At 39.8% G+C, this 72,089-nt stretch overlaps 2 protein-coding genes and 1 pseudogene across 2 annotated transcripts; 1 reads left to right on the plus strand and 2 right to left on the minus strand.

The window, feature by feature from the left end:
• Nucleotides 1-17,532: 17,532 nt before the first annotated feature.
• LOC132644219 (cysteine-rich and transmembrane domain-containing protein WIH2-like) lies at nucleotides 17,533-19,401 on the minus strand. Its single transcript, XM_060360798.1, has 3 exons — nucleotides 19,238-19,401; nucleotides 18,974-19,136; nucleotides 17,533-17,864 (listed from the first exon to the last, which is right to left on the minus strand). Exons 1-3 carry the CDS (start codon nucleotides 19,287-19,289, stop codon nucleotides 17,819-17,821), a joined length of 261 nt encoding a protein of 86 aa, XP_060216781.1. The 5' UTR covers nucleotides 19,290-19,401; the 3' UTR covers nucleotides 17,533-17,818.
• A 1,531-nt stretch (nucleotides 19,402-20,932) lies between these two features.
• On the minus strand, nucleotides 20,933-23,588 carry LOC132644217 (cysteine-rich and transmembrane domain-containing protein WIH2-like). The gene is made up of 3 exons (XM_060360797.1): nucleotides 23,324-23,588; nucleotides 23,062-23,242; nucleotides 20,933-21,364 (listed from the first exon to the last, which is right to left on the minus strand). Exons 1-3 carry the CDS (start codon nucleotides 23,373-23,375, stop codon nucleotides 21,319-21,321), a joined length of 279 nt encoding a protein of 92 aa, XP_060216780.1. The 5' UTR covers nucleotides 23,376-23,588; the 3' UTR covers nucleotides 20,933-21,318.
• Nucleotides 23,589-71,743: 48,155 nt separating this feature from the next.
• The window catches only part of LOC132644090 (uncharacterized), a 683-nt pseudogene continuing 337 nt past the window's right edge, over nucleotides 71,744-72,089 (plus strand).

Genomic DNA, 72,089 nt, shown 5'->3' on the forward strand with positions numbered 1-72,089 from the left:
TGGCCCAATTAGTTAAAGTCTCGTTTTGTAATTCCCGAAACTAATTTCCAAAATTCCGAATTTACCCTCGGCCTTTCCCGATGTCTTAGCATTAAAGATTCCACAACCAACATAGTCACATTCACTAAAATCAAATTATGTCCTTATAGCACACAAGTCGTAATTATTTCTCGGTTTCCAATTATACGAAAACACGGGACATAACATAAATGAACAGCAACATCCGACAATATCTAAACTAAACTAAAATGTAATAATGACTCATCTACTACTACAGCTAAGCTGAACATCGAACTAAACCATACAAACACATAAACATACAAAATTAAAAGGGAAGGAATGGGATTTACCTTCTTCGGGTGCAGCGAAGTGAGGCGAAGGTTTCGATATCCACTCGAACACTTGAAAATTCGAACTTGTGTATGCTTGGATTAAAAGCGACCCAGAGGCAAGCAGAAAAAAATAGAAAAATTGATTTAATGTTCTTGGTTCGACTTTTAGAATTTTCTTATGATTACTGAAAACTTGATATACATATATATATTTGGAGAATTTTGGGGTTTCAAGATCTTTAATTTTCTGGGGTTTTCTACGGCTAAAAGAAAACGGATTCTTGGAGGAATTTTATGAAACGAACAAAGATCCTCTGCTCTTGAGGGATTTCACCCATCCAAAAATCCTCCTTATTTTTTAGGGATTTCGGGTTCAAGCCCCGTCTTTTGCAAGGGGAGTTTTTTTGGGGGTTTCAAAACTTCGTATTTTGAAGGGAAAAGGGTGGGGGTTTCCGCCTCCTCCCTGATGACTCGAGAAAAAGACCATTTATAAGGTGGGTTTAGGGTTCTTGATGAAGAAAGAGAGAGAGGAGCGGGGGGAAAGGAGGACGTGGGGAACAGAGGGAAGTGGGAGCGGGGTGCAGGCGGCGGTGGTGGGGACGAGAGATGATGAAGGAGAGGAGCGGATGGGGAAAAGCGGAGAAGAGAGAGGAAGGAGAGAAAGAGATGGGGGTGGCGGCTTGAAGGAGAAAAAATGAAGGAAACCCAAGTGAAAGGGGCGGGTCGGGTCGGTGATTTAATGGACTGGGTTGGCTGAAATATGGGCTGGTTTGGCTAAAATATGGGCTGGGCAAAATTAAAAGAGTGGGCTGGTCCGAAAATGTTGGTTAATTATTTGGGCTGGGGTGAATTAAGTTGGACTAGTAAATTAAAATGACACCAGGTAAATTAAAATGTGAACTGGTTTTTGTGAATTGGTCCGAAAATAGTATGAGTTGATTGGGCTACTACATTTAAATAAAAGACCTATTGAAATAAACTTGTGTTAAAATATTACTTAATATAAAATATGCAATTATTGGTGCTCAGATAAAAATGGCGTTGTAATAGCCGTGCAATAATATTTCGAAAATCCACAGTAAATAAACACTATTATTTAATTATGCAAAGATAAATGCGATGCATGTACGTAAGCTGGCAAAAATGTCGAAATGATAAAATTGTGAATTATAATAATAATAATAATAATAATAATAATAATAATAATAATAGTAACTGTAATAGAATAATAAAACGTGAGTATTAATAAGAGGCTAATAATTATAGTAAAATATAAATATATATTTTTTAATTTTCCCAAAATATTAGAAGCGTAAATAGGTATTTCGGAGGAGAGGCGGGACAAAATTGGGTGTCAACAGCAGTAAAATATTGCGTTATAGAAACAGTACCAAAAAAAATAAAAATTGGCCAACGATTAGTCGTATGTCAAGACTCCGAAACGTCAATATTTTATATAGAACCTGATATTTTTTTCTGCGTACAATAATGTAGGCTCAATAGATCAAGGATACGTATACATTCGGATCATCATTTTAGGGGTTGAAAAGGTGCCCGAAGTAAGTTTTGCAACAGTTAGTGTGTTTTTGCATACTTTGACCAACAATTAGTCGTATGTCAAGACTCCGAAACGTCAATATTTTATAAAGAACCTGATTTTTTTTTCTGCGTACAATAATGTAGGCTCAATACATCAAGGATACATATACATTCGGATCGTCATTTTATGGGTTGAAAAGGTGCCCGAAGTAAGTTTTGTTTGAAAAAACTTAGTGTTTGACTGTAAGGTTATTTTAGTCAACTTTATATATCGAGAAAATTAGTCAGTTTTATTTTCAAAAATTGAAACTGCAGAAGTAAAATTGACATTCACAGCTACATTACCCCAAAATTTTTACGTTGAAATCTATTGCGTATCATCATATTATAAGTAAATAAAACTGAAAATTTCACGCCAATTTGGGGGAAAATTGAAATTGAATGGGATAAAAGGTGTTTTTTTAAAAATCGGCTCGGCCAAACCGCCTTGTGGCAGTTTGTCCGCATAGATCTCGAAAAAATACGCAAGTTAAAAAAAACGCGTAAAACGGACGTCCGAGCGCAAAGTTATGACCATCTAAAGTTTAATGACTTTACAACTAGTTTTTCTCCCTATAATTTTTAGAATTATATTTATATTCAAAATAAAGTTATGTCTTGATTAAAAAATAACACACTTAAATCAAAATCTTAAAAAATAAAACACCCTAAACTTTCCAAACAAAACTTACTTCGGGCACCTTTTCAACCCCTAAAATGACTATCTGAACGTCTACGTATCCTTGACGTATTGGGCCTACATTATTGTACGCAGAAAAAAATATCATGTTCTATATAAAATATTGACGTTTCGGAGTCTTGACACACGACTAATCGTTAGTCAAAGTATGGAAAAAACACTAAGTTTTTTCAAACAAAATTTACTTCGGGCACCTTTTCAACCCCTAAAATGACGATCCGAACGTCTACGTATCCTTGATGTATTGGGTCTAAATTATTGTACGCAGAAAAAAATATCAGGTTCTATATAAAATATTGACGTTTCGGAGTCTTGATAGACGACTAATCGTTGGTCAAAGTATGGAAAAAACACTAAGTTTTTTCAAACAAAACTTACTTCGGGCACCTTTTCAACTCCTAAAATGACGATCCGAACGTCTACGTATCCTTGATGTATTGGGCCTACATTATTGTACGAGGAAAAAAATATCAGGTTCTATATAAAATATTGATGTTTCGGAGTCTTGACACAAGACTAATTATTAGTCAAAGTATGGAAAACAAATACTAAGTGTTGCAAAAAATAAAGTTGGCCAATTTTTTTTTTTTTTGGCACTCTTTTCTATAACGCAGTATTTTACTGCGTTATAGATTTTTTTTTTGTACTGTTTCTATAACGTAGTATTTTACTGCGTTATAGAAAAAAAAATTCTTCTATAACGCAGTAAAATACTGCGCTATAGCACGTAACAGCTCCGTCTCCGTGAAGTGCTATAGCGCAGTATTTTATTGCGCTAAAGGTACTTTGGTAACTTTTTTTTTATTGGGTATTTTGGTTCAAAGTGATTTTTTTGGGGGCATTTTGGTTCCGGACTCCCCCCTTTCTTCCTAGGACCTTCGTCGTCTTCACTGGCCACCGCAACCCGTTCCGTTGTTTGAACTGACTTGTTTGTTAGGTTCCTTTTAGCCTAGAGTAATTTGTCACGCTTTTCATAGAAATTTGAACCATCCAATATAAATGTCATCTCTGAGTAGTTCGGGGTTGTCAATGGATTTTTTTTACCAAAGTACTCAGATTAATTTTATCGTTGCCAAATAGGATTTTTCTAGTTGTGAATTACTTGGGTCGGAGTCAGTTTCTGTGATGCAGAAATGGGCGAAAAGTGGGGATTTGATGTGGGAAGAGATTGCATCCAAAGTTTTTGATGAATTTACCGGATGTAGAAGAGCGAGGAAAATATTTTTCTTTTGAATTGAATTTTTATTTCGAAGTTGATAATTTCACTGTTATCACTGTTATGTCGGAAAAACTTATTCGGTGGTGGCGTTGTGATGGCATGGTAATGGTTTATGGTGGAGGAAGTGTTGGAAGGAAAGAGAATGAAGATGAAGACAAAAAAAATAAAAAATTGTAAAATTCAGCCTTTCACACGCCTGTTTTGTGTGAAGATCACACAAACTGCCAATTCAGTGAAAAGTGTCTAAATAACACAGTACAGTCCTACGACAGGTGTCTAAATGGAACAACATTTAGATGAGATGTCTAAGTGAAAAATCTGGACGGTCACAAAGGCGGCCTATAAGTTTGGCCAAAGAATAAACCCCTTGCGCCCTCCTAGATCCACCCATGCCCGGAAAGGTTTTACCGTCCTACCCCGCTTAACATTTTTCATCAATTACATTTTTTCCATCGTGTCCTGTTTATCATTTTCCACCACTTAAGTACACACCTATTTCAACTTACTCTTATGACACCCCACCAGATATAGAGTCCGGAACCAAAATGACCCAAAAAAAAATCTTTTAAACCAAAATACCCCAACAACAAAAAAAAGATTACATAAGTACCTAAATACTGCGCTAAAGCACTTAACCGTGACGGACCCGTTAAGTGTTTTAGCGCAGTATAAACCAAATTGTCTCTCTCCTATAGCGCAATATTTTACTGCGCTATTGGAGTCCACCATAAAACCCGATCGGCTCCACCACTGGTCCCTCCAGTGGCGTTAAAAAAATTCAAAAACGTCATTGGAGGCGATTTTCGGTGGTCCCCACATGAAAAAAAAGTCGTTTTCTATTAATTTTCGTCGGGAAAGTTTAGATTCTTGGTATATTCAAGTCAAGGAGCAAGATGCTAAGCTCGAATTGTGGAAAAAAGCGGCGTACAACTCGATTAACACAACTCTACAAAAAATCTTCGATTAAGGTTTTCTAATATGAACTTTTGTTATTAATTTTTTTATATATATTATATTGTATGCATGTTTAACATTTAATCGTCGTTAATTTCCAAAAAAAAAGTCAACTTTTTTTTTTAGTTTGATCGGCTGGGCAGTTGCCACTGTTCCTTTTTTTTTTTTTTTTGTTTTGGCAAATTCATTAATTGTTAAATGTGTATGAATTGTTAAATTTGTTAAATGTTTATGAATTGTTAAGTTGTTATATGTTTATGAGTTGTTAATTTGCTAATTGTTTATGAATTGTTAATTATTTATGAATTGTTAATTGTTAATGAATTATTATTTTGTTAATTGATTATTTGTTAAATATTGATTATGAATTAATTAGTTGTTAAATATTGGTTATGAATTGAAAGAAGTTGATTGGTAATGAATTATTATTTTGTTAACACTTTGTTTGGATGATTGTTATGTATTGTTTCATAATGTATCGTACTGTGTTGTACTGTATAGGACCAAATCAGTTGTTACGTAAAATAGGACATTTCGTCGTTACATAACGATGGATTTAACGATACGATACAATAAAATTAAAGTAACAATCAAAGAAAACATTGTATTTAAACTAACAACACAATATAATATAATAGGTAACAACCATCCAAACAAGTTGTAAATGATTATGAATTGTTAATCTATATTATTTTAAAAGCATGAATATATATGTTAAATAAAAAAAGATTATCTAAAAAAGAAGAGTTAAAGTTCTTCTTTTCATAAATATATAAGGTAACGATAAAAATGTAAAGTTTGTAGGTAAATATATGGTCGACAAATATACTCTTTTAGTCTAATTTTATCATAGTTGTGTTGGCTATTTGGTCAATTAAAAATATATCACATATTCAAAATAGAGTTCTAAACAAATATTTGTTACACCTCAGAAAATTTCCCGTTGGTACGCAAGTAAATGAACTAATGATGTGTGTGAGGAGTGCGGGTGTATAATGTTTCATGGGAAATGTATGAAAAGGGATGTGGATGATTAGAATGAAAAGTCGAGAAATGAGAAAAATTGAAAGTTGGCAAAACTGCCCAGTGGTCGTATATTGCAAAATACGGACCGTAAAGTGCAACACGGTCCGTAAACTGGCAGTCGTAAACTGCCATGCAAAAGCTTCAGCTCTCTGCCAGTGGTCGTAAAGTGCAAATACGGACCGTAAACTGGTATACAGTCCGTAAACTTGAAGTCGTAAACTGGCATGCCCAACTTCAACTTTCTGCCAGCCGAGGAAATGGCTAAACACGACCTGGTGGACGGACCGTAAAGTGATTTATGGCCCGTAAACCATGGTCGTAAATCACCATGCATGCAGGCCAAAGTCTATGGTCCTGCTTAAGCTTAAAGACGACCATGAGGGACGGTCCGTAAAGCGGAATACGGACCGTAAACCTCCATGGACGACCACTGTTCACCCAGCACAGATTTTCCAATTCATTAAATATGAGGATCAAGACTGGTCTTATTTCATTTCCACATTACACCATTTCTCTCTAAAACCTCTCTCTACATTTATTATATGAGTTTTCAAGGATTATAGCCATCAATAACATTAAGACAAGTGAATCAAGGATAAGGGAATCATCAAGGATCATCCAAGTCAAGAAATCCAAATGGAGAAAAACTTGGGTTTTGCTCAAACAAGAGTATTATCAACCAAAGCTTGTTCCTACAACTTCTAAGGTAAGATTCATGATTTTTACAAGATTTTTAAGGTATTGGAGAATTAAAATACATGGATTGTAGAAAATGTGGTCAACTAGGTCATGAATGATGAATAGTGACATTTTGAGAAATAGTTTGAATTGAGTTATGAATGTTGTTATGTTGTGATATGAATGTGTTATAAATAGTATTAAGATCATTAACTAAACACTTTAGACGAATGGACGCGAGCCCGAGCTTATGATTCCGGGCAAGACTATATGTATATGACTATGTATAAAGTATGTATACGATTACGAAACGCGCGCACACCTCTGCAGATGGTACGGATAACCCTGATGCCTTGGTAGGGCCAGGTATGTATGACCTTGAGCCTTGGTTGGCCAAGCATGTGTAAGACACCGATCCTATGAGGTCGGGTATGCTATGTAAATGTTGTGTATATGAAATGACTATGTATATAATATGAATGTGATAAGACTATGTATAAGAATACAAATAAGGACATGTATACGAATATGAGCACAAGTATGGCACGAGTATTATTATGGGATACGGACGACGATGTATGCAAGTAAGCGACATGATGATGATGATGATATTACTGTCTCCCCTCCTATGCTATTTCATATGATATCTATTATGCTTCTATATTGATGTTGATCATGCTTTACATACTCAGTACATTCTTCGTACTGACGTCCTTTTGTTTGTGGACGCTGCGTCATGCCCGCAGGTGCACAAGGAGACAGACTTGATCCATAGCTGGTTATTCAGAGATTGCATAGCAGAGCTCCATTTCTTTCGGAGCCGTAGCTTTTGGGTACTTATTCTTTTGTGTATATAATTATGGGCATAGCGGGGTCCTGTCCCACTCATACGATATGTCATACACTTAGAGGCTCGTAGTCATGTGTATGTGGGTAGAGATGTTCGGCCATGTCGGCCCATGTTTTGTATATCTTTTGTTGGCCTCGTCGGCCTTGTATTTATGATGTGGCATAGATGCCTATGATATGTTAAATGATGATGGTCGTCTAATGGGATCAGTATGATTAACGATAAGAAAAGCACGAATTGACTTATGGTTCACCTAGATGTTATGTTACGTACGATAAGGGGGTGCTCGGGTGGGGTAGCACCGGGTGCTCGTCGCGGTCCCCTAGCCGGGTCGTGACAATATTACTGCTGAATTTCGATTCCCAAACTAATTACCTTAAAAGTCTTTGTCATCACATAATTCAAAACTAATTAACTTAAAAGTCTTTGTCATCACATATGTGTCCTTACTATCACATATTAAATTTACTGCACATTTAATATAACGAAAGTTATGTTGAAAATAATTATTTTTATTCCAATATTTGGTTGGAGAGTGAAAATAATTTTTAGAAAAGACTATCTAATAAAGATTTATACATCCAAAATAAATATTGTATTCAAGATAATAAGTAGATATTTTTTTTCCAAGTTGCTTATCAATAGAATATAAATAATATTATAAAAATCGACAAGAAATATTCGTGCAACGCACGTATATAGAGATTACATACCCCCAAAATATAGTAATCTCCTATTATGTTAATTATGCCATTGTTATTGTATTTATTTGTGAAATTGTTTATCCCATGTTAATTATTCACAAGATATAATACAACATAATTCACATATTCCCTACAAATTATTAATTAGTTAATATAATTTATCTTTCATTTCAAGAATAATGACTAATTTAGTTTGTACAGACCGGACTCTTTCATGGATCCGAATGTTCCCCCTGTGCCCGATGATCACCCGGGCTCTGATGATCACCCTGGGCTCGATTATCACCCGGGGCCCGCTGATAGATCAGTATTGTCTTTACAAGGCAATCATAGATCAGAGTTATTATGGGCTGGTACTATAGGGATATCGACTAGGCTCCGTCCTTATAGGCTGCAAAGAGCGTGGACTCTTTTACGCGAGCGCCCCCCACACCTTCGCGTCTTAGAGATATTGTTTCCGGGCGGCATCTATCGTTGCGTGTCCGTTGGTCGGGTACAGCATGATTGGGCGCTCATTACGTCCATGGTTAAGCGGTGGAGGCCGGAGACACATACCTTCCATCTTCGCATTGGTGAGACCACGATTACACTTCAGGATGTGGAGGTCCGCTTTGGATTGCGGGTAGATGGAGAGCCACTATACACTCGGTTCGAGCCTCCTCCTGGTCGGACATGGGTGATAGAGTTGACTAGGCTCACCCACTTCATGCCTGATGCCGCGGCCTATATATCGGGACAGAGTCGAGTTCTGCTTAGTGCACTCTGCACTTATTTGGAGGGTCTGGATCCGGTTGTGGACGGCATCCAGCAGGACGGTATTGATCGTCATGCCCGTTTGTACCTGCTTATTATATTCGGGATCATCTTGTTCCCGAACTCATCGGGTGCCTTTGTCAGTTTACGTTATTTGGTTTTCTTGGAGCATCTGGACTGCTTCGTCTACAGCTAGGGCGGTGCTGTTTTGGCGTATCTTTACAGATCCCTATGCCGAGCGTCTATTGGTGCTGTCAGAGATGTGTGTGGATTTTTTGCTCTTCTCCAGGTAATATTTTAAGTGTGCGTTCCTTTAATGTAAACAAACCTCTTGAAACGATGACTAAAAAATCATATTTTCTAATATCGCTTACAGTTATGGGTGTGGGAGAGGATGCGGCCTTTTCAGCCTGTACCTAGGCATCACCTCGAGATTGACATGCCTTATGCGAGGAGGTGGACAACAGGTTTTGACCGGGAAATGGATACGCACCACAGTATTCTTCCATTCCGAGACCAGCTTGATCACATGACAGACGATGCGGTAAAACTATTTAACTTTACATTATTAATTTAATTAAACGTCTTTTCTACTTGGTGATCACTGATTTGTATTTATATGTTATGCAACTATTTATATGGACGCCGTACGCTGCTACATTAGATGGTTTGTGTTACACTTCGGAAAATGTTTCGTGAGCATACAATGAATAGACCAACGAAGTGTAAGAATGTACGATGTTTTACTAAGAAGGGAATGACTACCCATGAGTTTTGAAAACGCGAAGGTTGCAGATTTGCATTTCGGCCCAGTGGTCGTAAAACAGAATACGGCCCGTAAAGTGATTTACGGATCGTAAAGTCCCATCGTCTTCCAACTATCAAAATTTCAACTTTCTGTCAATGTTGAAATGGTAAAATACGACTCAGCATACGGACCGTAAATTGAAATACGGCCCGTAAACTGTGACCGTAAACCACCATGACCTACAACAGACCTTTTTGGTTCTGTTATGCTTAAATACGGTCGCGAAGGACGGACTGTAAACCAGAATACGGCCCGTAAAGTGGGTTTACGACCACTGTACACCTCAGTCACTGTTCATTCCGGATTAGATTTTAAGTTATTAAAAAGAGACCTAAGCTCATCCAATTCATTTCATTCCACGATATTTTTCTCAAGAAGCCTCTAGAATACTCTCTACTCTTCATCACAAGAAAACCAAAGGAAATTAGTGATCAACTACATGAAACCCACGAAATCAAGTGTAAGAATCACACTAAAGTTCATCTTTCTCAAGAAAACCCAAAAGGAGTGAAGTAGGGTTTTGGTGCTAGAGGAGAAACTCCACTCAAGACTTGTTCAACCATCATCTAAGGTAAGTTTTATGACTAAACTATGTTTTTTAAGGTATTGGAGGGTTAAGATACTTGAATTGTAGAAAAACGTTTGAGATGGGTCATTAATGAGTGAATGGTGTCATGTTTGGATGGTAGTTGGATTGAATCATAAATGTTGGAGTGTTGTGATTGTGAATACGTTATAAATAACATTTAGACGATGAAATAAGCGTGATACATGAGAAAACGCTATAGTAAGCTATAACCATGAATGTGGAGAAATCGAAGAGAAATGGTGGATTGTGGCCAATGTATATAAATGATGATTGTTGATGGCAATATCGTGAATGTAGATGTGAGTATTTGGGAGTCGATATAGAATACGGGAAAAGTAGTAGAAACAAAGGAAGTGCTGCCCAATTTTCTCTAGAAATGGTAACGCATTCTTATGGTTGATTAACTAATGTTAATACGAATTCTCTCGTGAAGGTAGCGACGTGACATTGAAGAAGAACAAGGGAACGATAGCTTAGCTAAACGACAAAGGTATGTGAGGCTAGTCACTTCTTTCTAATGGCATGAATCCTATAGCGTAACTTCTTTCTTATCAATGAGCCTATGTCCATAGTTAGCTACACAAGGTAATGAGTTAAAGTATATGGATTCTAATGATGTTATTTATCGCTTACACTCACCTTATATCCTAGTTCCTTCAAGGTGAGGCAGAATGTCCATGATTGTTCCATAATGCAGTCGGGGAATCACGACCTTACGTCACCCCGATAGAGTATGGTTGATCTTGAGCCTTATGTACATATTGTGATAAGCATATGATGATATTACTATTACACCGTGCCTATTTGGCCGGGCAGTCACCGCCAAGGCGGGCAGCTATATGATACACCATGGCCAAATGGCATGGGCAGACACCACTAGTGGGCGGCATGAGATGGTACCCCGGACGCGGGAGGCCTGGACACAGGCTCATGTTATGATTATCACACCGATCCGATATGGACGGGCAGTTTATACATCATGCATCTATGATATGATGATGAGCATGAGTAAGCCAGCATGACTTGTTTTCTTATACTTGACAGTTAGATTCTGATGTTCCATATGAGTATCTTCTTTACACCATTGTCTTATTTCGTTGTTGATGCCTCTCATACTCAGTACAATATTCGTACTGACGTCCGGTTTCTTTGGACGCTGTGTTCATGCCAACAGGTAGACAGAGAGGAGAGCTCGATCCAGATCTGTAGTAGCTGTCAGCCGACTGGAAGCCCTCCATTGTCCCGAAGGTGCTTATGATTATTGTTTTGTGTATATATATATATATATATCCATGTATATGTATTTTTGGGCACGACGAGGTCTTGTCCCGTCCCTATGTTCAGTACTCCAGTAGAGGCTCGTAGATACGCAGTGCGTGTTAGATGGTCTCACGAGATGCTATTATATGTATATATTATTTTGATGAGGCAAATGTATTTAAAGAGTAATTATGTTTCCATATAAAATATGATTTTCCTACAATTTGAGTATAAAACTGACGAAAGACCATTAAACGAGCAAGATAAGTAGTAGCACGAATGGTGCTCGGTGGCTAGCCCCGGGTACCCGTCACGGCCCCTAGCTGTGTCGTGACAGTTTGCCGGCCTTTTGCAAGGTAGGTCAGGGGGTTTGGAGGTCGCGCTGTTCATTGATACACCTGGACATCGTAGAGGACCACATGCCCGAGCGTGTCTTACGACAGTTTGGGCATATACAGAGTATACCCCCTGACGTCCGTCATGAGCTCCGACACTACCAGCGGGACGATCAGGCTGCTGTTGATGATGATTTTCTGGCTTTCATGGTTGTCCAGATCCACCGTTAGGAGAACAGGTTGGGCACTTTAGCGGTGGTTGTCCATTTGACTCCCATTGAGGATTACATGTGCTGGTATCATCAGATCACACGCCGATTGATCGGCAACCCAGCTTTGCGTCCCGCTAGGGATGTAGGATACTCAGCACTCGCGGGGCATTACGAGGCATTGGTAAGTTTATCGTATTTAGATTTATTTAATTGCATTAATTGTTATGTTTTAAAAAATAACTTTTTTTTTACAGTTAAACACAAATGCAACTGGTGGCCGTACAGCGATTACGTATGTTGGGGTTAGAGCATATGCCTTACCCCGGGCTTGCGGGGCTTGCGTCGGAGATGGTACGGATATCCGAGGATGGTATCCGGCAGACAGGAAAGATTAGGCGCATGGAGGAGCCTGTTCCAGAGGTTGAGTATCAACCAGCGCCAGGAGGAGGACCGGGTGCTTCAAGAGGAGGACACCGTGCTGCCAGAGGACGTCGTGCGCGTAGAGGACGCGATGATGCTGCTAGAGGACCTGGTGGTGGAGGACACCATCTGGTAGATGAGGCAGATGAGGCCGATCCCATTCTAGAGGACGTTCCCGTTCTAGTCCATCCACAACCGTTCCAGGACGGTGGCAGCTCACCTGGGGACTCCCCTACGTTTACGCCGGCGCTTCTACTTGCTGAGATACCTAGGTCTTCATCACAGCCGAGCCAGAATGCATACATGGAGGAGCGTGATAACGTCGATTGGGCGGCGTTACGCGCTTCATTAGCTGATGAGTGCCCTGTGAGGAATTTAGAGGGAGCCAGGATTCTTGACTTCGATGAGTTTTTGATCCCAGTTAGTATTTAAAATACTTATTTGTTCATTTAGATTACTTATTTTAAATATATATGTTACTCATTATTTAGTAATATTTTATATTTTAGGATTTGGCGCCAGCGGATCCAGCAGAGCCACCCACTCAGGCATTTTCTCATGGACCTGCCGAGCCAACGGTGTCTTCTCATGTGACTGTCGAGCCATAGGTAAGCTTTTTATTAAAATTAATTTTATTCAATATAAGGTCAATATTTAAAATACATATTTGATTATTTAAAGTATTTATTTTAAATATGTACGTTACTTATTATTTCATTTTTTTTCTTCATATTTTAGTATTTGACGCCAGTGGGTCTACATGAGCGATCCATTCAGGAGCTTTCTCATCAGCCTGCCGAGGTAGAGGTTGTTATGTCCCGTGTTTTTGCATAATTGGAAATCTTGAAAATAATTAAGACTTGTATGTTATAAGGCAATATTTTGATTTTAGTTAATATGTTGATGTCATTCATGGAAGTGCTGGTGCAAAGACGTCGGGGAAGTCCAAGGGCAAAATTTGGAATTTCAGAAATTACAAAATGAGATTTTTACGAATTGGGCCAAGAAAAATTGAATAAAAATTTGAAGCCCAAGTTGAGGGGTGGCCGGCCATAGGCCTTGGCCGAAGCCCCATTTTAAATGGTCATGTGACAATAATAAGGGGGCAATATTATATGTTCATCTATATCCTTAGATTGTTCAAGAAAAAGAAAATCAAACCTTTGAGCTCAAGAAAAGGGGTCTCGGCCGAACCCTATAGGAAGAGATAATTTTTTTTTCCAAGCCTTGTTTCCAATCTTAAAATCTTGTTCTTCTCATATTTGTAGTGAGTTCAAGGCGCTCTCCGACGTGATACAATTAGTTTGGTGAAAGAGCGACGCTTGCGGCAAATCGGAATTTCAAGAAAAGGTAAGGATTTTGCCATTTTTGTGCTATGAAACTTGTAGGAATGTTATAGTGATTATAGTTGCATGAAGATTATGGGATTGTGGTGTGTATGTGCATGGCGTGTGTGTGTGTGAAGGGTGTGGTTGGCCGTGAGCCATGTTGGTGAGAAAGGGAGGTGAATTTGATTTTGTTTAGTTGTTAATTGCGTCGTTGTGGCATTTATGGCGTAAATGAATGTTTAACGAGTTGAATTGGCATTGGAAAATGGTTGCGGGTTCTTATGGGAATTTATATGATTTTTGTATATTCTTATATAATTGTGAAAGTAAGACTTTAAATGTGGATTATGGTTGTTGTTAATGAATTTGGAATGAAACAATGCGAGTTAGTATGTTCGTCGTAGTTGTTGACGTTTCGGATGGAATATGGAAAGTGACGAATCATTCGAACTTCTGTATATTGCTCGGAATATTATTGGGATGTGTTTGAATAACCTTGAATGAGTAAATGAATACAATAATGTGGACATTAGTTTGGTATTGTGAAGTTTGAATGAAAGTTGTCGATTTATATAGAAAGGAAGAATATTGACGTTAGAGTGATTTTGTTATGACTTATGATGTCTATGATATTGTGGGTTGTTGTGTTGATGTATTTGAGCCGAGCTAAGTCTCGGGGGTGTTATATATGTAGGGGAAATGCTGCCGAAATTTCGGTAGACAAATATGTGGTTAAGTGAATTCTTAAGCCTTGAAATCCCTAATTGGTAACTTTGACCATTTGCAGATTCTGAGCGAAACGGGACTTGAGTTTGGGGCGAGCGTAAGACGCTTATAAGGTATGTAAGGCTACCCTATTCCTTCTTTTGGCATGTCTTAAGTATCCTAGGTTGATATCGGAGCCCCGGGGGCAATTCTGTTCCTTGAAATCCGAATTTGAAATCGAGCACTATTCATTCAATTGAATTGAACCTTAAAGTCCTTCTTTTGCTTGCAAAGTAATTAAATGTCCGAAACTTATGCAAATGTAATCAAATCGCTTCGGATCTTCCATGTATGATTCCATAGACCCTAAATGTTCGTGATTCATGTCCGTCACCTCGACTTGACCCGCGGTGGCCCGCTAGCATCGAGACTTCCTTGTTGACTCTATTATTCTCATTTTTGTATAATGTCAGCAAAACACTTTTGTTTATGAATTTGGCTATCATAGAATAGTGTTTTGACTGCCACAATATTCTATATTATATTTTGAACCATAAATACTATGTTGGAAATTTTTTGTTAAACGAACCCCGTATTGACTAACTATTCGAACTAGTTGATTAATGAATTAGCATATGATATTATCAAGTTTCAAAAGATGTTTGACTTATAAATTGCATTGTTTGCTCACGACTCCGCTCGTGCCCTTATTATGACTTCGTTCACCGGTTCCCGGGCCGGTTATGATTCGTGCGCACTATGATAAATTCGGTCGTATGCTGTGTTACGATTCCCGAGACCTCGCCATAGGGCCGGGTTCCGTTTGGTGTTATGCTGTGATATGGCTGGTGATATGTTATGATGATATGTGTGCTCGGGGATGTACGGAGATTTGAACCTTCTGGTGTTATGTTGTGTGTGGCACCAGTGTCGGAGTGGTGACCACGTTCCTGAGCTTTGCATGATTTTGTTTGCATTATGTATATATGATTTTGATATAGATTCTGATATACTGTTCAGTATTCCCCCTTTTGTATCTTGTTTACTTTCAGTTGTGGCTCATATTTCTGTACTCTATGCTTTACATACTCAGTACATCTTTCGTACTGACCCCCTTTCTTCGGGGGCTGCGTTTCATGCCCGCAGGTACAGACACAGGTGATCCACCACTGTAGACTCCACTTTCTGCTATTTCGGAGTACTCCCTTTTGATCCGAAGTCCACTTTTGGTACATACATCTTTTGTTATGTATATATTTCTGTATATCTGACTATTTGGGTACGGCGGGGCCCTGTCCCGTCATATGATTCTGTCGGTCTGTTTAGAGGTCTGTGGACATGTTTGTGGGTTGGGTCTTTCTGTTCGGATGTGTTTGGGGCGATCCCATTCGCCGCCGCGGCCGGTCCGCATATGTTTACATGTTACCTTGTTGGCCGGTGTGGCCTTTGTTGGTATTTTCTGTGCGCAGGGTTATTTTGGATAGTCTGTAAAACAAAGGAAACTCTGCTAAAATTTTTCTGGAAATTATCTAAATTTGGAATATAGCCTCGTCGGCTTCTGCTATATACTTGAATGCATTTGATAGATGGGTTTGGGTGCCCAGATCGGGCACTAGTCACGGCCTACGGGGTTGGGTCGTGACAGAGGTGTCTTCTCATGAGACTACCGAAGCGTAGGTAAGATTTTTACTTAAAATCAATTTTATTCAATATAAGATAAATATTTATTTAATTTTTATAACCTTTATTTGGACTTCGAACAACATCTCGTCCAAGAGACTACCTCATATTCTGCACCAGACCCATCTCAGGAGCCTACTCAGGCGCCCGTTGATATACAAGTTTGATTATTCAACAAACGTTAATGTATTCAATATAAATAAGAAATGGTACTAATTATTATATACTTTTCAGGTTCATCCTTCAGCGCCTGTGGTGGCGACTCCCGACGAGAAAGAGGTCGAGTTTCCAGACCCAGGTCAACAGGTCAACAGCATAAGGTTCTGCTCGTGCTAGCGGGACCAGATCCCAAGAAGAAGCACATTCTAGTCAAGGGCGCACGGGCCAGGGGAAGAAGAGATGATCATGACTTGAAGCGCCCGATTATTAAGAGGAAAAAGGGCGATGGGGACGATGGCGAGTGCGGTGGGGATGGTATGAGCCTTAGGCCTAAGGATAGTCTCAGGCATACCACATGTGGGATCCATCCACGATAGTGTATATACACTAGTGTTGTACAGTTTATCGTAAATATTATATATTTTTTGCATATCTATTTATATTTATAAATATTATCTTAGTCTTTATTATTGTTTATAGTTTCACATCCTAAATTGATAATAATAAAAAAAGTGACACATTCGAAATAAAGTTAAGCATTAATTTAAAAATAACACGAAACCCTAAAAGATAAATAGCGTAAAGCTCATGACTACAAGTCTTCAAACAAAAAAAGACTTCGAGCACTTTTCATCCACTAAAACGACAAATCCAAACTTTTGCGTATCCTTGAAGTATTGAGCCTACCTTATTATTCGTACAAATATAAGTAGAATTTTATATAAAATATTGAAGTTCTGGAGTCTTAAAGCACGATTTATATACGGCTAAACTACGTAAACAAGTGTAAAAATGTAATAAGTGGCTATTTTGGGAAAATGGTTGACTCCTATAGCGCAGTAAAATACTGCGCTTTAGGAGAGAGAGAAATTGATTTAGCGCAGTATTTTACTGCACTAAAGCACTTAACGGGTCCGTCAAGGTTAAGTGCTTTAACGCAGTATTAAAGCAGTAAAATACTGCGCTAAAAGTACTTATGTCACCTCCGTCAAGGTTAAGTGCTTTAGCGCAATATTAAAGCAGTAAAATACTGCGCTAAAAGTACTTATGTCACCTTTTTTTGTTGGGGTATTTTGATTCAAAAGGTTTTTTTTTGGGTCATTTTGGTTCCAGACTCCTAGATATAAACACACACCAACAATGGCACAGCTAATATGATTGACCAACGGGGCTTAACCGACAAGCTGTATTCGCCACACATTGAAATAGAAATCAGCAGCGTATATAACCCAAGAGCTTGGCTTATAGACACTTGAAACATTAAATTCTTAACCAAAGCAACGTGCTTCACATATTGAGGTCCAAAACATACAAAAATAGAATCTCATTGTACATTAACCTATTATATGGCAAATAGACACCTGAAAGCATTGAATTCTTCACCACATCAACGTGCATCGTCGTACTTTCAGATCAAGGAGAGGACACCAAGGACAAAACACAAGTAAGAAATCTAGTCTATGATAATTGGTGGAATCAATTTTGGACAGCAACACTTGCACAAGTCATTTACAGCACATAGCCATCATCAAAAGCATGCATCCAAGAGACAGCAACAGCACAGAGCAGCCAAACTGCAACAAACATACAACCCATTATTAGTCCTCACCTTCCAATATCGCATTACATAAACTTACTATTTGAAGCAAATCAAAATCAAATACAACTTCGATTCTGAACAATTCCAGATTTTTTAACTCCTAGCATTTAGGTCCCTAGTCTAAAAGCAAAGCATATAATACAGGCAACACAAACCATTTTATGTCACACTAACATGATTTCCATCTCATATGTGATACATAACTTCAAAAAGGGTAAAATCCAACTGCCAATTAGAAATATAACAAGTTCAAATACAAGGGTGCTAAAAGAAAAAAGGAAACACTTCAACAAAAATCTATACCAATTTAACAAAACACCTATATAACTCCACCTACGCGTATAATACAGCCGCTCCAAAGGAACAGGGCTGTGATACCAACATAGAGCAATATAGGATATTTATCATGACGACTTTGGATCTGAATATAGTGGGGCGGATACAAATGATAAAGACCCCATCCAGTTTGAGTTCGGAGCCATAATTGATATACTGAACATCAGAAGCCGATTGTCTTGAAATAGATACAAGTGAAGACAAAGTTGAACATCACGAAGCGATAATAATTCAAGAAATCATGTTTCGACAGAACACACCAAATAAATAGGGAAAAAACCACACATAGACCAAAGACTTGATCTGAAACAATCTCTTCAACCGTTCAAAGTCTCTGGGCAACTCTTATACCCGTTTGGCCATAAGATTTTTTCACTTTATTTGAAAGTGAGCGTTTGGCGATAAAAATTCAAAATACAACTTGAAGCTATACTTGGAATTTAGAAAACACCTAAAACCATGTTTTTCACTTTCAGTTACATTCAAACAACCAAATATATTTTGCAAAAACTATAACCAAAAGCAACTCCATTTTCAACTCCAACTTCAAAATTCAAAATAAAATGAAAAATATTTGGTTTTCATGGCCAAACGCCTACTTAGTCTACAAAAATCCTAGGCCTTACAGATCTGGCCCAAGCAAGCCAAGAAGTTGACAAAATCATATCAAGACACACCTTATCAGCAAAAACTAGTCCATACAAGTCAATAACTGATAGGAAAGCATCAGAAAAAAGGGGTATTTACCATCCTTCCATGAAGCCAGTGCCACCAGATTGTTGTTGTTGTTGAGGGGGTGGAGCACCGTACTGAGGAGCATACTGGGGTGGGTACCCTTGAGGAGGATAACCCTGCTGGGGGTACCCTGCTGGTGGATATGCGTCCTTTGGGTAACCTTCTGGTGGATATCCTAATTACAAACATCAAACCATCAGATCTAAATCATCAAAACAACATATCAAAAGAAAGTTACAAAATTTCAGAAAAGATCAAAGAATTCTAGTTGTTTACCTTGTGGTGGTGGGACACCAACAGGGGGTTGTTGCTGATTGTAGTAACTCATACTAATTGAATTATTCCTTGGGGGTGGATCTAAGAGAGAGTTGTGTCAAAGTGGAGGTTTTACCTTCGGCAAAAAACAAAGATGATGAATGGTGTACAGTGAAGAGGGGATATTTGTGGGTGGGTGGGGTTTTATAGTCAAAGGGGAGACAACGAGGACTACAGTAGATTCTAAGAAACTTTACTCTAATGTCAAATTTATTTGACACAATTTTTTTTTAGTGTATTTAAAAAAAATGTCTATTTTTATATTAAAAATACTTTAATTTTATGAGATGAGTTTTTGAATCATAAATTTCAAAAAAAAATCTTTTACTATTAAATTTGTGAAATTAAATGATGTCAAATAAATTGGTTAAATTGAGACGTTAGGAAGAATTTTATTATTAGTATTATCCTAGGTTTTATGTAATCTTTTCCACTTTTGTTATAGGTGTCACCGTTAACCCTCTGCCCCTGTAGTACGCGTCAAATATATCTTCACTCCTAGGTAATGGTCCGTCGGGACTCGGGATTATGGAAGGAAAACAAAATAATTACAAAAATGGAACCCAATGTTTGAGCTAGGTTCAAAGAAGTCCCTTAAGTATACACTAAATAGTTTTGGTCCTTTTAAGTTCGTATTGAAATTAACAGTTTTAGTTTTCGTCAAATTAGAATTCTATCTGTTAGATTTAATGGGAACTATCTGTCATCAAAAGATTTAACAGGAACTATGAAGAAAAGAAAATTAGCGAGAACTCATAGTTATAGATATAATTATTGTAGTTTCTACTATTTTAGATTTATTTTTAAAATATAATGCCACTTTTTAAGGTACAATTATGCTACTCCCTTTGTTTCAATTTATGTGATACTTTAAGTTTTCTGAGATTCAAATTACGTGAACTTTGATCAACATTATAAGATGTGATATGAGAAAAATTACAACTTATAGTACTTTTCAAGTAGTTCTCAAATATATAAATTATAATTTTAGAATATTGAGTTAATCTAATCCAGTTTAGCTTAAAAGTTTAATCGAATTAACTGTCGAAAACTAAAAGGTATCACATAAATTGAGACGAAGAGAGTATTTTATATCATTTTGGTGTCTAGCGCACTTTTTGCGTTGCAATTTTTAAAATTTGATAGAACTTTCTTGGTGTTTAAGATTAATTTTTATGATTAATTTTTTTCACATTATTTCCATCAAATTTAATGAACATAAATTTTTGAATATTCAAAGTAGACTAAAAATGTTAACTTTTGACAATCTGTATATTTTTAAAGGACTGTTTTAAAACAACCATCAACCATAAGGGGTCACTTTTGTCATTTTAAAAGAATGAAATTTGTCAAGAAGGAAAACACGGAAAAAGCACTAACATTCATTTTTTACTGCTTTTATTTTGGTTTTAACAACCCGATATTTATAGCTCCATTTTTTTTATATATAACTAATTTTAGTGTACAAACGACAGTTTTGAATTAATGAGAACAAACCTTTTAAAAATAATATATAAAATATTCAAAAGGTGCATTCGCATTATAAACTTTTGAAAGTTTAGCCAAACACGCTATATAGATACTAATAATATGATTAACCAACGGGGCTTAACCCAAAAGTTGTATTCGACACATTGAATAGAAATCAGCAGCGTGTATAACCCAAGAGCTTGGCTCATAGACACTTGAAGCATTAAAATCTCAACCAAATCAAGGTTCATTCACACATAGAGGTCCAAAACAAAAAAAAATAGAATCTCTCACATAGTACATAACGTATAGTTTGGCAAATAGACACTTAAAAGCATTGAATTCTTCACCACATCAAGGTGCATCGTCATACTTGAAATGAAATGAAATTATTTATCTAAGGAGAGGACACCAAGGACAAAATACAGAAAGAAAGAAGTCTAGTCTATGATAATTGGTTGAATCAAATTTTGGCAGCAACACTTGCACAGGTGTCTAGTCTGTGATAATTGGTTGAATCAAATTTTGGCAGAAGAACACTTGCACAGGTCATTTACAGCACACAGCCATCATCAAAAGCATGCATCCAAGAGACAGCAACAGCACAGAGCTGCCAAACTGCAAAAAAAAATACAACCCATTATTCTCGTCCTCCTCACCTTCCAATATCGCACATAAACTTACTAATTGAAGAAAATGCAACTTTGATCCTGAACAATTCCAGACTTTTAACCTTTTTTTTTTATTCCAGATTTTAACTCCTAGTCTAAAAGCAAAGCATATAATACAGGCAACACAAACCATTTTTGGTCACACTAAACATGACTTCCATCTCATTTATGTGATGTAGATTGACCGGACACGGAGTGTAAGAGATAAAGGAAGAATTTTAAATTTTGTGATTCAAAACAAGTTGAAGATATTTGTGTGATTAAAGATCATCTTGTTAAGCATAAAAAGTGAAGTTTAAAGTTAAATTGTTGCCAAATAAAAAATATGTTCTTTTTTAGACCGACTAAAAAGGAATGTCATATAAATTGGGACGGAGGGAGTACACAACTTCAATCTGACTGGCAATTAGAAATACATCAAGTTCAAATACAATGAAGAGTAAGAAAAAAGGGAACCACTTGAACAGAAAATGACTAAGATATCCTAACAAAACAGTTGAAATGTGAAAGACCACCACTAACCTTGCACGTACAAAAGAAATCTATACCCATTTAACAAAACACCTATATAACTCCACATACGTGTAAAATATAGCCACTCCAAAGTCCGAACAAAAGAATGATACATCATAGATCAATGTAAGATACTCATTCCGTCTATTTTTACTTATCCTGACTTAGCACATCCTTTAAGGAGCCACTCTGCCATAAGCTAAGTTATTCGGACTCTTCGAAAGTGTTGCCGCGCCCATGTCGGATCCTCCAAAAATACACTATTTTTGAAGGATCCAACACGCACCCGAGTAACGAGGCCAAAGTAGAATGGCAATTTTACCATATCAGCCCTAAATATTACTAAGTCATCTAATAATTGAAATCAATCAAAATATTTTAAAAGTTATGCAGCCACTAACAATTCCTAAAGTTTTCAACCCAATAACTTATAACAAGGATAAAATAGGTATGAAATGGTAAATTATCTCTTGATTTTCTAATCTAGATAAGTAAAAGTATATATCTATTTTTATTTTTAGTATAGAGAAAAGGTAAAAATGGCCGGATGGAGTAATTTTTTTTTATGACAAGGTAACAAGCAACTACCCTTCGGGTGCATACAGGGTAAATCCCGCTCCAACGTTAGCGAGATCACTATAAGATTTATGAGTGACAACCTTGGATCTGAATAGAATGGAATAGATACAAATAATAAGGAGCCCATCTACTCATAGTTGAACTATCGATTGATTGAACATCATAAACAGATCGTCCTTGAAATAAATAAAAGTGGCTGCAATAATAATTCAAGAAATCATGTTTTGACAGATAGGACACACCAAATAAATAAGTTACAGGTCAAACACTTGATCTGAAACAATCGTTCTAAGTCTATAAAAACCGACATCATACAGATCTCGCCCAAGAAGTTGACAAAATCACCTTATCAGACTAACTAGCCATGGTCAACGATCATACAGACCACATCCATAAAAGTCAATAACTGTACTGAATCAGGACAAAGCATCACCATATGAATATACAAAATGGGGTTTTCCCCTATAAAGACTTTTTTCACCACTTCCTTTCTTATTGTTTTTTATCTTTTTTTTTTCAGGGTGCAAAAAAATTGAGTATTAAGGTGCATACCATCCTTGCATGAGTCCAGTGCTACTGGATTGTTGTTGTTGTTGTTGAGGAGGTGGAGCACCGTACTGAGGCGCATACTGGGGAGGGTACCCTTGTGGAGGATAACCTTGTTGAGGGTAACCCTGCTGTGGGTACCCTGCTGGTGGATATGCATCCTTTGGGTAACCTTCTGGCGGATATCCTAATTAATTACAAACATCAAACCCTATCAGATCTAATCATCAAAACAAACATATGAAAAGAAAATTCCAAAATTGTTTACCTTGCGGTGGAGGTACACCAACAGGGGGTTGTTGCTGATTGTAGTAACTCATAATTGAATTATTTCTTGGGGGTGAGATCTAGAGAGAGTTGTGTCAAAGTGCGAGTTTTTCTTTAGGCAGAAAACAAAGATGATGAAAGGGGTACAGTGAAGAAGGGCTATTTGTGGGTTTTATAGGGTAAAGTCAAAGTGGAGACAACGAGGACTAGGCCATCAGATTACAAGAAACCATTATTTAATATTTTATTATACTTACGTAATCTCTTCCACTTTTGTTATAGGTATTGCCGTGAACACTCTGCGCGTATAGTACGCGTCAAAGATATCTTCGTTCCTAAGTAATGATCCGTCGCCCGACCGGAGTTTGGAAGGAAAACGACAAATACAAAAATGGTACTCCATCTGTTCCAAAAAAAATTGTGTCACTTTTCTTATTAGTTTGGCTAAAAAAGATTGACATATTTATATATTTAGAAATAATTTAACTTTATACACATAAACATTTAAGACTTTTTTTGAATTACATATTTCAAAAGTTTTCCTTTATTTCTTAAATTTTATGCCAAGTCAAATTAAGATAATTTTTTTGGGACGGAGAGAGTAACATAATTTAAAGGTAGGTTCAAAAAAGTCTCGTATTGAATAGTTTAGTCCTTAGGGGTCGTTTGGTAGAAGGTATAAGCTGGGATATTTCAGCACTAATTTTTGTATCATGTTTGGTACAAGGTATAAATTTATCCTGCGATAAATTTATACCTTGTACCAAACATGGTACAAAAATTAGTGTTGGGATATCCCAGCTTATACCTTCTTATCCCAATAGATGAGATAAATTAGTCTCGGGATTATAATCCTGGGATAATTTCGACTATCTACCAAACGACCCCTTAAAGGTAATAAAATATTACTCTGTCCGTCTCAATTTATGTGACATTATTTGATTAGTATGAAGTTTAAGAAAAAAAGGAAGATTTTTGAAATTTGTGATTCAAAATAAGTCTTAGATATTTATGTGGTTGTAAATTATTTTATTAAGGGTGAAGGGGAAATTTTAAAGTAAATTATTTCTAAATATAAAATAGTGACATTCTTTTTGGGACAGACAAAAAAGGAAAGTGTGCCACATAAATTGGGACAAAGGGAGTAACTTTTGTAGTTTTCATCAAATATTTATTGAACTCTGTCTGTTAGAATTAATTGGAATTACAAAGAAAAAAATGAAATTAACTGTAGTTTTCTTCTATTTTTTATTTATTTCTATGGTCTAGTGAAGCTTTTTGAGGTAAAATTTATGATATTTTTTGCATCGTTTTGGTGTCTAGTGTTGTTTTTGTGTTGCAATTTCTAAGATTTTATGGACTTTCTTGGTTTTTACGATTTAAAAAAATTCCAATATTTTCACCAAATTCAACGAATATAAATTGTTAAATATTTGAAGTAGACTAAAAGTGTTAACTTTTGACAAAATTAAAGACCCAAAATTATTCAGTGCATTTTTAAAGGACTATTTTAAAACTATCATCAAACATAATGGGCTAGTTTTATCATTTTCTAGAAGGACAACACTGTATACGGTAAAAATCGGGTCAATATTTGACCGGTTAACTTGGAGTCGAGGGTATGACCAAATGAGTACGAGCATGTTCGGTTTTCTCTTCATACCAAGGTATTGTGTCGGATGCAATTGACCCGAGACAGGGAAAGCGTGTCTGTTTTTTCGGGTACGCTGGTCCAAGGTCATGTGTCCGTTGGTCCGGTTAGCCGGTCCAAGATCATCGTGTCGGTTGGTCCGGTTAGCCGGTCCAAAGATCATCGTGGCCGTTTGTCCGGATAGCCGGTTGCGGAGCTGCCACGCGTCAGAAATCGTTCTGCCATTTTGTACTGACAAACGTATGGGTGTCAGACCGTACGGTCCTACCTTATCTTTTTAGGGTTTCTTTGTTCATAAGGGCTTTTGTATTGTATTCAAAGCCTATGAGGCATACCTATAAATAGGGGATATTTTCTCACTTTTGGGGGGTTAGCTTTTCAGATCTAAAACATTGTAATAGAAGATATATTAAAGCTCTCTCTCTCTATCTCTGATTTTAATCCGAATTTTTAGTGTTCTTTATCTTTATTCATCCATTCAACAAAGTACATTGTCTAATATATATATTTAGCTTAAATCACCTGTTATATCCCGTAATCTTGCACATTCAGAAAATTTGAAATAATTGTGACTTGTAAAAGATGAGACCATATTTTGATTTTATTTAATATATAGATGTTGTTTATGAAAAATGTTGATGCGGAAATATGGAGGAAGGCCGAGGGCAAAATTGAGAATTTTGGAAACTAACTTCGGGAATTACAAAATTAGCCACAAGTAATTGGGCTATAAAAAAAAAAGGGAAATAGAAGGCCCAATTTTAGGGGATGGCCGGCCATAGAAGAAAATAAAATGGGCCAAGCCCATGTAAATTTCATCCATGTGATAATTTAATAAAAAGGGGGCTAGTCTTCATTTTTATTCAAGAACTTTCAAGAACAAAAAAATAGAGAGCAAGAACTAGAGGGGTTCGGCCATAAGAGAGAAAAGAAAGAAAGAAAGAAAAAAATTTATGCCATCAATCTTGGTTCCAAAAATTGTAATTTTCTTGCATTCCTACTAAGCTCAAGACCCTCTTCAACGTGGTATAATTATTTTGGCAAGAAAGACATTTTGGTGGCAAGTGAAGAATTTGAAGAAAAGGTAAAATTCTATCTTTTTATGGAAGATTTATTTATGTTATAGTGAGTAGAATCTAATGAAAATCATAGAAATGTTGTGTGTTGTGTGCAAGTCGTGTGGTGTGATGTGTGTATGTGGTCGTGTATGTGTGTAGTGTAGGGAAGAAGAAGAACAATTTTTATGTAGTAATTTGGTTATTGTTAATACGTATTCTATGGTGAAAATGAGAATTTGATGATTTAAGTTGAAGTTGTGATGATTGTGGGCTGATTTGGAAGCCACCATGGTCATTAATGTAGTTCTTGAATTTGTGGGAATAACATTGCTAACGTATGAATTGTTGTTGTAGTTTATGAATTCGAAAGAAGAAAATGTGTCGTCGTAGTTTCGTTGCATTAGCAGAAGTTTCGGGTGGAATATGGAGTTGGTGGGATTATTCGAATATTTGTAGGTTGTTTAAAATGCTTTTGAATTGTGTTGAATGATCTAGGATTAGTACTTGAATGTGTGATCAAATGTGAATTGAATATAATTAAGACGCTGTTGAAGTTGTAGAACGAAGTTGTTAATGCTAGTATGCGTTCTGAATCGATGGTGGATATTGTTAGAATAATTGTTGGTATCGTTGTTGATATTGTGGCCGAGTTAAATTCTCGGATTTGTTGTTGTATTTTTGGCCGAGTTGAATTCTCGGGGATGGCGCATTTACAGGGAAAATGCTGCCGAAATTTCTGTAGAAATAAGGTGTTGGTCAGAATTGAATTCTTAAGCGTTTGTACCTAATGTTTGGCGCGCATTAATGTGGTTGTAGATCGTGTGGAGCCAAAGACTTAAATTCGGATTTGCGTAGGAAGCGGGCAAGGTATGTAAGGCTTACCTTTCTTTCCTTCGGCATGATCTTTGTAATGAACAAATAACGTCTATGTATGTCTCTAAAGAAAATTCTATTTTTAGAGCCACTAGGATGGCCATCGTCTTTGACTTCCATAAGTATTCCATATGGTTTGATATGTATATATATATATATATATGTTGATGTTCGAAGAATTTAGTTGGTATATCTCCGAACGTTGTTCCACAGCAAATCGATATGACTTAAGTCTTTGATAAATTACTATATATAATAAGGGTCAATCTAACTTTTTTGTAGTATTTAGTTAGAGTCCTTGGTTACATTACAACTAAGATTGCCAACTAAATGTTTCCTCTTCCAAATTTATCCCTATATTTGTCTTTTATTGTTTCTTCTACTATGGGGTGTTTTAAAAATATTAAGGCACTTCTAAACCTTTTTGATCATAGAAAATCCCTTAGACTAACTTTTTGAAGGTGATGACATGTACTATAACTTTTTCATATGGCTTAATTTTACTCCTACTTTATTTCTTTATTAATTAAGGTGTCACACCCAATTTTGATAAATTTAGAAAATTTTAAGGTTCTCTTAAAACGCTGAAGAAATTGTGAATTCTGATGAGGTCAATTAAAAAAAAAACGTCACTATGCATAATTTGAATGAGAGAATACACCGCAACGCTTCCAAGATTTTCCGTTCTAAGTAAAAAATTAGTAGGTTCACTACCAATTATAATGTTTAGTATTGCATTCAAAAATACATATTTAACGTGCCACTAGATCATATTAATTATGTGCAAAGAAAATTTGATACAGGTTATACTTTCTCTAATTAAAATATTATTAATTTTATATTTTGAATTTGGGCCCGGGCTTAGCACGGGCCTGCCGTAACTAGTAATTTGATATGTACATATGGTTCTAAAGTCTCCATTTGGTTTGATCCATAATGATATTGGAAAGTTACTTAATATGTTTGTTACTTGAATTTCCAAATACGGCTTACGAAATGTTGTTAGAAGGCCCCGTACTTCAAAGGTTCTATTTAATAAGTTCCGAGTTTGTCTACGATCCCTATTGGTCTATGGATACGAATATACGTAGTATGGTTAAGATTATTGCACAATTGAGTAATAAGCTAAGTATAAGAATTCATGACCTTAAGATAATGTTGTAAGCACTAATGTCTTTAACTTTTGTATACAATTTCGGCACTAATACGTTGTATCTGTGGATCGGGTTGCACGTTCCGCAACAACACACTGTATGATATCCTATAAGTATGCATGTATGAATCTGTTATATACGTATATGATATATGATGTCGGTACATTGATATGACTAAAGTTTGATTATTAAATGCTAGCACGTCGATTATTCTACCGAGTCTTCGACATACTTTGATACGTACGTATGATTCCAAGAGTTCTATTTGGTTTGATCCATAACGATGTCCAAAAGGTACTTGACCTGATTACAGCTTTGATTTTCCAAGAATGACTTCTGAAACGATTGTAGAGCGTTCTGTACTTCAAACGCTCGTAACTTTCGTATACTAATTCCGATTGACCCGAAACTTGTTTCTGAACCTTCAGATGTCGATAAGTATGTTTGTATATAAGCATGTTGTATCTCGGGTCTTGATTTACGTGTACATGGTTTCGCATTATTCTGTTCGTGCAAGTCTTAGTTTGGATTTCACTGAGCCCGGGCCAGGACATGTTATGGTGCGCACTTCTCTGCATTATTCACCGAGTCCCTCTCACTTGCGGGCCGGGACACGTTATATGTATATGTATATGTATGTGATGATATGATGATACGGGGATGGCGGCCAGGATGGCTCGTGATGACTTTATCCACCGAGACCCGCAATAGAGGGCCGGGACACGTTATGTATATGTGGTATATGATTCTGTCATGCATGATTCTATCCACCGAGTCCCTTAATGAAGTGTCGGGACACGTTATATGCATACACTATACATGATATTGATATACATGATTCTATTTACCGAGTCCCTCACAAAAGGGCCGGGACACGTTATATGTACACACGGTATGTGATGTTGATATGTCTAACCTTATTCACCGAGTCCCTCACTAAAGGGCCGGGACACATTGTATATATATGTATGTATAAGTATACGTATATGATTCATGATTTGAGGTATACTACTTTGTTACACCAAAGAAAACGTATTGATGATTCTTTTTCACAGTTTTACTGGTTCTGTAGAGTTTCCATTTTTTGGCTATGACTCCCCGTTCTGTATTTCATGCCTTACATACTCGGTACATTTTCCGTACTGACCCCCTTTCTTCGGGGGCTGCGTTTCATGCCCGCAGGTACAGACGTTTATAGAGGTGATCCGCCAGCCTAGGGTACACATTCTGCTGTTCAAAGCGCTCCTTTGATCCGGAGCCCACACTTTTGGTACAGATCTTTCTATTGTACATATCTTTGTATTTATGACTATTTTGGTACGGCGGGGCCCTGTCCCGTCATATGATTCTGTTGTCTGTATTAGAGGCCTGTAGACATGTGTGTGGGTCATGGGTCATGTTTGTTCAGTGATGGTTATTTGGTTCGTGTTCGGCGTTCCCCTAAACCATGTTGACCTGATCGATTTATGTACTATAATATAAGCAACGGTTTAAATAATATGTATATGATTTTGCATGCACGGGATTCATAATATGTAAACGCAAGTGAAATTTGGATAATAAGTATGTACGAGTGCCTATGTCGGGCACTAGTCGCGGCCTACGTGGTTGGGTCGTGACAGAAGTGGTATCAGAGCGGTTTGTCCTCGGAATGTCTACAGGCCGTGTCTAGTAGAGTCTTGTTTATCGGTGTGTTGTGCACCACATCTATAAACAGGAGGCTACAGGACATTTAGGGTGTTACCTTTCTTTGGATCTTAGATCGTGCAATAGAGCTGTGCTATTAGGATGACTCTTTTCTGACCGGCTGTTATATTTTTCAGTGATGCCTCCGAAGAAGGCGACGGCTGCCCAGAAGGGCAAGACAGTGGCAGGAGAGACCAGTCAGATGCAGAGGGTTATTCGGGCTAGTGCTCAGATTATGCCCGATAGTGTACCCCAGTCAGAGGGTTCTGCTACACCACCATCCGGGGAGCCTGGAGTGGCTCCACCAGTAGCTCCAGGGGCCCCAGCGCCCGAGCCTCCAGCTCCTCAGCCCGGGGCGGAGGATAGGGCGATGAGAGAGGCTGTACAGTTATTGACGAGGATAGTGGCAGGGCAGGCTCGCGGACGCGGGCTAGGGGGTGACGATGCGGATAGCCGTGATAGCCTAAGGGTTCGTGACTTTTTGACTTGTGATCCCGCAGAGTTTTACGGGTCTAAGACCGAGGAGGACCCCAGGACTTTATCCGACAGATGCAGCGTGCGCTGAGGTTAGTCAGGGCGTCTGAGACTGAGTCTGTTGAGTTAGCTTCGCACAGATTGCGAAATGTTGCGATTAATTGGTACAAGTCCTGGGAGCTGTCCAAAGGCGAGGGTGCCCCCCCAGCTGTATGGGACGAGTTTGTAGCCGCCTTTCTCGGCCATTTTATGCCTCCCGAGATGCGGCGAGCGAGGGTTGACAGATTTTTGCACCTGAGACAGAGGGGCAAGAGTGTCCGGGAGTATAGTCTAGAGTTTGACTCCCTGGCCCGATATGCACCTACCATCGTAGCGGATATGGTTGACAGGACATCGGTACGTGATGGGGTTGGATGATTATCTGATTGACAGCTGTATGGCGGTGGCATCCCAGCCCGGGATGGATATTGCCCGGGTGCAGGCATATGCCCAGGGGATGGAGGATAGACGCAAAGAGCGTCAGTCCGATAGAGATTACGACCGGGGCCAGCCTAAGAGGGCTAGATCAGCTGAGTATTCTGGGGAGTTTCGAGGCGGACAACATCAACAGTATGTTAGACGGTCTTCTCAGCCAGCGCAAAGTGCACCCCCACGGCCTACCGGTGAGAGATTTGATAGTGTGGGATATTCAGGAGCAGGCCAGAGCTCCAGGGCCCCAGATCCGCAGCGGAGCAGAGAGTTTGGTCAGGCGAGGCTGTCTATGCCGCAGTGTTCTCGGTGCGGCAAGCGCCACCCGAGGGAATGTCGTCTCGTCACCGGTGCCTGTTTTTCATGTGGCCGCTAAGGCCATATTATAAGGGATTGCCCATTTAGAGGCGGTCCAGGTGGTTCTGCCCAGCTCACCGGATCAGTTGCTGGATCATCATCTCCCCCGGTAGCTATGCGGCCGACACCGACAGGTCGCGGTAGAGGTCGAGGCGGAGTTCCCGGTTCTAGCGGTCCTTCGAACCGCACATATGCTCTGGCCAGCCGGCAGGATCAGGAGGCGCCACCTGATGTAATTACAGGTATATTACTTGCTTTCGTACGAAATGTATATGCACTGGTAGATATAATTTCCCCCCTAGTTTCTAATAGAATTGGAATAAAACCCGAATTAATAAAACCGTCGGAGGCAGCTATCCATACAAGTAAAAGTGAATGTTGAGAATTTAAAAGGCTAATTTGGTAATTACGTAATCAGAAAAATAAAAGATCCTCTCTAGATCGGAGTGGGGCCCGCTACGAGAACTTTTCGGAATTGTTAAGGCCCCGACTCGCCCTAGATTACGTGGCAAAGGTTGTGTGGAGTAGTACGTGCAATTATACAAGCATTAACGCATTAAAATGCATTAAAGTTTCGAGGTTAAGCGTGCTAGGTCCAGAGCAATTTTGGGATGGGTGACCCCTGGGAAGTACACCGAAATTTTTATAAATGTAGATATAAAAGACAAATGGGAAATCTGGGGTAACCTAAAGGAAATTAGAATGTTCCGAATCGCTAGGAACCCCAAATAGGTCGGGTAGGCTAAGGCAGACTCGACCGGTGAGGAAGAAGGAATGGCAATACAGTTCTAGAATCAGAGTAAGTTTGAATAAGCGTTTGGAAATGTTTTGTGAGCAGGATGGTAGTAAATGTACGTGTATGCGTACGACATCCCATTTATGACTGTACCGATCGACGATGGGCCCCAGCAGCCAGTGTTGTGATATATGAAAGACATTAGCTGAACGAAATTCAAGAGACAAGTAAAGGGTGTGCTATAGGTGTTATAGAATAAACTGATACTGATTTCACCACAATAAGGTTAGAGGGTTCTGATACAACAATATTTGGAAAGAAAAGAAAAGTAAGTGAAGGGAAGACAAGGAGATAGCAATTGTAACGTTTGAAAAAGTTTGAAGGAAAGAAAGAAACCTCCTCCAAGTGTCACGAGACCCCCTAAGGTCAGTTGAACATTCGAGGACGAATGTTCTAAAGGGGGGGAGGATGTTATATCCCGTAATCTTGCACATTCGGAAAATTTGAAATAATTGTGACTTGTAAAAGATGAGACCATATTTTGATTTTATTTAATATATATATGTTGTTTATGAAAATTGTTGATGCGGAAATATGGAGGAAGGCCGAGGGCAAAATTGGGAATTTTGGAAACTAACTTCGGGAATTACAAAATTAGCCACAAGTAATTGGGCTAAAAAAAAAGGGAAATAGAAGGCCCAATTTTAGGGGATGGCCGGCCATAGAAGAAAATAAAATGGGCCAAGCCCATGTAAATTTCATCCATGTGATAATTTAATAAAAAGGGGGCTAGTCTTCATTTTTATTCAAGAACTTTCAAGAACAAAAAAATAGAGTGCAAGCACTAGAGGGGTTCGGCCATAAGAGAGAAAAGAAAGAAAGAAAGAAAAAATTTTATGCCATCAATCTTTGGTCCAAAAATTGTAATTTTCTTGTATTCCTACTAAGCTCAAGACCCTCTTCAACGTGGTATAATTATTTTGGCAAGAAAGACATTTTGGTGGCAAGTGAAGAATTTGAAGAAAAGGTAAAATTCTATAGTGAGTAGAATCTAATGAAAATCATAGAAATGTTGTGTGTTGTGTGCAAGTCATGTGGTGTGATGTGTGTATGTGGTCGTGTATGTGTGTAGTGTAGGGAAGAAGAAGAACAATTTTTATGTAGTAATTTGGTTGTTGTTAATATGTATTCTATGGTGAAAATGAGAATTTGATGATTTAAGTTGAAGTTGTGATGATTGTGGGCTGATTTGGAAGCCACCATGGTCATTAATGTAGTTCTTGAATTTGTGGGAATAACATTGCTAACGTATGAATTGTTGTTGTAGTTTATGAATTCGAAAGAAGAAAATGCGTCGTCGTAGTTTCGTTGCATTAGTAGAAGTTTCTGGTGGAATATGGAGTTGGTGGGATTATTCGAATATTTGTAGGTTGTTTAAAATTCTTTTGAATTGTGTTGAATGACCTTGGATTAGTACTTGAATGTGTGATCAAATGTGAATTGAATATAATTAAGACGCTGTTGAAGTTGTAGAACGAATTTGCTAATGCTAGTATGCGTTCTGAATCGATGGTGGATATTGTTAGAATAATTGTTGGTATCGTTGTTGATATTGTGGCCGAGTTAAATTCTCGGATTTGTTGTTGTATTTTTGGCCGAGTTGAATTCTCGGGGATGGCGCATTTACAGGGGAAATGCTGCCGAAATTTCTGTAGAAATAAGGTGTTGGTCAGAATTGAATTCTTAAGCGTTTGTACCTAATGTTTGGCGCGCATTAATGTGGTTGTAGATCGTGTGGAGCCAAAGACTTAAATTCGGATTTGCGTAGGAAGCGGGCAAGGTATGTAAGGCTTACCTTTCTTTCCTTCGGCATGATCTTTGTAATGAACAAATAACGTATATGTATGTCTCTAAAGAAAATTCTATTTTTAGAGCCACTAGGATGGCCATCGTCTTTGACTTCCATAAGTATTCCATATGGTTTGATATGTATATATATATATGATGATGTTCGAAGAATTTAGTTGGTATATTTCCGAACGTTGTTCCAAAGCAAATCGATATGACTTAAGTCTTTGATAAATAATTTGATATGTACATATGGTTCTAAAGTCTCCATTTGGTTTGATCCATAATGATATTGGAAAGTTACTTAATATGTTTGTTACTTGAATTTCCAAATACGGCTTACGAAATGTTGTTAGAAGGCCCCGTACTTCAAAGGTTCTATTTAATAAGTTCCGAGTTTGTCTACGATCCCTATTGGTCTATGGATACGAATATACGTAGTATGGTTAAGATTATTGCACAATTGAGTAATAAGCTAAGTATAAGAATTCATGACCTTAAGATAATGTTGTAAGCACTAATGTCTTTAACTTTTGTATACAATTTCGGCACTAATACGTTGTATCTGTGGATCGGGTTGCACGTTCCGCAACAACACACTGTATGATATCCTATAAGTATGCATGTATGAATCTGTTATATACGTATATGATATATGATGTCGGTACATTGATATGACTAAAGTTTGATTATTAAATGCTAGCACGTCGATTATTCTACCGAGTCTTCGACATACTTTGATACGTACGTATGATTCCAAGAGTTCTATTTGGTTTGATCCATAACGATGTCCAAAAGGTACTTGACCTGATTACAGCTTTGATTTTCCAAGAATGACTTCTGAAACGATTGTAGAGCGTTCTGTACTTCAAACGCTCGTAACTTTCGTATACTAATTCCGATTGACCCGAAACTTGTTTCTGAACCTCCAGATGTCGATAAGTATGTTTGTATATAAGCATGTTGTATCTCGGGTCTTGATTTACGTGGACATGGTTTCGCATTATTCTGTTCGTGCAAGTCTTAGTTTGGATTTCACTGAGCCCGGGCCAGGATATGTTATCGTGCGCACTTCTCTGCATTATTCACCGAGTCCCTCTCACTTGCGGGCCGGGACACGTTATATGTATATGTATGTGATGATATGATGATACGGGGATGGCGGCCAGGATGGCTCGTGATGACTTTATCCACCGAGACCCGCAATAGAGGGCCGGGACACGTTATGTATATGTGGTATATTATTCTGTCATGCATGATTCTATCCACCGAGTCCCTTAATGAAGGGCCGAGACACGTTATATGCATACACTATACATGGTATTGATATACATGATTCTGTTTACCGAGTCCCTCACAAAAGGGCCGGGACACGTTATATGTACACACGGTATGTGATGTTGATATGTCTAACCTTATTCATCGAGTCCCTTACTAAAGGGCCGGGACACGTTGTATATATATGTATTTATAAGTATACATATATGATTCATGATTTGAGGTATACTAATTTGTTACACCAAAGAAAACGTATTGATGATTCTTTTTCACAGTTTTACTGGTTCTGTAGAGTTTCCATTTTTTGGCTATGACTCCCCGTTCTGTATTTCATGCCTTACCTACTCTGTACATTTTCCGTACTGAGCCCTTTCTTCGGGGGCTGCGTTTCATGCCCGTAGGTACAGACGTTTATAGAGGTTATCCGCCAGCCTAGGGTACACATTCTGCTGTTCGAAGCGCTCCTTTGATCCGGAGCCCACACTTTTGGTACAGATCTTTCTGTTGTACATATCTTTGTATTTATGACTATTTTGGTACGGCGGGGCCCTGTCCCATCATATGATTCTGTTGTCTGTATTAGAGGCCTGTAGACATGTGTGTGGGTCATGGGTCATGTTTGTTCAGTGATGGTTATTTGGTTCGTGTTCGGCGTTCCCCTAAACCATGTTGACCTGATCGATTTATGTACTATAATATAAGCAACGGTTTAAATAATATGTATATGATTTTACATGCACGGGATTCATAATATGTAAACGCAAGTGAAATTTGGTTAATAAGTATGTACGAGTGCCTATGTCGGTCACTAGTCGCGGCCTACGGGGTTGGGTCGTGACAGAAGTGGTATCAGAGCGGTTTGTCCTCGGAATGTCTACAGGCCGTGTCTAGTAGAGTCTTGTTTATCGGTGTGTTGTGCATCACACCTATAAACAGGAGGCTACAGGACATTTAGGGTGTTACCTTTCTTTGGATCTTAGATCGTGCGATAGAGCTGCGCTATTAGGATGACTCTTTTCTGACTGACTGTTATATTTTTCAGTGATGCCTCCGAAGAAGGCGACGGCTGCCCAGAAGGGCAAGACAGTGGCAGGAGAGACCAGTCAGAAGCAGAGGGTTATTCGGGCCAGTGCTCAGATTATGCCCGATAGTGTACCCCAGTCAGAGGGTTCTGCTACACCACCATCCGGGGAGCCTGGAGTGGCTCCACCAGTAGCTCCAGGGGCCCCAGCGCCCGAGCCTCCAGCTCCTCAGCCCGGGGCGGAGGATAGGGCGATGAGTGAGGCTGTACAGTTATTGACGAGGATAGTGGCAGGGCAGGCTCGCGGACGCGGGCTAGGGGGTGACGATGCGGATAGGCGTGATAGCCTAAAGGTTCGTGACTTTTTGACTTGTGATCCCGCAGAGTTTTACGGGTCTAAGACCGAGGAGGACCCCCAGGACTTTATCCGACAGATGCAGCGTGTGCTGAGGTTAGTCAGGGCGTATGAGACTGAGTCTGTTGAGTTAGCTTCGCACAGATTGCGAGTTGTTGCGATTAATTGCTACGAGTCCTGGGAGCTGTCCAGAGGCGAGGGTGCCCCCTAGCTATATTGGACGAGTTTGTAGCCGCATTTCTGGGCCATTTTCTGCCTCTTGAGATGCGGCGAGCGAGGGTTGACAGATTTTTGCACCTGAGACAGAGGGGCAGGAGTGTCCGGGAGTATAGTCTAGAGTTTGACTCCCTGGCCCGATATACACCTACCATCGTAGCGGATATGGCTGACAGGATACATCGGTACGTGATGGGGTTGGATGATTATCTGATTGACAGCTGTATGGCGGTGGCATCCCAGCCCGGGATGGATATTGCCCGGGTGCAGGCATATGCCCAGGGGATGGAGGATAGACGCAGAGAGCGTCAGTCCGATAGAGATTACGACCGGGGCCAGCCTAAGAGGGCTAGATCAGCTGGGTATTCTGGGGAGTTTCGAGGCGGACAGCCTCAACAGTATGTTAAACGGTCTTCTCAGCCAGCGCAAAGTGCACCCCCACGACCCATCGATGAGAGATTATATAGTGTGGGATATTCAGGAGCAGGCCAGAGCTCCAGGGCCCCAGATCCGCAGCGGAGCAGAGAGTTTGGTCAGGCGAGGCTGTCTATGCCGGAGTGTCCTCGGTGCGGCAAGCGCCACCCGGGGGAATGTCATCTCGTCACCGGTGCCTGTTTTTCATGTGGCCGCCAAGGCCATATTATGAGGGATTGCCCATTTAGAGGCGGTCCAGGTGGTTCTGCCCAGCTCACCGGATCAGTTGCTGGATCATCTTCTCCCTCTGTAGCTATGCGGCCGACACCGACAGGTCGCGGTAGAGGTCAAGGCGGAGTTCTCAGTTTTAGCGGCCCTTCGAACCGCACATATGCTCTGGCCAGCCGGCAGGATCAGGAGGCGCCACCAGATGTAATTACAGGTATATTACTTGCTTTCTAACGAAATGTATATGCACTGGTAGATATAATTTTCCCCCTGGTTGCTAATAGAATTGGAATAAAACCCGAATTAATAAAACCGTCGGAGGCAGCTATCCAACAAGTAAAAGTGAATGTTGAGAATTTAAAAGGCTAATTTGGTAATTACGTAATCAGAAAAATAAAAGATCCTCTCTAGATCGGAGTGGGGCCCGCTACGAGAACTTTCCGGAATTGTTAAGGCCCCGACTCGCCCTAGATTATGTGGCAAAGGTTGTGTGGAGTAGTAGGTGCAATTATACCAGTATTAACGCATTAAAATGCATTAAAGTTTCGAGGTTAAGCGTGCTAGGTCCAGAGCAATTTTGGGATGGGTGACCCCCTGGGAAATACACCGAAATTTTCATAAATGTAGATATAAAAGACAAATGGGAAATCTGGGGTAACCTATAGGAAATTAGAATGTACCGAATCACTAGGAACCCTAAATAGGTCGGGTAGGCTAAGGCAGACTCGGCCGGTGAGGAAGAAGGAAGCGCAATACATTTCTAGAATCAGAGTAAGTTTGAATAAGCGTTTGGAAATGTTTTGTGAGCAGGATGGTAGTAAATGTACGTGTATGCGTACGACATCCCATTTATGACTGTACCGATCGACGGTGGGCCCCAGCATCCAGTGTTGCTATATATGAAAGACATTAGCTGAACGAAATTCAAGAGACAAGTAAAGGGTGTGCTATAGGTGTTATAGAATAAACTGATACTGATTTCACCACAATAAGGTTAGAGGGTTCTGATACAACGATATTTGGAAAGAAAAGAAAAGTAAGTGAAGGGAAGACAAGGAGATAGCAATTGTAACGTTTGAAAAAGTTTGAAGGAAAGAAAGAAACCCCCTCGAAGTGTCACGAGACCCCCTAAGGTCAGTTGAACATTCGAGGACGAATGTTCTAAAGGGGGGGAGGATGTTATATCCCGTAATCTTGCACATTCGGAAAATTTGAAATAATTGTGACTTGTAAAAGATGAGACCATATTTTGATTTTATTTAATATATATATGTTGTTTATGAAAAATGTTGATGCGGAAATATGGAGGAAGGCCGAGGGCAAAATTGGGAATTTTGGAAACTAACTTCGGGAATTACAAAATTAGCCACAAGTAATTGGGCTAAAAACAAAAGGGAAATAGAAGGCCTAATTTTAGGGGATGGCCGGCCATAGAAGAAAATAAAATGGGCCAAGCCCATGTAAATTTCATCCATGTGATAATTTAATAAAAAGGGGGCTAGTCTTCATTTTTATTCAAGAACTTTCAAGAACAAAAAAATAGAGAGCAAGCACTAGAGGGGTTCGACCATAAGAGAGAAAAGAAAGAAAGAAAGAAAAAATTTTATGCCATCAATCTTTTGTCCAAAAATTGTAATTTTCTTGTATTCTACTAAGCTCAAGACCCTCTTCAACGTGGTATAATTATTTTGGCAAGAAAGACATTTTGGTGGCAAGTGAAGAATTTGAAGAAAAGGTAAAATTCTATCTTTTTATGGAAGATTTATATATGTTATAGTGAGTAGAATTTAATGAAAATCATAGAAATGTTGTGTGTTGTGTGCAAGTCGTGTGGTGTGATGTGTGTATGTGGCCGTGTATGTGTGTAGTGTAGGGAAGAAGAAGAACAATTTTTATGTAGTAATTTGGTTGTTGTTAATATGTATTCTATGGTGAAAATGAGAATTTGATGATTTAAGTTGAAGTTGTGATGATTGTGGGCTGATTTGGAAGCCACCATGGTCATTAATGTAGTTCTTGAATTTGTGGGAATAACATTGCTAACGTATGAATTGTTGTTGTAGTTTATGAATTCGAAGGAAGATAATATGAGCCAAATTGAAAATGTATTTAGGCCTAACTATAGTGTAACATAATCCCAACAGATACCATCATGGCAATATATTTTTTTATCATATCTTTAATATCCATGCAATACTCATCAAAATTTAAAATTTAGTATCAAATATCATGATTGAGTTGCAAAATCTAAACCTGCACATATACATCAGTTCCTACTAGGAGTTTACATAGGTCGGGTCTATGAGGCTGCACTAATCTTTTGTTTTGAATAGTGTAACATATTCTCCACATTGTAGTTGATCGTGAAAAAAGGAGTCTCCTTTGTTCCAAACAAAAATCAAGATGGTCTATTGTTATATCCCGTATTTTTGAACGTCAGATTAATTGCTGAGGTGGGACCCACACATCGAGATTTTTTTGGGACATCTGAAAATTCATATGAATCACATATGAGAAGTTAAACAGAACTCAAGAAGGACCCTTGGGCCAAATCAAAGTGGAAGTCCTCCAAACGAATATTTTTAAGAAACCGTTTTCGGGTGATCTGACTTCAAGGGGCAAACACGGTATTATAAGTTTGGAATTTGGAAAAGTATCTAGATATAGAAGTTGTAGATAATTGAATTAGCTTTCCAACCATAGGTCGTGGGTGCCCAGGTGACGTCGGTACAAGGAGATATGAACGTTTTAAGGTCGAAAGGTCAGTGGGCTAGGCCCAACTCGGGACCAAACCGAGTTGGCCCAAAAAAAATCAAAACAAATAATAAGGCCCAAATTTGTGAGGCCCAACCGGCCATGGTTATGGCCCAAGCCCATATTACATAAAATTTGGTCAATAAATAAGATGACTAAGTCATCTTTATCACACAACCTCTAGAATATTCAAGAAGTTGAAGAACAAGAAAGAGAAGGAGGAAAGTTGAAGGCCATTTCGGCCAAGATCAAATTTCCAAGGAAAAATTGATAAAAATTCTTCAAAAATCATTTTCTACCAAGTAAAGGGTGATTAACAAGGTGGAGTTGTTGTTGGAGCAAGAAAAATTCAAAATCATACAAATTGTCAAGTTGTAGTCAAGTGAGAAGTTGAAGAAGAAAGGTGAGTTTTGATCTTGTTTTATGTGTTATATATGGTTTATATGTGTTGTAGTATGCTAAAATGGATGAAATTCATGAAGGAGAGAAATATAGTACATGGCCGTGTGTATGTATATATGTGTAGGAGTCATGCTTCAATTATTTTAATTAGTGTTTGGTTGTTATTGTTGTGAATGATATGTGGAAAATGGAAGTTGAATGAATTTTGAGAAGTTGTAGTGTGTATGTTGGTGTTGGCCGTGTGGTTATGGTGAAAAAAATGGAAGAGAATGAGTCAATTTTATTTAGTATGATGTTGTTGGAATATAGATTATGAGGTTGTTATTGTTTTCATTAAAGTTAGAAAGTTTTTGGAAGAAGTAGTAAGTTGATTGAATATGGAAGTTGTTAGTATTGTTGTTGTTGGAATTGTGGTTGATATTTTGGCCGGGTTTGAATTCCCGGGATTGTTGTTGATTGAAATTAGCCAAGTTGAACTTGGTGGGATGGAGTATTTATAGGGGAAGTGCTGCCGAAATTTCGGTAGCCAAATGTTTCCTTAAGAATTCAACTCTAAGTACCCTAATAAGAGTTTTGGTAAACATGACCAATTTGTAGATTTTGACGAGATTGCGACGTGAATTTGGAATAGCAAAAGGAGCGGAAAGAGGTATGTAAGGCTTCACTCTTCTTTCTATGGCATGTCTTAGATGTAATAAGTCGGGTACGAGCCTCGGGGACAACCCTAGCCCCCGGAATCCGCATCCAAAGTTTTCCACTTTTTGTTCAATAGAATTGAACTAGAAAGTGTGCAAATGATGGAAAGACCTCTTAAACCCTTAGAACTTGCATAAGTGGGACCCTATTACCCTAGGACCCTCACAAGTAATGACATGACACGTAATATATGTAAATCATATACGTCACCCCATCCGGCCCGAGGTGGGCCCGCTACTCTCGGATATTTCCTTACAGTCTTGCTTGACTTACTTAAAGTGAATCCAAAGGGAACTTTTATCCCGATTTCGTTACCAAATGATAAGTACTGTGACTCCTCTAACGAGGGCACTTCCATGACGATAATGATAACAATGATGTTAGATAAGAGAATATGCCTATGATACGTACTACCAGAACGACTCTATGACTAAGATGACTAAGCTAAGTACCTTATGTAAACATGAAAATGATAAACTAATTTTTGAATATTATTTATATTTCCTAGCTATGACTTTATTTTCTAAAAGATTTCAAAGTCTATGAACTGTCATCTATGATGCCCCGATTTCATTGTACGTTTACTTTAATATTATTCCCCGTTGATAGTCTCACCTTAAAATACTCGTTCCTTCAAGGTGAGACAAAGCGATCACGAGTATTCTATAATGTAATCGGAGGTTACCGACTTTACGTCACTCCGATGACTACATGATGCTTCTTTGGGCTCTCCTGCGTGCATATGAGATATATGTTTATAGGATACGTAAATGCATATAAGACATGTAAATGTATGTAGGATATGTGTATATATTTTTAAAATATGCACATGACGAAAGAGCTAGAGCGCTATAGACGCTGATGTACCTACATGACACACGTATATGTATATGATAAAAGAGCTAGAGCGCTATAGACGCTGATATATGTACATGATATATGCATGTGTATACGGGGAAAATGGAGGTAAGGGCAGAGCGTTATGAACGCATATCCACCTGATCAGTTGGCATTACATGATATGATATCGTCCCGGACGCGGGATGCCCGGACGCGGGATGTGTATATTTATGGTTAAATGGATCGGCTGCCGATGCCTCGGCAATATGAGATGTCCTATTTTATATGTATATGTATATGTATATGAACAAGGAAAGATTCTTAAAGGAAAGCTAAGTACGCATAGCACCTGCCAAGGATATATATATATATATACAGGTTATGTTTCTATCCCAGGACATGTGTTGTAACTCTCTTATGTCATTATACATGATTCATATTTTCTGTATATTACTATTCATGACTTACATACTCGGTACACTATTCGTACTGACGTCCCTTCTTGTGGACGCTGCGTTTCATGCCGCGCAGGTCAGCAGACATGCGGATTTGATACTTAGAAGCTCTACCAGCAGTGTTGACAGTGCTCCAGTTATTCCGGAGCCTCACTTCCTTGGTACTATTTTGTGTATATATATTCGGGCATGGCAGTACTCAGCCCTCTCTATGTATAAGTGTACTACGTCTAGAGGCTCGTAGACAGTTATGTACAGTCAGTTAAGTACAGTTAGATATATGGTGTTTTGGCATGTTAATGTTGATGTACAAGTGATAACGAAGTTTATTAGTCTATGTTCAGAATGACTCCGCTAATGTTATTGTTCAAAAAAAAAAATGGCTCTGTTTACATGGCTTGCTAAGAGGTAAAGGTAAAACGATAGACAAGGGGTGCTCGGTACAAGTATCGGGTACTCGTCACGGCCCCTAGACGGGTCGTGACATCTATGAGGCTGCACGAGTCATTTATTTTCAATGCTTTCACCAGCATCACTGCTCACTTGGTTTTTCTCTTTCAAATCAATGCGTTCAATTTGTGCATTCAATTGCAGTATAACAAAGCAAAAACTAGAGTACTCTAGGGTGTGTAGGCTATGGATGAGAACCATACTAAATCCTAACCACATTATAGAATAATGTAAATTCATCCTTTCAAAGTTGATATCAGACCATTGAGTTCCCAAAATTGCTATGGGATCAAGTTGGTATGCTTCTTCTTTCCATCAATTTCACCACTTAAATTTAAGGTAATTTCTAAAAAATATGGCAAGGGTAATTGCTAGAAAATAACCTCAACTAGTAACAATCGCTAGAGAAATTCCACACTTAAATCCAACCCATTCCAAGAGCAATAGAGACAAATTAGAATATGGCAAAACTACAAACTACATTACAGAAGACTGCCAGGATGATGGGAAATATGGTTTGTTAGGTCGAAAAGACTGCCAGGATGATGGATAATGATTTATACACTCATTTACAAATATATTGTATGGAGAACCTGATGGTTGGACTATCAAGACTATTTTTTCATGATCAGGGGCAAAATGGGAAATATGGTTTTTTGGTGGGAAACGCTTGACGTGAAGATACAGATTGATGGAACCATTCATTTACAACTGTTATGGGTGGATAACCGGATTTTAGGTATAGGCGAGATGATGTGTTGCAGAGGTAGAGTTGATTGCTGGTATAGTACTGATGGAAAACAGCACTGCCATGTGCAGCAGTTGGTAAGCAGCAGCTCAGTGAAAAATTTTACACAATCTGGTGTACTTTGAAGAAATTTTCAAGTACACCAGGAGAGTAAACAGTCATGATGAGGTGCAAACAATGCTGTTTACAGCAACTAAGAAATATAGCTGGTAGTACACAGATACTGATGATAGAAGCATCATAAATGCAGCACCTATTGTTGTTGGTGTGAACCAGGAGGGAGTACATGGATTGCAGTAACAGCTGGTGTTTATGCAAGAAGAAATACAAAACCAACAATGCAGCAACTGGTTGCTGATAGAGGCTGGTTGTGTCAAAGGGTGTGCAGGCCTGGAGGTTGGACTGATAGAGGACTGGTTGTGTTGCAAGGATTTTTGTAACAGGTAGGGGAGTTAGAATAGGGCAGCAACAACAGGTTCTACTACTGCTGGCCTCTATCAGACAAGCATCAGAGGAGCAGCCTGGTGCTGGCACTTTGTAGCCTTGGTTGTTGCTGTTGGTGCACAAGGTGTTTGCCACAAGGTGTGCATAAAGGCAGCATTTGTTGTTGCTGGTGTGCAACAGGAGGGGAACACACACACAAAAAAAAATGAACAGAGAAGGTTGGAGATAAGGTTGTTTTTGGAACACTTTGGACAACAGCAGTTTAGAGGGTTGGTTGCTGATAAACTTGGTGCATGCTTGGTGCATCATGGTTGCACATGGAATAGTCTTAAGGAGTGTTTTCAGGAAATTTTGCACAAAGGATGCACTGGCAGAGGGTGCTGTTTGCTGTGATGACAATAGGATGAGGACAACTAATGAAGTGGAGGTGCAGAGTTCAGAACTGGTGGTGTATGTAGTACTGGTTGCTGGGGTGATCACAATATGCTGGTGTGAAGAAGAGGAATATGGGAAGGGAGCTAGTATAATGACTACTGATGGAGGAATACAGGCTAGAAACACCAGAAAAACAGGCTACATTTGGGGACTTTGTAAACAAAAGGCTACTGATGGTGCTGTGAATTATTGCACCTGCTGTGGTCTTTTCAGCTACCAGAACCATCATGCTTAAGTCCATTTGGAGGAAAGAATGGTGGTATTTTACTCTAACAATGTGCTCTATTTTGCAGGTTTAGCATGGACAACTCAATTTGGCTACATGTGTAAAGAATTTTCGGATTTGCTTTGAGAAAAAATTATAAAATTAGCCCTAGGCACCAAAATGCCTAGTGGACTTTTTTTTTTTTTTAACGAAACACAGGAAAAAATGCTCCCTCTTTTAATAAACCAACACATTAAACGATCGGAAAGGACAAGAAGAAGGAACGTTACTTCTAAAATCAGCAACTTGAAATTGTAACAGAACTTTAATAGCAGCGAAATACAAAATTCTGCTAGAAAATCAGATTTAGAGGAACTAGCCAACAACTTATATGGAGCAAGACACAAAATAATTTTCAAAAGTAAGAAAGAAAAATTGTCAAGGAAAGGAGAAAACTTGTTAAGAAGGAGCAAGAGCAAGTACCTGTAGAATTCTAGTCATGAAAGCAGCCATTTGGTCTTGGATCATCTTGTCAAATTCTCCTCTCATGTGTGCACACTCCTCTTCCAATTGTTTTTTTGCAAATCTTGTTCCATCTCCTTTTTTAAGTCGATAGCCATATGTTCATTTTCTTCTTGCAACTTTCGGTTCAGTTCTTCTTGGAACTTCCGGTCCATATCAACTTGCATCTCTTGACGCATAATTTCCATCGCAGAAGACACACTGGCTTCTATGTTTGCCTACTGCATTTGAGTCTTTCTGGGAGGCTTCTTTCCATATCCAAAACCACGAACATAGCCTGATCTCTGACCAAGAATGGATGAATACATCTCTTCTCTAGTCATGGGATGCCCAACCTCTTCAGATTGTTGTTCAACAACAAGTTGCTGAAGCTGGCCCTACATTTATGCATAATCATTTACACCAAGACATAATAAACATATGAAAGTAGCATGTAATATGATGGAAAGATAATAAGGCAGTGATTTTAGGGATTTACATGAATTTGTTGGGATTTTGAATCCAACCACACCCGTTCTCCGTTAACATTCTTACGTGTATGTTGGATCTCCCACACTTTATCTGGTGTGTCCTTTTCTCCAGAAACCGGATCTCTCTACAATATAGTTTTATAGGGAAAATTTATAAGCAGATAAATATATAAATAACAAAGCATTATATGTTATAATAGGGGAACAATAGTATTTTCACCGTAGATTCTTCTACTTCTGCAAAAGACCTTGTACCATAAGCATGCTTAGTTATTTGCTTTGCCCTATTTCTTTTGTTTCTCTCACTGACAACCTGCAATAAGTCAAGAGTTCAGGATAACTTTATTCAAAGAGTAAACACACTCTGTATTTCCTAACTTCCAAAATACTGGTTATTAAGTTACCTTGAATTCCTCACTTCCAAAGTACTTTACCAGGTATTTCCAGTCCTCCAACTGAACATCCTCAGGTCGATGAGACAATCTATCTTCATCAGTAGAATAACGGAGATAATCAGTGTGCAATCGAGCTTTCCATGCTCTAAAAAGCCTTTGCATACTACTTATCACAAAGCATTGCAACTTATGCTCTCGCAGCCCGTCACAAACTTCAAATTTGTTCTGAACATATTGTAACATTATATTTGATATAATAATCATATGAATAAATCATGAATCTAAAGGAAATATAATATTGACAGTAGTTTGTTACCTTGACCTGTAACCAGATTGCTTCTCCGTATTTCAAAACAATCTTTTGCCATTTTCCCTCTCGGAACGAGATATAGGTCCTCATGATCAAACCAGAGTAATTAACAATATCTCTAGCCCCGGAACCCACAGCTCTATCAATGTCATCTGGAATCATTATTGTGATTTTTCCTCCATACTTAGTTTTTATATCTACTGTTTTAGATTTATATTTTCCCCTTCCTCTCTTTTTATTGATGCGAGAAACTGCAAAGCAAAAATATATATATATCATCATTACTGATTTTAATATATATGGGCTACAAAGAGTCTTAACTAACAAAGAGATTGAATTTATCCGGCAGCTCTGGCCGGAATGTCAATAGATATAGGGGAATATAGGATTTTCTACAATGCATATTTTAAATCATATGACATTACAAGGAGACATTCAGGTTCTGAAGTATGGTTCGACTGGATCAAGCGTAGCAGACATTTAATGAGAAAAGTTACTATTAGCATTAGTGTCATGAAATGGTTGGTGTTTGTCTTCAATAAGACATTAGAAGAAAAGAGTAAGATAGTAAAGAGATGGCATACGAAGGAAGAACCTTGACACTCGAAGTTAGACTTAGCACATATTTAGTTAATAACCGATTTTAACGAGACAACCCCTTCGCACTTGAAACTAACCAAAACATGATTAAGGAAGCATAATATTATTCATTGTCATATGAGAAATGTTACACCTCGGAAAATTTCCCGTTGGTACGCAAGTGAACGAACTAATGATGTGTGCGAGGAGTGTTAGTGTATAATGTTTCATGATCAAGGTGCGTAAATGGACGAGAATGATTAGGATGAAAAGTCGAGAAATGAGAAAAATTGAAAGTTGGCAAAACTGCCCAGTGGTCGTATAGTGCAAAATACGGACCGTAAAGTGCAATACGGTCCGTAAACTTGAAGTCGTAAACTGGCATGCCCAACTTCAACTTTCTGCCAGCCGAGGAAATGGCTAAACACGACCTGGTGGACGGACCGTAAAGTGATTTACGGCCCGTAAATCATGGTTGTAAATCACCATGCATACAGTACAAAGTTTCTGGTCCTGCTTAAGCTTAAAGACGACCACGAGGGACGGTCCGTAAACTGAAATACGGACCGTAAACCTCCATGGACGACCACTGTTCACCCAACACAAATTTTCCAATTCATTAAATATGAGGATCAAGACTTATTTTATTTCATTACAACATTACATCACTTCTCTCTACATTTATTATATGGGTTTTCAAGCATTATAAGCCATCAATTACATTAAGACAAGTGAATCAAGGATAAGGGAATCATCAAGGATCATCCAAGTCAAGAAATCCAAATGGAGAAAAATTAGGGTTTTGCCTAAAGAAGAGTATTATCAACCAAAGCTTGTTCCTACGACTTCTAAGGTAAGATTCATGATTTTTACAAGATGTTTAAGGTATTGGAGAATTAAAATACATGGATTGTAGAAAATGTGGTCAACTAGGTCATGAATGATGAATAGTGACTTTTTGAGAAATAGTTTGAATTGAGTTATGAATGTTGTTGGGTTGTGATATGAATGTGTTATAAATGGTATTAAGATCATGAACTAAACACTTTAGACGAATGGACGAAGATGGGTGTTATGACCATGAATGTGGGTGAATTAGAGGCAAATTGAGGAATCTAGATAATGTGGATAATGTGAATGACTAATGGCCATTGTTATGATATTAATGAAGGTATAAACGCTAGCATTGGAAGGGAACGTGCAAGTGTAGAATAGTTCGACGGAAAGGTATGTAAGCCTAACCCTTCTTTCATAAGGCATGGTTCTTGGCCAAATTCCTAAATTCCTCTATATGAGTATGTTGTCTTCACATGGTTGACATTCCGAGCTCATAAGCTCACGACCCTTGATATGTACTATGATTATACTACGTTCCTCGTATGACGACTAAGTCTATAATGTAAATGTAACGATAATGATGAGGATGGTAATGATGATGAGAGTAAAATGAGACTAGAGATGCTTACGAGCTATGATATATGTATATGTGTGCCTATGAAGGGCTATGATAAGACCCCGAGCTTATGATGCCGGGTAAGACTATATGTATATAACTATGTATAAAGTATGTATATGATTACGTAATGCGCGCGCACTTCTGCAGAAGGTACGGATAACCCTGATGCCTTGGTAGGGCCAGGTATGTATGATCTTGAGCCTTGGTTGGCTAAGTATGTATGAAACTCCGATCCTATGAGGTCGGGTATGCTATGTAAATGCGATGTATGTATATAAGTGTATGGCTATGTATATAATATGAATATGAATGTGATAAGACTATGTATAAGAATACGAATAAGGACATGTATACGAATATGAGCACAAGTATGGTACGAGTATTATTATGGGATACGAACGCCGACGTATGCAAGTAAGCGACATGATGATGATGATATTACTGTCTCCCCTCCTATACTATTTTGATATGATATCTATTATGCTTCTATATTGATGTTGATCATGCTTCACATACTCAGTACATTCTTCGTACTGACGTCCTTTTGTTTGTGGACGCTGCGTCATGCCCGCAGGTGCACAGGGAGACAGACTTGATCCATAGCTGCTTATTGAGAGATTGCATAGCAGAGCTCCATTCCTTTCGGAGCCGTAGCTTTTGGGTACTTATTCTTTTGTGTATATAATTATGGGCATAGCGGGGTCCTGTCCCGCTCATACGATATGTCATACTCTTAGAGGCTCGTAGTCATGTGTATGTGGGTAGAGATGTTCGGCCATGTCGGCGCATGTTTTGTATATCTTTTGTTGGCCTCGTTGGCCTTGTACTTATGATGTGGCATAGATGCCTATGATATGTTAAATGATGATGGTCATCTAATGGGATCAATATGATTAACGATAAGAAAAGCACGAATGGATTTATGGTTCACCTAGATGTTATGCTATGTACGATAAGGGGGTGCTCGGGTGGGGTAGCACCGGGTGCTCGTCGCGGCCCCCTAGCCGGGTCGTGACAAAAGTGGTATCAGAGTAGTTCAGTCCTAGGATGTGTCTATGAGCCGTGTCTAGTAGAGTCTTGGTTATGGGTGTGTTGCGCGCCACACTTATAAACGTGAAGCTGCGGACATCTTAGGAATATATGACCTTCTTTCTTCATAAGAATCGTGCGATAGAGCTATGATGTAAGAAATTCTTGTTCCTAAATCGTGTGTTGTGTATTTCAGAGATGCCTAAAAAGAAAAAGGCTACAGCAGCCCAAAAGGGCAAGACGGTGGCAGAAAAGCGGGCTGAAAGAGCACCGCCACCGGTAGTAGAGGAAGATGAGTCCTAGAGTGCGGCTCAATCTCAGTCCTCCCAGACAGTGCCTATTGCCGAGGAGCACGTGGGAGCCTTAGCCCCAGCTCCAGCTCCTCCACCGAATGCTTCGGGCCAAGACATGTGAGAGACCATTAATTTGTTGACTCAGTTGGTTGCGGCCCAGACTCAGAGGCCAAGCGCAGGGCAAGGTGACAGGGCTGTTAGTGCAAGGGCCCGTGACTTCATTGCTTTGAAACCCCCGAAATTCTTTGGGTCGAAACCGGAGGAGGATCCCCAGGACTTTATTGATGGTATGCTAAGGATGCTCCGGTTGATAGATGCTTCAGACACTGAGTCGGTAGAGCTAGCGTCCTATAGATTGAGAGATATCTCGATCCAGTGGTACACAATATGGATGGCTTCGCGGGGAGCCAATGCACCTCCGCCGGTATGGCAAGAGTTTGTCGATGCTTTTCTCCGTCACTACATGCCTCCAGAAGTTCGGCGAGCTAGGGCCGATAAATTCTTGAATTTGAGGCAAGGTAGCATGAGTGCTACAGAGTATAGTCTCCGCTTCAATTCCTTGGCTAGGTATGCGTCGGCCATGGTAGCGGATATGGGCGATCGGGTGCACCGGTTTGTGAAAGGCCTAGGGCCACACTTGATGGATAAATGCTTAACTGCGTCCCTTCAGGATGGCATGGATATTGCATGCATTCAGGCACATGCTCAGGAATTAGAGTAACACTTACAGCAGCGGAGAAATGAACGTGAGCAGGATAGGGGCCATAACAAGAGGGCCAGACCTTCGGGTTCGAGGAGCGAGTCCAGGGGCGGACACAGACAGCAGTTTCCCAGCCATTCAGGCTATTCTATGACCAGTACACCTCCACAGTTCACGGGGCAGAGATTTGACAGATCTACTCGTTCCGAGCCGAGTCAGGGTTATTCGGGGTCTCAGTTTAGAGGTGATTCAGGCCAGCCAAGGCCACCCGTACCACGATGTTCTCAGTGTGGAAAGTTGCATTGGGGTCAGTGCCGATCAGGTTCAGACGCTTGCTATTCATGTGGTCGGCCAGGCCATATTATGCGTGATTGCCCCTCAGTACATGGTAGAGGTAGGACCCAGCCATCAGGGTCGGTAGCCGGATCTTCGGCATCTGTACGTCCTACGGGGCCAGGTTCACATGCGCCAGTCAACCATGGTAGAGGTAGAGGCAGAGCTCCCAGTACTAGCGGTCCTCAGCACCGTATTTATGCTTTGGCTGGACGCCAAGATCTTGAGTCTTCTGCTGATGTGGTCACAGGTATATTAACGGTATTCTCTCATGATGTATATGCTTTGATTGATCCGGGCTCCACATTATCATATGTTACTCCATATATTGCGGGTCGATTTATAATTGAACCGGAGTCTATCAAACCTTTTGAGGTGTCTACACCCGTGGGTGAATCTGTCACGACCCGACTAGGGGCCGTGACGAGTACCCGTTACTTGTACCGAGCACCCCTTATTTATCCTGTTACCTTTACCTCTTAGGAAGCCGTACAAACAGTGCCATGTTTTTTTTTTTTTTGAACATTATTGAACATTAACATTAGCAGCGTCATTATGAACATAGACTAGTAAACTTCGTTATCACTTTATACAACAACCATGCCAAAACACCATATATCTAACCGAACCTGACTGACTGTACATATCTGTCTACGAGCCTCTAGACATAGTATACTTATACATAGAGAGGGCCGAGTACTGTCGGGCCCGAATATACATACACAAAATAGTACCGCTGGAGTGAGGCTCCGAAACAACTGGAGCGCTGTCAAGTGCGGCTGGTAGAGCTTCTAAGGATCACGTCCACCTGTCTGCTGACCTGCGCGGCATGAAACGCAGCGTCCACAAGAAGGGACATCAGTACGAATAGTGTACTGAGTATGTAAGGCATGGAAGATAATACAAGTAGTAACATAGAGTACAATTAATAGTATCATGGAGTCGTAGGACGTATAATGAGGTAAGAAAGTAACCTGCACTTAGGGAGGCCCCTTGTCTTTTCTTTTTTTTTTCTTTAAAACATTTCTTTTTCATAGACATGGAAAATAGGGTTTAAATCATGTTATGTTTTTATCATATTACATTATGCACTATCATAGCGTGTCGTATCATATCATATCGTAGCATATCATGTCATGGAAATATTATATCCTAGCGTATCATGTCACAGCATAGCTTGTCACATCATAGCATAGCTTATCATATCATAGCATGGCCTGTCATATCATAGCATAGCTTATCGTATCATAGCATGGCTTATCATATCATAGCATAGCCTGTCATATCATAGCATAGCTTACCGTATCATAGCATGTCATGTCATGGCATATCATAGCATATCATGTCATAGCATAGCTTGTCATAGCATTTCTTATCATAACATAGCGTATCGTGTCATATCATAGCATAGCATGTCTGGTCATGACATGGTAGGTCATATCATAGCGCCGAACAATGTCGGCTCACCCACATAGCGCCGATGTAGATACGCACCGGCTCACCCATATATCTCGCGTCTGGGCACCCCGCGTCCGGGATGATAACCCAGCTGATCAGGTGGCAGTGAAATATATTTCCCTTCCCGTTCCCCCATATAACCCTTCCCCCCAGCCCAGGTTCATATACATAGCTTGCATATATGTACTTTGTATGCATATACACATCTTATATACGTATACATATTTTTGTATTCATATACATAGCTTGTATACATATACATATCTTATATACATTTACATATCTTATATACATATACGTATTTTATATACTTACACATATCTTATATACATATACATGTTTTATATATATATATATATACATATACATGTTTTATATATATATATATATATCATATAAGCACACAAGGGAGCCCAAGGAAAAATCATGTAGCCATCGCAGTGACGTATGGTCGGCGACCTCCGATTACATTATGGAATACTCGTGATCGCTTTTGTCTCACCTCGAAGGGACGAATATTTTAAGGTGAGACGGTCAACAGAGAATAGTATTAAAGTAAACGTAGAATGAAATCGTGGGCGTCACAGATGACAGTTCATAGGCTTGGGAGTCTTTAGAAAGTAAAGTCATAGCTAGAGGATACAAATAAGATTCACAAATTAGTTTATCAACTTCATATTCACATTAACTCCTTAGCTTAGGAATCTTAGTCGTAGAATCGTTCCGGTCGTACTTATCATAGGAACATTCTCTTGTCTAACATTGTCATTATCATTATCACCATTGAAACATTCTCGTTAAAGTAGTCACAGCACTTATCATTTGGTAGCGGGATCGGGATCAAAGGTCCCCTTTGGATTCACTTCAAGTAAGTCAAACAAGACTATAGGGAAATTCCGAGAGTAACGGGCCCACCTCGGGCCGGATGAGGTAGCGTGTACGATTTACATATGTTACATGTCTTGGCATTACTTGTGAGGGTTCTAGGGTAATCGGATCCCATTTATGCAACTTCTAGGGGTTTAGGAGGTCTTTCTATCATATGCACACTTTCTAGTTCAATTCTATTGAACAAAAAGTGGAAAACTTTAGGTGCGGATTCCGGGGAACAGAGTTGTCCCCGAGACTCGTACCCGACTTATTACATCTAAGACATGCCATAGAAAGAAGGGTGAAGCCTTACATACCTCTTTTCGCTCCTTATGCTATTCCGAATCCAAGTTGCAAATCCGCCAAAATCTACAAATTGGTCACATTTACCAAACTTTGATTAGAGCATTTTTGAATTGGAATCTCAAAGTAACATTTGTCTACCAAAATTTCGGCAGCACTTCCCCTATAAATACACCATCCCACCAAGTTCAACTTGGCCAATTTCAATCAACAACAATCCCGGGAATTCAACCCGGCCAAACTATCAACATAATTTCAACAACCACACTAACAATTTCCATATTCAATCCAAGATACATTATAACAACTTAATCAATTTACTACTTCTTTCAAAACCTTCCAACTCCAATAAAAACAATAACAACCTTATAATGTATATTCCAACAACACCATACTAATATCATTATCTTCCATACATGTAAGGACATAATATTCAATTTACATAATCTTCCAAGGCAAGCCTCCAACTACTAATACTTCACTAAGCTCATTAGGCTTTTATTTGCAATATAAAATCCACAACACAACAACCAACATACCAAATAAAACTTGCTCACATTCCTTCATGATTCACCAAATATACATGGCTATACATCATGCATATACAACTACAACCTCTCCAAAATCATTCAACTTCCATTATCAACATAACATTCACAACAATAACAACCAATTACTAGATAAAATAATTAAAACATGATTTCTACACCCACACATGCTACCTCACGGCCACACCACCATATTCTTTTTCCTTATGAATTTCATCCATTTTTGTACACTACCACATGCATAAACATCCATAAACATTCATAACATATAAGGAAGGATGAATTCTTACCTTGTTCCTTTAATCCTCCACTTAGCTAGAATTCACAACTTGTATGAATATGTGTTTTTCTTGCTTCAATGACCACTCCACTTTGTTTAGGACCCTTTAATTGGTAGAAAATGATTTTGGAAGATTTTTTTTTTTTTTTTGGTCTTTAACTTGGCCGAAAATGGCCTTGGAGATTTTTTTCTCCTTCTTCTCTAGTGTTCTTAGGCTCTTGAAATTTCTAGAAGTTGAAGTGGAAAAGATGACTTGGTCATCCTTTTTATTTTTGACCCCTTAAGCTTTAGTTGGGCCTAGCCCATCCATGTGGATGGCCCAAGTGGCCCCTTTTTAATTCCAAGCCCATATTTAGCTCTCTTGGTCTTGTAACTCATGAATTCTTATTTTTTTTTAAAATTCCAAATTTACCCCTCGACTTCCTCCATATTTCCACGAGTCATATTGCGAATTTTTCTTTATGCCATTGACCTTTCTTAATATTCCCACTTCAAAATTTTCATAAACCACTTGTATGCCAATCAAAATCAAAATTATAGTCTTGTTCTTGACCTTCCACCATTACCTTAAATCATCCAAATACGCAAAAATGCGGGATATAACAGAATCAGTAATAGCTAGCCGAGTATGTAGGAATTGTGTGATTTTGATTTGTGATCGTCGTACCATGATTGATTTGCATGAGCTAGAAATGGTAGATTTTGACGTTATTATGGGCATGGATTGGTTGGCTTCTTGTTATGCCAATGTTGATTGCCGAATGAAGATGGTTCGTTTCCAGTTTCCGGGAGAACCAGTCTTAGAATGGAATGGAAATTCGGCATCACTAAAAGGTAGGTTTATTTCCTATCTAAAGACAAGGAAGATGATCACGAAAGGGTGCATTTATCACCTAGTGCGAGTTCAAGATGTAGAAGCTGAGTCGCCGACTCTTCAGTCAGTTCCGGTAGTGAACGAATTTCCGGATGTGTTCCCGGAAGAGCTTCCAGGCCTTCCTCCCGAGCGAGAGATAGATTTTGCGATTGATGTGTTGCCAGACACTAAACGCATATCTATTCCTCCCTATAGGATGGCACCCGCAGAGTTGAAAGAGTTGAAGGAGCAATTAAACGACTTGCTTGATAAAGGATTCATTAGGCCTAGTTCATCCTCGTGGGGAGCACCCGTATTGTTCGTTCGGAAGAAGGATGGCTCCTTGAGAATGTGCATTGATTATCGACAATTGAATAAAGTGACAATTAAGAACAAGTATCCCCTCCCGAGGATTGATGATTTATTTGATAAATTGCAAGGTGCCAAATGGTTATCAAAGATTGATTTGAGGTCCGGGTATCACCAAGTAAGAGTTAGGGAGAAAGATATCCCTAAGACAGCTTTCAGAACAAGATATGGCCATTTCGAGTTCCGAGTAATGTCGTTTGGGCTAACTAATTCACCGGCATTGTTTATGGACTTAATGAACAATGTATTCAGGCCTTTTCTGTATCGATTCGTGATTGTATTCATCGATGACATCCTAGTGTATTCTAGATCCGAGGCAGAACATGCGGATCACTTGCGTATTGTCCTTGGAGTTCTTCGAACCCGAGAGTTATTCGCGAAGTTTTCCAAATGCGAGTTTTGGTTGAACTCAGTGGTATTTCTGGGCCACATTGTTGCAGCTGACGATATTCGAGTGGATAGCCAAAAGATTGAGGCAGTGAAGACTTGGCCAAGGCCCACGACCCCTACGGAGGTTCGTAGCTTTTTGGGCTTAGCCGGTTATTACAGAAGATTTGTTGAGGGTTTCTCTTCTATTTCTGCACCGCTCACCAAGTTAACTCAGAAGTCAGCTAAGTTTCAATGGACAGATGCTTGCGAGTGTAGTTTCCAAGAGTTGAAAGACCGACTGACTTCAGCCCCAGTCTTGACACTTCCAGATGGATTGGAAGGATATGTTATTTATTGTGATGCTTCGGGCGTCGGGCTAGGCTGTGTATTGATGCAAAATGGTAAGGTGATTGCGTATGCTTCTAGACAATTACGGAAACATGAGCAGAATTATCCTACCCATGACTTAGAATTGGCCGCGGTGGTCCATGCTTTAAAGATATGGAGACATTACTTATATGGTGTCCACGTGGATATTTATACAGATCATGAGAGTCTCCAGTACATCTTCAAGCAGAAAGAGTTGAATTTGCGGCAACGACGATGGCTAGAGTTGCTAAAAGACTATGATGTTGAAATCCTGTACCACCCCGGAAAGGCAAATGTTGTGCCTGATGCTCTTAGCCGTAGATCGATGGGAAGTCTAAGTGATGTACGACCAGAAAAGAAAGAGATGGCCCGTGATCTTCAGCAGTTAGCTAGCCTAGGAGTCCGAGTGGTGGATTCAGGTAGCAGCGGAGCTACTATTCAGAATTCAGCAGTTTCATCGCTAGTAGCGGAAATAAAAGAGCGACAATACGAGGATCCCATGCTAATGCAGTACAGAGATACACTCCCTCAGAAGGAGGAGTCATCATTTGACATTTCGGAAGACGGAGTTCTCCGATGTCGAGGCAGGTTATGTGTTCCCGATGTGGCAGGTCTACGCCATCAGATTTTGAGAGAAGCTCATTGTTCTTGTTACTCCGTTCACCCCAGAGCGACGAAAATGTATCACGATCTTAAGTCTATATATTGGTGGAATGGAAAGATATAGCGGAATTCGTAGCTCAGTGTCCAAATTGCCAACAAGTGAAGATCGAGCACCAAAAGCCGGGTGGCTTATTGCAAGCTATAGAAATCCCAACTTGGAAGTGGGAAGTGATTAATATGGATTTCATTACAAGGTTACCCCGTTCTCGACGTAAGTATCATTCCATATGGGTGATTGTGGATAGACTCACAAAGTCAGCTCATTTCTTACCGGTCAGGACGACCTATGTGGCAGAAGATTATGCCAAGCTTTATCTTAAAGAGATAGTGAGACTCCATGGCGTTCCGGTATCTATTATCTCCGATAGAGCAACTCAGTTTACAGCCAAGTTTTGGGGGTCTTTCCAAGAAGGTTTAGGGACCCAAGTGCGCCTTTGTTACACCCCGAAAATTTTCCGTTAGCATGTGCAAAATAGGCTGATAAGGATAAAATATGTGTGTGGCATTTTGAAGGCAAGTAATAAGGTCCCGTAGATTGGTATCGAGGAGTTGAACAACTTTTACGAAGGTTCCATAAGGATTGGAAATGAGACCAAGTCAAGAAAATAAGCTTCAGTGAACTGGGAGTATACGGTCCATTATACGGACCGTAAAAGTGTTTTACGGTCCATTATACGGACCGTAGAAGTGTCACAGAAGAGGCTGGCTGAAGGGTGAGTTTTACGGTGTACTATACGGACCGTATAACGGTTTGACGGTTCGTAAAATGAATCGTCAAAGTGTCATAGAATGAGGTTGAAAGAAGGTCAATTTTACGGTGAATTATACGGACCGTATAACGATTATACGGCCCGTCAAATGGATCGTCAAATGGTTACAGAAAGGGGTGATCTCTGGGTCCATTTTACGGCCAGTTATATGGACCGTATAAATTTATACGGACCGTATAACGAACCGTATAATGACATCGGGACAACAATAACAACAGCCCAGTGAAATCCCACATCTTGGGGTCTGGGGAGGGTATAATGTACGCAGACCTTACTCCTACCAAGGTAGGATGGCTGTTTCCGAGAGACCCTCGGCTCAATAGAAGCATAAAAAGGGGGTCAGATAAGGTTAAAAGATTTAAAACGATATTGCAATGAAATAATGCAAGCGACACAGTAAAACAGGATAATCAAGGAATTCAAAGCGATATGAAAATGCAAATCACGAAAGCGGCACAGATAAAATAGAGTAGTCAAAGTACAGAAAGTAGCAATTAATAACATAAATCAAAGCACAAGAAATTATAATGCGCTAATGCGCCTACTAATAAGGAAAGATAACGAGACTTATATACTAGCCTTCTACCCTAATGTGGGTCCTCCACACCTTCCTATCTAAGGTCATGTCCTCGGTAAGCTGTAACTGCGTCATGTCCTGTCTAATCACCTCTCCCCAATGTTTCTTTGGCCTACCCCTACCTCTTCTGAAACCATCCATGGCTAACCTCTCACACCTCCACACTGGGGCATCTATGTCTCTCCTCTTCACATGCCCAAACCATCTCAGTCGCATTTCCCGCATCTTGTCTTCCACCGAGGCCACTCCCACCTTATCCCGAATAGCCTCATTTCTAATCCTGTCGCTCCTAGTGTGCCCACACATCCATCTCAACATTCTCATCTCGAAAACTTTCATCTTTTGATCGTGAGAGATCTTAACTGGCCAACACTCCACCCCATACAACATAGCCGGTCTAACCACCACTCTGTAGAACTTGCCCTTCAGTTGTGGTGGCACCTTCTTGTCACATAGCACTCCTGAAGCTAGCCTCCATTTCATCCACCCTACCCCAATACGATGTGTGACATCATCATCAATCTCCCCGCTGCCTTGCATGATAGACCCAAGGTACTTGAAACTACTTTTCTTTTGGATGGCCTGAGCACCAAGCCTAACTTCCACGCCAACCTCCTGGGGTGTCTCACTGAACTTACACTCTAAGTACTCTGTCTTGGTCCTACTCAGCTTAAATCCATTAGACTCCAAGGTATGTCTCCAATCCTCCAGCTTAGCGTTAACTCCGCTACGAGTCTCATCGATCAGGACTATGTCGTCCGCGAAAAGCATACACCATCGGAACTGAAGTTGAATTTTATAAAATATGATCCAAGTCTCATTTTCTTCATTCCCACTTTCTACTACACGATCCTCTCTCTCTCTAGAATATTCTACACTCTCCCAAACCAAGAACACAAGTAGAAATCTAAGATCAAATTCATCAATTCACCATAACCTAGTGCAAGAACACATCAAAAGGGATTATTTGAGTCAAGAAATTCCTAGAAGGAGGACCTAGGGTTTTGTTGGAGCGAAGCATTTCAACTCAAGGGTTTTTCAATCACCATCCAAGGTATGTTTCATGACCTTATTAAGTTATTTAAGTGTTAGAAACATAAGAAAAGCTTGAATTGTAGGAAGACATAGAAAAATGGGTGAATAGTGCCACCATTGAGTGATGATGGAATTGAATCATATAAGTTGAAGTGTTAAGGTTATGAATATGCTAGAAATGATGATTTTACCATGAAATAAGTATTAAAGGTGTGAAAACACGATGATAAGCTAGGTAGGAAATTATGGAAAAATTGGAGGAAAATGGTGAAATGTGATGAGTCGATATGAATGATGGTTGTTGGTGGTAATGTTGTGGGTATTATTGTGAATGTTGGGAATTGATATAGACGATGGGAAAAGTAGAATAAACAAAGGAAGTGTTGCCCAATTTTCTTTAGAAAATAGCGACGCGTTCTTATAGCCCACTAACTAACGATAATTCGAATTCGCTTATGAAGGTAACGACGCGATATTGCAGAAGAGCAAGTGAACGGTATTCTAGCTAAGCGACCAAGGTATGTGAGGCTAGTCCCTTTCTTCAAATGGCATGAATCCCATAGCATAAAATTCCCTTCTTTCCATGAGCTAATAGATATGATATGATAATGCTAAAGCGATGATTATGTCCTCATTGTCTACACTCACCTCATGTACTAATTCCTTCGAGGTGAGGCAGAATGTCAGAAATTGCTCCATAAAGAGATCGGGGGATCACGACCTTACGTCACCCCGGTAGAGTACAAATGATCATGAGCTCACGCATGTATTATGATCAGATAAGCATGTTTTTAAAAGTATATGATGATAAGTATTTTATGTTAAGCATGTCATGATTGCATTTACACCGCGCCTAGTTGGCCGAGCAGACACCGCTTCGGCGGGCGGCTACACGGATACACCATGACCCTCTCGGGCATGGGCAGACACCACTAGTGGGCGGCATGAGATGGTACCCCGGATGCGGGAGGCCTGGATGCGGGCTTATATTATTGGTGATCACACCGTTCCGACATGGACGGGCAGCTTGCATGATATGTATACATGATATGATAAAGAGTATGAGTAAGACAACATGCATCATCCTTCCTATGATTATGATTCAGCTTCACATGTTCACTTTGATGTTCATTAGGTTGTTATTGTTTCTATCTTCATTATTTATGCCTCTTATACTCAGTACAATGTTCGTACTGACTTCCTTTTCTTTGGACGCTGTGTTCATGCCCACAGGTAGACAGGGAGACGAGCTAGATCCAGAGCCATAGGGGCAGTCAGCTGTTGAGAGCACTCCATTGTTCGGAGGTGCTTGTGATTTCTTTTGTGTATACGTACATATATATATATATATATATCCATTTTGGGGCATGATGGAGTCTTGTTCCATCCATTGTATAGCACGTCAGTAGAGGCTCGTAGATGCGCAGTGTGCGTTAGATGGTTCCACAAGATATTACTATATGTATATACTATCTTGATAGCCGTATGGCAAATGTATGTAAAGCAAGTATGTTTCTTGTAAAGTATGATTTTCACATGTTTCATCTATAAATTCTGAAAGAAGTATTTAATGAGTAATTGAGTATTAAGAAGAGCGGTGCTCGGTGGTTAGCCCCGGGTACCCGTCGCGGCCCCTAGCCGGGTCATGACAAAAGTTGTATCCGAGCAGTTCAGTCCTAGGAAGTGTCTACGAGCCGTGTCCAGTAGAGTCTTGTTTATGGTGTGTAGCGCGCCGCATCAATAAACAGGAGGCTACAAGGCATTTAGAAAAATGACCATCTTTCTTTTCAGAGATCGTGCGATAGAGCCGTGTGTAGGATTTTATTCTTTTCTAAAAGTGTGTTATGATTTCAGAATGCCGCCAAAGGGGAAAGCTACAGCTGCCCAGAAGGGCAAAGCTACGACACAGAAATGAGCAGAAAGAGAGCCTTCGGCGAATGTGGAAGAGGGTGAATCCCAAAATGAGGCATTGCCTAATGTAGAAGGGCAAGGAGGAGCCTCGGCTCTGGTTCCTCCACCAGTTGCTTCGGGTCAACAAGTGACCGAGGCCATACACTTATTGACTCAGTTGTTTGCCGCCCAGGCACAACGACAAAGTACGGGCCCGAGTGATCGTTCAGATAGTACAAAAGCCCGTGATTTCATGACTCTAAATCCCCCGGAGTTCTTTCGGTCTAAGCCGGATGAAGACCCGCAAAACTTTATTGATGATATGATGAGAACCCTAAAGATTATTCATGCTTCCGAGACAGAATCCGTAGAGTTGGCTTCTTATAGACTCCACGATGTGGCGGTGCTATGGTATAACAACTGGATGACATCAAGGGGAGAAAATGCACCCCCTCCGGTTTTGCAAGAATTTGCGGATGCTTTTGTTCGTCATTACTTGCCACCCGAGACTCGCTGAGCTAGAGCGGACAGGTTCCTGAATTTGAAACAAGGGAACATGAGTGCCCGAGAGTATAGTATGCAATTCAATTCTCTGGCCAGGTATGCTCCGAGTATAGTAGCCGATATGGGCGATCGTGTGCACAGATTCGTGAGTGGTTTGGGGCCACATTTGTTCAGAGAATGCTTGACGGCCTCTTTGCAAGATGGGATGGATATTTCCCGAATACAGGCCCATGCACAGAATCTTGAGGAACGACGACAATTACAGAGAAGTGATTATGACAGTTACAGGAGACAAGGAAAAAGGTCTAGATCGATGGGAACAAGTAGCGAATATAGAGGGGGGTCGAGGCAGATGCATTCTAGGCACTCAGGTCAGTCAGCGACCAGTGCCCCTTCTAGGTTCCCAGATAGGAGGGTTGATCGTTCTTTTCAGCCAGGACATGGCCAGAGTTCGAGAGCCTCAGATTCCCAGTTCAGGGGAGATTTCAGTCAGCGGAGACCTCCAGTACCGCGGTGCAGTCAGTGCGGTAAATTGCATTCCGGGCAGTGTCGTCAGGGTTCAGATGCATGTTACGCCTGCGGGCAGGTTTGTCACCTTATGAGAGATTGTCCTTCCGCGAGAGGCAGAGCGGGGACTCAGCCCACAGGTTCAACAGTGGGTTCTTCTTCAGCACGCCCGACAACACAGACTTCTCAGACTACAGCAGGTAGAGACAGAGGTAGAGGGGGAGTATCCACTTCAGGTGCTGTTCAGCCCCGCGTATATGCTTTAGCCGGGCGACAGGATCTTGAGTCCTCCCCAAATGTTGTCACAGGTACATTGACTATATTTTCCCGTGACGTGTATGCCTTGATTGATCCAGGCTCTACTTTCTCTTATATTACTCCGTATGTTGCTGGTTGCATTGGGGCGAGGCTTGAGTCAATTAAGCCCTTTGAGGTACTTACTCCGGTTGGTGAACCCGTGATAGTAAAACAAGTATACAAAAATTGTGTCGTTGTTATGTGTGACCGCCAGACTAGAGCCGATTTGATTGAGTTAGATTTGGTCGATTTCGATGTAATTATGGGTATGGACTGGTTGGCGTCATGCTATGCTAATGTTGATTGGCCGGACGAAAGTGGTCCGATTCCAATTTCCGGGAGAACCCGTACTTGAATGGAAAGGTAACACTGCATCCCCAAAGGGTAGGTTTATTTCCTACCTTAAGGCGAGGAAGATGATAGCAAAGGGTTACATTTCTCATCTAGTTCGAGTTCATGATATCGAGGCAGAGCCGCCAACTTTTCAAACAGTTCCGGTGGTAAACGAATTTCCAGACGTATTCCCAGATGAACTCCCAGGTCTTCCTCCAGAAAGGGAGATTGATTTCGCTATCGATGTATTACCTGACACCGAGCCTATTTCTATTCCTCCGTACCGAATGGCACCAGCAGAGTTGAAGGAATTAAAGGTACAGTTGAAGGATCTACTCGAGAAAGGGTTTATAAGGCCTAGTTCATCGCCATGGGGAGCACCAGTCTTGTTCGTAAAGAAGAAAGATGGATCTCTGCGAATGTGTATCGACTACAGGCAATTGAATAAGGTGACAGTAAAGAATAGATACCCTCTTCCCAGAATTGTTGATTTGTTTGATCAATTGCAAGGCGCTAAATGGTTCTCCAAGATAGATTTGCGATCGGGTTATCATCAGGTGAGAATCAGGGAAGCAGATATCCCTAAGACTGCCTTCAGGACGAGATATGACCATTATGAGTTCCGAGTAATGTCGTTCGGGTTAACGAATGCCCCGACAGTGTTCATGAACTTGATGAATAATGTGTTCAGACCATTTTTGGATCTCTTCGTGATAGTATTCATCGATGACATCTTGGTATATTCTCGCACAGAATCAGAACATGCAGATCATTTAAGGATTATCCTTGGCGTTCTCCGAGCCCGAGAATTATATGCAAAGTTCTCAAAGTGCGAGTTTTGGCTTAAATCTGTGGCATTTTTAGGCCATATTATTTCAGGTGATGGCATCCGAGTCGACACTCAGAAAATTGAGGCTGTGAAAACTTGGCCAAGGCCTACGACACCGACAGAAGTTCGTAGTTTCCTGGGTTTGGCAGGATACTATAGGAGATTCGTAGAGGGGTTTTCCTCCATTTCAGCTCCCTTGACGAAGTTAACTCAAATGTCGGCAAAATTTCAATGGAACGACGCTTGTGAGCGTAGTTTCCAAGAATTGAAAGGCAGGTTGACTTCCGCCCCAGTGTTAACACTTCCCGAAGGATCAGATGGCTATGTGGTATATTGTGATGCTTCCGGCATGGGATTAGGATGTGTATTAATGCAGCATGGCAAGGTTATTGCATATGCCTCGAGACAACTGCGTAAACATGAACAGAATTACCCAACTCATGATCTTGAATTGGCTGCAGTTATTCATGCTTTGAAAATATGGAGGCATTACTTGTATGGAGTGCACGTCGATATATATACAGATCACAAGAGTCTCCAACACATCTTTAAGCAGAAGGAGGTGAATCTGCGACAGAGACGGTGGTTAGAATTGTTGAAGGACTATGATGTAAATATCCTGTACCACCCCGGAAAAGCAAATGTGGTAGCCGACGCGCTTAGCCGTCGATCGATGGGTAGTTTATGTGGAATTACCTCATACAAGGAAGAAATGGTGTGTGAGCTTTATCGATTAGCCAAACTTGGAGTGCGTGCAATTGATTCGAGTAAAACAAGTATCATCATTAATGACCCCACAGTTTCATCTTTAAATGCAGAAGTGAAGGAACAACAATATGAAGATTCTCAACTAAGCCGTTACCGAGACCTATCTTGTGAGAAGGAAAAGTCTCCATTTGAAGTTTCCATGGATGGAGTTCTACGATATCAAGGCCGGCTATGTGTGCCGGATGTGGCAAATTTGCGCCAACGGATCTTAGAGGAAGCACATCATTCCCGATATTCTATCCATCCAGGTGCAACTAAGATGTATCATGACCTCAAACTAATATACTGGTGGGATGGCATGAAGAGGGATGTAGCAGAATTTTTAGCGCAATGCCCAAATTGCCAGCTGGTAAAAGCAGAACATCAGAAGCCAGGAGGGTTGTTACAAGCCATGGAAATCCCTATGTGGAAATGGGAAACCATCAATGTGGATTTTGTTGTAGGATTACCCCGTTCACGAGGGAAGTATGATTCTATATGGGTGATCGTGGACAAGCTCACGCAATCAGCTCATTTTCTCCCAGTCAGAACTACGTACTCGGCGGAAGATTATGCCCGGTTATATCTAAAGGAAATTGTGCGACTCCATGGAATTCCTTTAGCCATTATTACGGACAGAGGGGCACAGTTCACAGCCAAGTTTTGGAAGTCGTTTCAAGAGGTCCTAGGTACCCAAGTCAAATTTAGTATGACATTTCACCCACAGACCGACGGGCAGGCCGAGCGTACTATTCAGACCCTGGAAGATATGCTACGAGCATGTGTGCTGGATTATGGTGGTAGTTGGGATGAGCATCTACCCCTCATTGAGTTTGCTTACAACAATAGCTACCATTCCGGTATTCAAATGGCTCCATATGAAGCTTTGTACGGAAGAAAATGCAGATCTCCAGTTGGCTGGTTTGAAATAGGAGAATCACAATTAATAGGTCCCGACCTGATTCAACAAGCGGTCGAAAAAGTCAAGATTATTTGGGATCGATTGCTAACAGCCCAAAGTCGCCAAAAGTCTTATGCAGACAATCGCCGACGAGGCCTGGAATTTCAAATTGGTGATTGGGTGTTTTTGAAAGTGTCGCCGATGAAGGGAGTGATGAGATTTGGCAAGAAAGGGAAACTAAGTCCCAGGTATATGGGACCCTATGAAATCGTTCGTAAAGTGGGTCAAGTAGCTTATGAATTGAAATTGCCTTCGGAGCTTGAATTAGTTCATCCAGTATTTCATATTTCGATGCTCTGCAAGTGTATAGGGGACCCCACAAGGATTGTTCCGGTAGAAGATGTGCAAGTGACAGAAAAGCTAACATACGAAGAGGTACCTGTTGCTATTCTAGACAGACAAGTGAGAAGGCTTCGGAACAAAGAGGTAGCATTAGTCAAAGTTCTATGGCGGAACAATAATCGAGAATAAATGACTTGGGAAGCGGAAGAAAAGATGAAGTCCAAGTACCCCCAATTGTTTCAAATCCCAGAAGAGACTAGACATGAAGCAACGACGAATTGAGGTATGTACGCTTTATTTCTATGATGTTGGTCGTGTGTGACCATAGATGTATTGATATTGTAATATAGCCATGTGGGGAAATGATATTATGGGTTGCTGTGATAGGTTAATAGTGCCAGATTACAGAGGAAACTCTGGCGAAATTTCTGTAGAATCTCGAGTATTTAACATTCGAGGACGAATGTTCCAAAAGGGGGGAAGAATGTTACACCCCGGAAATTTTCCGTAAGCATGTGAAAAATAGGATAATAAGGATAAAATATGTGTGTGGCATTTTGAAGGCAAGTAATAAGGTCCCGTAGATTGGTATCGAGGAGTTGAACAACTTTTACGAAGGTTCCATAAGGATCGGAAATGAGACCAAGTCAAGAAAATAAGCTTCAGTGAACTGGGAGTATACGGTCCATTATACGGACCGTAAAAGTGTTTTACGGTCCATTATACGGACCGTAGAAGTGTCACAGAAGAGGCTGGCTGAAGGGTGAGTTTTACGGTGTACTATACGGACCGTATAACGGTTTGACGGTCCGTAAAATGAATCGTCAAAGTGTCACAGAATGAGGTTGAAAGAAGGTCGATTTTACGGTGAATTATACGAACAGTATAACGATTATACGGCCCGTCAAATGGATCGTCAAATGGTTACAGAAAGGGGTGATCTCTGGGTCCATTTTACGGCCAGTTATACGGACCGTATAAATTTATACGGACCGTATAACGAACCGTATAATGACATCGGGACTGAAGTTGAATTTTATAAAATATGATCCAAGTCTCATTTTCTTCATTCCCACTTTCTACTACACGATCCTCTCTCTCTCTAGAATATTCTACACTCTCCCAAACCAAGAACACAAGTAGAAATCTAAGATCAAATTCATCAATTCACCATAACCTAGTGCAAGAACACATCAAAAGTGATTATTTGAGTCAAGAAATTCCTAGAAGGAGGACCTAGGGTTTTGTTGGAGCGAAGCATTTCAACTCAAGGGTTGTTCAATCACCATCCAAGGTATGTTTCATGACCTTATTAAGTTATTTAAGTGTTAGAAACATAGGAAAAGCTTGAATTGTAGGAAGACAATAGAAAAATGGGTGAATAGTGCCACCATTGAGTGATGATGGAATTGAATCATATAAGTTGAAGTGTTAAGGTTATGAATATGCTAGAAATGATGATTTTACCATGAAATAAGTATTAAAGGTGTGAAAACACGATGATAAGCTAGGTAGGAAATTATGGAAAAATTGGAGGAAAATGGTGAAATGTGATGAGTCGATATGAATGATGGTTGTTGGTGGTAATGTTGTGGGTATTATTGTGAATGTTGGGAATTGATATAGACGATGGGAAAAGTAGAATAAACAAAGGAAGTGCTGCCCAATTTTCTTTAGAAAATAGCGACGCGTTCTTATAGCCCACTAACTAACGATAATTCGAATTCCCTTATGAAGGTAACGACGCGATATTGCAGAAGGGCAAGTGAACGGTATTCTAGCTAAGCGACCAAGGTATGTGAGGCTAGTCCCTTTCTTCAAATGGCATGAATCCCATAGCATAAAAATCCCCTTCTTTCCATGAGCTAATAGATATGATATGATAATGCTAAAGCGATTATTATGTCCTCATTGTCTACACTCACCTCATGTACTAATTCCTTCGAGGTGAGGCAGAATGTCAGAAATTGCTCCATAAAGAGATCGGGGGATCACGACCTTACGTCACCCCGGTAGAGTACAAATGATCATGAGCTCACGCATGTATTATGATAAGATAAGCATGTTTTTAAAAGTATATGATGATAAGTATTTTATGTTAAGCATGTCATGATTGCATTTACACCGCGCCTAGTTGGCTGGGCAGACACCGCTTCGGCGGGCGGCTACACGGATACACCATGACCCTCTTGGGCATGGGCAGACACCACTAGTGGGCGGCATGAGATGGTACCCCGGACGCGGGCTTATATTATTGGTGATCACACCGTTCCGACATGGACGGGCAGCTTGCATGATATGTATACATGATATGATAAAGAGTATGAGTAAGACAGCATGCATCATCCTTCCTATGATTATGATTCAGCTTCACATGTTCACTTTGATGTTCATTAGGTTGTTATTGTTTCTCTCTTCATTATTTATGCCTCTTATACTCAGTACAATGTTCGTACTGACGTCCTTTTCTTTGGACGCTGTGTTCATGCCCACAGGTAGACAAGGCGACGAGCTAGATCCAGAGCCATAGGGGCAGTCAGCTGTTGAGAGCACTCCATTGTTCGGAGGTGCTTGTGATTTCTTTTGTGTATACGTACATATATATATATATCCATTTTGGGGCATGACGGAGTCTTGTTTTCGTCCATTGTATAGCACGTCAGTAGAGGCTCGTAGATGTGCAGTGTGGGTTAGATGGTTCCACAAGATATTACTATATGTATATACTATCTTGATAGCCGTATGGCAAATATATGTAAAGCAAGTATGTTTCTTGTAAAGTATGATTTTCACATGTTTCGTCTATAAATTCTGAAAGAAGTATTTAATGAGTAATTGAGTATTAAGAAGAGCGGTGCTCGGTGGTTAGCCCCGGGTACCCGTCGCGGCCCCTAGCCGGGTCTTGACAGCCTTAGCATGGCATTTCACCCCTAGACTGATGGGAAAGCTGAACGTACTATTCAGACTCTTGAAGATATGTTACGGGCATGTATGATAGATTTTGGAGGAAATTGGGATGACCATTTGCCACTCATTGAGTTTGCTTACAATAACAGTTATCATTCTAGCATTCAAATGGCACCGTATGAAGCTCTATATGGGCGAAAGTGTAGATCCCCAATTGGGTGGTTTGAAACCGGAGAAGCTAAGTTGATAGGGCCAGACTTGGTCCAGCAAAAAATAGAGAAAGTTAAGCTCATACAAGATCAGTTGCTAACGGCTCAAAGTCGTCAGAAGTCCTATGCGGATAATCGTCGAAGAGACTTAGAGTTCGAAGTGAAAGATTGGGTATTCTTGAAAGTGTCGCCGATGAAGGGCGTGATGAGATTTGGCAAAAAGGGGAAGCTCAGTCCCCGGTATATTGGGCCATACGAAATTGTGCGCAAAATAGGCAAAGTGGCCTATGAGCTAGATCTACCTCCAGATTTGGAGTCAGTCCATCCAGTATTTCATGTCTCGATGCTCCGGAAGTGTGTTGGAGATCCTACAAGGATCGTCCCAGTGAATGATATTCAAGTGACAGAAAAGTTAACTTATGATGAAATGCCCATTGCCATATTAGATAGGCATGTACGGAGGCTTAGGAACAAAGAAGTGGCCTCAATTAAAGTTCTGTGGAGAAATAACAATCGAGAGGAAATGACATGGGAAGCGGAAGAGAATATGCGATCCAAATACCCACATTTATTTCGGCCCTTGGAAGAAGTCCAAGATGAGACGTCAAAATCATAAGGTATGCATGTTTTCCCTTTTATACATTCAGGTCGTGTGTGGCCAAATTTCTAGTGCTGTTGTATTATTGCCCTGTGAGGCATTGTTATTATGGGTTGTTGTGACAGGGTGGTAGTGCCACATTACAGAGGAAACTCTGGCGAAATTTTTATAGAATTCCCCAAGCCTTTAAGGGGGGTAGAATGTTACACCTCGGAAAATTTCCCGTTGGTACGCAAGTGAACGAACTAATGATGTGTGCGAGGAGTGTTAGTGTATAATGTTTCATGATCAAGGTGCGTAAATGGACGAGAATGATTAGGATGAAAAGTCGAGAAATGAGAAAAATTGAAAGTTGGCAAAACTGCCCAGTGGTCGTATAGTGCAAAATACGGACCGTAAAGTGCAATACGGTCCGTAAACTTGAAGTCGTAAACTGGCATGCCCAACTTCAACTTTCTGCCAGCGAGGAAATGGCTAAACACGACCTGGTGGACGGACCGTAAATAACCATGGTCGTAAATCACCATGCATGCAGGCCAAAGTTGCTGGTCCTGCTTAAGCTTAAAGACGACCACGAGGGACGGTCCGTAAACTGAAATACGGACCGTAAACCTCCATGGATGACCACTGTTCACCCAGCACAGATTTTCCAATTCATTAAATATGAGGATCAAGACTTATTTTATTTCATTACAACATTACACCACTTCTCTCTAGAACTTCTCTCTACATTTATTATATGGGTTTTCAAGGATTATAAGCCATCAATTACATTAAGACAAGTGAATCAAGGATAAGGGAATCATCAAGGATCATCCAAGTCAAGAAATACAAATGGAGAAAAACTAGGGTTTTGCTCAAAGAAGAGTATTATCAACCAAAGCTTGTTCCTACGACTTCTAAGGTAAGATTCATGATTTTTACAAGATGTTTAAGGTATTGGAGAATTAAAATACATGGATTGTAGAAAATGTGGTCAACTAGGTCATGAATGATTAATAGTGACTTTTTGAGAAATAGTTTGAATTGAGTTATGAATGTTGTTGGGTTGTGATATGAATGTGTTATAAATGGTATTAAGATCATGAACTAAACACTTTAGACGAATGGACGAAGATGGGTGTTATGACCATGAATGTGGGTGAATTAGAGGCAAATTGAGGAATCTAGATAATGTGGATAATGTGAATGACTAATGGCCATTGTTATGATATTAATGAAGGTATAAACGCTAGCATTGGAAGGGAACGTGCAAGTGTAGAATAGTTCGACGGAAAGGTATGTAAGCCTAACCCTTCTTTCATAAGGCACGGTTCTTGGCCAAATTCCTAAATTCCTCTATATGAGTATGTTGTCTTCACATGGTTGACATTCCGAGCTCATAAGCTCACGACCCTTGATATGTACTATGATTATACTACGTTCCTCGTATGACGACTAAGTCTATAATGTAAATGTAACGATAATGATGAGGATGGTAATGATGATGAGAGTAAAATGAGACTAGAGATGCTTACGAGCTATGATATATGTATATGTGTGCCTATGAAGGGCTATGATAAGACCCCGAGCTTATGATGCCGGGTAAGACTATATGTATATAACTATGTATAAAGTATGTATATGATTACGTAATGCGCGCGCACTTCTGCAGAAGGTACGGATAACCCTGATGCCTTGGTAGGGCCAGGTATGTATGATCTTGAGCCTTGGTTGGCTAAGTATGTATGAAACACCGATCCTATGAGGTCGGGTATGCTATGTAAATGCTATGTATGTATATAAGTGTATGGCTATGTATATAATATGAATATGAATGTGATAAGACTATGTATAAGAATACGAATAAGGACATGTATACGAATATGAGCACAAGTATGGTACGAGTATTATTATGGGATACGAACGACGACGTATGCAAGTAAGCGACATGATGATGATGATATTACTGTCTCCCCTCCTATACTATTTTGATATGATATCTATTATGCTTCTATATTGATGTTGATCATGCTTCACATACTCAGTACATTCTTCGTACTGACGTCCTTTTGTTTGTGGACGCTGCGTCATGCCCGCAGGTGCACAGGGAGACAGACTTGATCCATAGCTGCTTATTGAGAGATTGCATAGCAGAGCTCCATTTCTTTCGAAGCCGTAGCTTTTGGGTACTTATTCTTTTGTGTATATAATTATGGGCATAGCGGGGTCCTGTCCCGCTCATACGATATGTCATACTCTTAGAGGCTCGTAGTCATGTGTATGTGGGTAGAGATGTTCGGCCATGTCGGCGCATGTTTTGTATATCTTTTGTTGGCCTCGTTGGCCTTGTACTTATGATGTGGCATAGATGCCTATGATATGTTAAATGATGATGGTCATCTAATGGGATCAATATGATTAACGATAAGAAAAGCACGAATGGATTTATGGTTCACCTAGATGTTATGCTATGTACGATAAGGGGGTGCTCGGGTGGGGTAGCACCGGGTGCTCGTCGCGGCCCCCTAGCCAGGTCGTGACAAGAAACTTGTATGTTAACATCCATATTAGCATATACATGTCTCCTTTTACGAAGGGGGATTATGATGACGAACATGATCTTGAATGCAACATCTGTTTTGAATTAGCTCAAGATCCCATTGTGACTCTCTGTGGTCACCTCTACTGTTGGCCATGCCTTTATAGATGGTTACGTCTTCACTCACAGTGCCATGAATGCCCTGTTTGTAAATCCCTTATTCAAGGGGAGAAATTAGTTCCTCTTTATGGCAGAGGAAGGACTTCTACTGATCCCATATCAAAACCAGTCCCCGGCCTTGAAATTCCTAATAGACATGCAGGACAACGACCTGAAACTGCTCCTCAACCTGAACCAAATAATTTTCATAATCATGGAGGATTTT

Source organism: Lycium barbarum, chromosome 6, assembly GCF_019175385.1.
Source record: "Lycium barbarum isolate Lr01 chromosome 6, ASM1917538v2, whole genome shotgun sequence".
NCBI lineage: Eukaryota > Viridiplantae > Streptophyta > Magnoliopsida > Solanales > Solanaceae > Lycium > Lycium barbarum.

What these genes read in the sequence shown, in the direction of transcription:
- LOC132644219 (XM_060360798.1), bottom strand. Translation starts at nt 19,289, where the DNA reads ATGAGTTACTACAATCAGCAACAACCCCCTGTTGGTGTCCCACCACCA. An exon ending in TGGTGTCCCACCACCACAAG is followed by an intron (nt 19,137 to 19,237) that starts GTAAACAACTAG and finishes GTTTGTAATTAG; the next exon opens with GATATCCACCAGAAGGTTAC. An exon ending in ACTGGCTTCATGGAAGGATG is followed by an intron (nt 17,865 to 18,973) that starts GTAAATACCCCT and finishes TGTTTGTTGCAG; the next exon opens with TTTGGCTGCTCTGTGCTGTT.
- LOC132644217 (XM_060360797.1), bottom strand. Translation starts at nt 23,375, where the DNA reads ATGAGTTACTACAATCAGCAACAACCCCCTGTTGGTGTACCTCCACCG. An exon ending in TGGTGTACCTCCACCGCAAG is followed by an intron (nt 23,243 to 23,323) that starts GTAAACAATTTT and finishes GTAATTAATTAG; the next exon opens with GATATCCGCCAGAAGGTTAC. An exon ending in ACTGGACTCATGCAAGGATG is followed by an intron (nt 21,365 to 23,061) that starts GTATGCACCTTA and finishes TTTTTTTTGCAG; the next exon opens with TTTGGCAGCTCTGTGCTGTT.